This window comes from Miscanthus floridulus, chromosome 5 (genome assembly GCF_019320115.1).
Source record: "Miscanthus floridulus cultivar M001 chromosome 5, ASM1932011v1, whole genome shotgun sequence".
NCBI classification, from domain to species: domain Eukaryota; kingdom Viridiplantae; phylum Streptophyta; class Magnoliopsida; order Poales; family Poaceae; genus Miscanthus; species Miscanthus floridulus.
In genome coordinates this window covers 99167863-99239288 of record NC_089584.1, presented here as the reverse complement: position 1 = coordinate 99239288, position 71426 = coordinate 99167863, and the positions used below count along the sequence as shown (strand labels likewise).

At 45.5% G+C, this 71426-nt stretch overlaps 4 protein-coding genes across 10 annotated transcripts in view; 2 read left to right on the top strand and 2 right to left on the bottom strand.

Annotated features, from left to right (window-relative positions):
- LOC136452744 (LEAF RUST 10 DISEASE-RESISTANCE LOCUS RECEPTOR-LIKE PROTEIN KINASE-like 2.1) overlaps nt 1-6313 on the bottom strand; it is a 7223-nt gene extending 910 nt beyond the window's left edge. Inside the window, exons 1-3 of one of the 2 annotated variants that reach the window (XM_066453343.1) lie at nt 5530-6313; nt 625-654; nt 1-347 (exon numbers count right to left, since the gene is read on the bottom strand). The exon at nt 1-347 is cut by the window's left edge and continues 910 nt beyond it. In XM_066453343.1, coding sequence (XP_066309440.1) covers nt 1-347; nt 625-654; nt 5530-6313 — 1161 coding nt within the window. The remainder of the gene's footprint in view (nt 348-624; nt 655-5529) is intronic. The other variant, XM_066453344.1, reaches the window with a different exon arrangement.
- Nucleotides 6314-38181: 31868 nt separating this feature from the next.
- On the top strand, nt 38182-60087 carry LOC136450308 (LEAF RUST 10 DISEASE-RESISTANCE LOCUS RECEPTOR-LIKE PROTEIN KINASE-like 1.2). Of its 6 annotated transcripts, XM_066450705.1 has the most exons (6): nt 41712-46971; nt 48915-49721; nt 58040-58069; nt 58393-58671; nt 58793-59243; nt 59357-60087. In XM_066450705.1, exons 1-6 carry the CDS (start codon nt 46191-46193, stop codon nt 59808-59810), a joined length of 2802 nt encoding a protein of 933 aa, XP_066306802.1. In that variant the 5' UTR covers nt 41712-46190; the 3' UTR covers nt 59811-60087. The 6 variants fall into 6 exon arrangements, with proteins under 6 accessions (XP_066306807.1, XP_066306803.1, XP_066306802.1 ...); XM_066450710.1 differs by lacking the exons at nt 41712-46971; nt 48915-49721 and adding an exon at nt 38182-38990; XM_066450706.1 differs by lacking the exon at nt 58040-58069 and having other exon boundaries at nt 41711-46971.
- On the top strand, nt 51625-54031 carry LOC136450311 (LEAF RUST 10 DISEASE-RESISTANCE LOCUS RECEPTOR-LIKE PROTEIN KINASE-like 1.2). The gene is made up of 2 exons (XM_066450712.1): nt 51625-52952; nt 53880-54031. Exons 1-2 carry the CDS (start codon nt 52103-52105, stop codon nt 54014-54016), a joined length of 987 nt encoding a protein of 328 aa, XP_066306809.1. The 5' UTR covers nt 51625-52102; the 3' UTR covers nt 54017-54031.
- Nucleotides 60088-60438: 351 nt separating the features above from the next.
- Nucleotides 60439-64274, bottom strand: LOC136450310 (uncharacterized). Its single transcript, XM_066450711.1, has 5 exons — nt 63452-64274; nt 62081-62117; nt 61738-61974; nt 61613-61660; nt 60439-61325 (listed from the first exon to the last, which is right to left on the bottom strand). The coding sequence occupies exons 1-5, from the start codon at nt 63844-63846 to the stop codon at nt 60927-60929; spliced, it is 1116 nt and encodes a 371-aa protein (XP_066306808.1). The 5' UTR covers nt 63847-64274; the 3' UTR covers nt 60439-60926.
- Between the last annotated feature and the right edge of the window lie 7152 nt (nt 64275-71426).

The following is a 71426-nucleotide window of genomic DNA, read 5'->3' as shown; positions in this document are numbered from 1 at the left end:
GACATGAGAAGTTCTGCTAATACTAGCCACCTCGTTCATAAATTCCTCTCCATCACCCTTGGTGTCCTTTAGCATCTTAACTGCTACCTGGCGGCCATCGTAGAGCTTGCCTCCGTATACAGCACCAAATCCACCTTGGCCTAGCTTCACAGTAAAGGATTTTGTCATCCTTTTCACATCTGCATAAGTGTATCTTTTTGGATGTAGGTTCCCGTTCTTTTGTAGAAATGACTCAACCCTTGGTTCATCCTTCGATTTGAAGGGCAGCAAACCATCTTTAGAAGCGGAGAAGAATTTGAGAATAACTAGACACAGGAATAGAAGTGACAACGTGCCTGCAACAATACCTGCATCACAAATGAATTCAACTGCAAGGCATTCTAAAAATTCAATTTGCAAAGAAAAAATGCACCGTTAGTCAGTGTGGAAACTCATCAGATTATTGCCCAAATGGAGGATGCAATTTATCTATATTCCTGTCATTGGTTAGTGGATTCCAGATACTTTTTTTTTTAGAATTATGGATTCTAAAACATGTCATGCCAATAATTCATTATATGCTTTTCTTCTGCTCTTTTAGACTAAATGAAGATGGGTACTGACTATAGGCTGCGTAGTGCTTACCAGCAATAATTGGTGTTTTCCGTTTTGATCCTGTATGCCAACAAACAAAACCCAATGTCAGATTTGAGCAAGATTAAACTAATTCACGTCAAACAGAAACACAAAGCACAAATGTATTACAAAAGATAATTTCAGTTTGACTAGATTAATAGAAAAGAATATCAATGTTTGTATCTTCAAATAGTAGGCTTATATAAAAAATATATTCTATGATTAATCTAGTGATACTTATTAGGCTCCGTTTGGTAGGAGCTCCTCTTCGGCTCCGGCTCTGGCTCCTCCGGAGGAGCCCTACCAAACAGTTTAACAGGAGTAGTTTGGAGCTGTTTTTCAGTGAAAAAAATAGGAGCCGGAGCTGTTTTGAAGATTTATGATTCATCTAAAACGGCTCCGCCGGGAGGAGCCCTCTCAAATACACTCTTATCACGCATCATAAATAGTTTTTTTTATATATCAGCATGATCGGAACATCTTGATGTAACAGTGCTGCGACTGCTATTGCAGCAACCTTACCTACACCTACTGTTGTTTGTAGTAAAAAATAAATAGCAACAGCCACCACAACTGAGCAGACCATATATATTTTGTCAAATTTGAATTTGTCTGACGCATCGGCAAGCGACATTTTTCTTCTTTTTAGAAAGAGGGAGTACTTAATGAGACAGGTGGGCCCACAAGTTTTACTTAATTTTACCTTGGAATCGGCTATATGCTCATTGTGAACAATTTCCTTCGTAATTGAGGTTCCTTGCAGTGGTGGAAATCTATTCTATAGGGCTTGTTTGGAATGGAGGAATGAAAAATAGAGGAAAGGAAGAAAACACAGGAATAGAAAACGAGTGTAGGTAGAAAAAAGAGGATTGGAAAAACACATGAATTTTATAAGAATGGGTGTTTGGAACACAAGGAATACAAGAACATGTTTATTCCTCCATTCTAGTGAACAAGGGCTTGCTCATCTCTCCATTCACATGTAGGAAAAATTTACAAGGGCTTAGAGTTGAAGTTTTATTTCCTCCATTTCATTAAGGAAAGCAAGGAAAAGAAAAAACTTTATTCCTCCATTCCAAACACCATGTGATGTAAGCAAAACATAGGAATTAGATTCCTTTAAAATTCCTATGAAATTCCTCTAATCAAAACAATGGCATGCCGGTTCAACGGATGCTCTCAGTGCCAAGTCACTTGATTGGCGAAATGATGAAAGCTTGACCTAGTAGTGGATTCGTAATGGGCTGGTGATGAGAGCCTATAAATTTACTAGATTCATTCATGGTGGCCTATGCAAAACCCATATTGTCTTCTATTCTTCTGAAAATTTAAGAGCTTTGAGTCCTTCGTTTTTTTGTTTTGTCAATAGGAAACCTAATCCTAAAACTCATTTTTAGTGTGAAGTGAAGCGAAACCTCAATAGAAAGACACACAGGCGTGGTATCGGAAGTCCGATGGAATGGCTGGCTGTGCAGACGGAGCAGATTTTTTGTTTTTAAGACGGAAATAAATCTTTCGGTAGGTTTAATTAAAGCTTACTTGATGCGATGTGTTCGCAGTCCGGGCAAGATAGAACGGGTAGCGGATTTCGTCGCTGCCGCACCAGGTGGATTTCGAGCACATGGAGACGTTGTAAGTGCTCGGAAGAGGAGGGTCGCCATGGGTGGAGGGGACATGGACGTCGAGGAAGATGAAGCGGAGGACGGGGAGACGCGGTAGGTTGGCAGCCATGGTGGCGAGAAGACGAGGTGGGCTCACGCTCATCTGGCTGTTTTGTTAGCTCCTTTTTTTTTTTTTGAGATAGTTTTGTTAGCTCCAATTGGGCACGCGTTTGGTTTCTTGTGAGTTGTGACTTATAGGTCCCGTGGACTTGAAGTCTTGACCGGGTTTCGGCGAAGGCTGGTTGGAGGTGGGACACGCTGGGAGAAGGAGACTGAAGTAGCGTGGACTTGGCGGTCTTGCGCCTGTCCGTGCCAATCCGTTGAATCAGTGATCGTCCGCTGCCTGGGAAGAAAATTGGGTGAACCTGCGTCGATAGAATTTTCTTCCGCCGCGTGCTATATGATCCCTAAGCTTGTTGGTCCAGGCAAGATAGGATTTTAAGTCACTCTGTACTACATTGGGGTGATTTCAGTTAAATTCCACTCGGACCGTATATACCAATCAAAAGAATATAGTATAAGGCTATAAGCTAGTACTTGAAGCCAGGATGTTCATTTTCTAGAAGAAAATTTGTTAACGTGTGAAATTGTGCTCCAAAAATTGGGTTTCTTAAGATCTTCTTATGCTTTTAATTCTACGTGGGGAAGGTGGTTTGTATAAAGATATGTGTTTTTTTTAGCTGCAAGCACTTCTGTATAATTTTTTTGGCTGCAAGTACTTCTCTATAAGACTTTTGGCTGAAAGTACTTACTTCTCTACAATTAGGAGTATATAGTAAGTGAATCAAAGGTAGTTAGGTTTTTCAGTTTCAAGCCTCCTTGTTCATTTAGGATAACCATTTCACAAAATAAACGTACAATGTTTCTTTATAAAATATTATTTGGTAGAGCCCTTCAAAGATTCAGCTAGAAACTCCTCAAGAGAATCTACGAAACAAACCTTTCGGTTCAAAAAGATGTTTCCATCTAGCGGGCACTATGTAAAAAACTGTACAACGCTCCCTACAGACACCACACCAACGCGTGTCTGTGATATAAATTCACAAACGCGCATTCCCGACACACGTCTGTAATGAGTCGCAGGTCAGTGTAGCCGCAACTCGCAGGACTAGTAGGATGTGTGATAGGTGGTCACTCTGGTTGCATCGATCGAAAAGGCAGAAGGGATTAGCTGATATTGACACTGCCGCACATGAACGACTCCAAGCAAATCAAACCATCATTGGAGGACGGCATGGGAGGTGTTGTGTGGTGACTCAGATCTTACTTTTTAATAGGACTCAATAGTGGTGTGTACTTCTAATTTTATTAGTACTTGAGTGTAGAATCCTACAAGAAATAGGACTTCTACTTGCATGTGTTAGGGTCCAGGAGTGGACTATATAAATAAAGGGTATAGGCCAAGAAATCAACCAAGCCAACACAAGGGTAGGAATCATTGTTGCAAGGAACAATTAGGAACACTCAAGAAGATTGGGCTAAAAGTTCTATTGCACTAGATTTTTTATAGTGTAGGAATCAGTGGGTCCTAGAGGGATTGTGAAAGAGCGATAATCATTTATACTCTTTTGGAGTTGTTCTTATAGAATTTGCGGTCGGTTTCATCAAATCCTAGTCTCTTGTCATGATTGTTTCAATATCATCGTCTATGTTTTCCACATAATTCGACTATCATTTAATAGGGTGCAAGCTTATGTCATACTCACGATATCTTTTTAAAGATCCAAGAGCTGCTGCGTATAACTAGAGGTATCATAATCTAATGGGAGTTAGGGGCACGAACACACAGGATTAGGACACAAGGTAGGCAAGACATGGCCAGCAAAGAGGTAGCTTTGTATTCGCAGAGAAACAAGATACCTGGTTGAATTTGGACGACCGAGGCGTCAACTCCCAGTGCCCAAGACGCAAGGACTTTTGACGCGACTGACCACGCCTCGCCTTATCCGACCACGCCTCGCTCTGCTCGCCCGCGTCCTCCTCCCCGCTCCTCCACTCTGCTCGCCCGCTCCTCCTCGCTCCCGCTACTGGCACGCAGCGCTCACGTGCCGCCACCCCTCCCTCCCTCCACGACCTCTATGCCACCGGAGAGGAGGGCGACGACGGCGGCTTCCGGCGAGCCTCCCCTCCCTCCCTTCCTCCCTCCGCGACCTCCATGCCACCGGAGAGGAGGGCGATGGCGGCGGCTTCTGGCGAGCCACCCTCCCTCCCACCCTTCGCGACCTCCATGCCACCGGAGAGGAGGGCGACGGCGGCAGCTTCCGACGAGGTAGGTGGATCTGAGCCCTACTCCTCCTCCTCCTCTGAATCTGAGCTCTCCTCCTCCTCCTCCTCTTCCTCTGGATTTGGATCTGAGGGACGCCGCGGTGGCTAGGGTTCCGGCGAGCTCTGTTGCAGTAGCCTTGTTTTGCTGTTGCAACAAGTAATATTCCTTTGTTGCATTAGTCTCTTTTTTCTGATGTTGCATCTCGCATTGCGCTTTGTTTCTGTTGTTGCAGTATCGTTGTTTTGCTGTTGCAACAAATATTTTTTCTTTGTTGCATTAGTCTTTTTTTCTCATGTTGCATCTCACATTGTGCTTTGTTTCTTGTTATTGCAGTAGCTTTGTTTTGCTGTTGCAACAAGTAATTTTTCTTTGTTGCATTAATCTTTTTTTCTGATGTTGATTTCTCACATTTGCGCTTTTGTTCTATTTTTGTTGCAGTAGCCTTGTTACGGTGTTGCAACAAGTAATATTTTTTGTTGCATTAGTTTCTATTTTCTGATGTTGCATCTCGTATTGCAGTAGCTTTTGTTCTGTTGTTGCAATCGATTTATTCTAATGTTGTAGTAGACTTGTTCTGCTGTTGCATCTTGCATTTTTTTTGTTTAATGATGCAAACAAGCAATACTTTCTGATGGGAGCGCGATGAGGATGCGATGCACCTAGCGTGGGCGCGGCGGGGGATGGGCGGCGCGACGGGATGGCGGGGGGGAGGACGAGGTGGCGCAGTGGGATGGCGGGATGGCGGCACCTGCGGAACAGAACGAGTCTACTATTCCGTGGGGCGGCGGAGCGCTAGGTGCTCTGTTGTTTTGGTCAAGGATAGAAATGAGTACTATTTTTCGCGGGCGGCGGGGGCGTGGTTTCGTGCGTGGGGGAACACTCGGACGGGGCCGGAGGTGCGTCTGGACGCTAGGAGCGCCAACAAGCAGAAAAACGAGAAGAAAAGTAAAAAAAAAAGAAAAGTAATGCACGGAATAGGAGACATACCTGTTACGCAACGATCCGTGGTCCGGCCGCCCTCGCAGAAACAGGTGAACGTCAAGCCGCCGACGTGCGTCTCGTTGCGCTGGTAGCCGCACCATCCGCCGGAGCCCTCGCATCGGTCGCACTGGTGGTTGTGGGTGTCGTAGTTCAACTCGAACCCGCCCTGCAGCACCTCACGGAAGGATCCGTTCTCCGGAGGCGGACCGCCAGGCGCGCCCACGACTGCTTTCTTGTGTACATCCAGCACCGGCGCCACCACCACCTCCTCGCACTCGAACTCGTACGCCTCAGCACCCGTGATCCCACCATCCCGCAGCACGTACGACCTATTGCCATCTTGTTGTTGTGGTTGGCACCCACTCAACTCCACGGCAGATGACAGGGTAATGTTCCTCTTGCAGCTGTAGAGGAAGGTGATGTTGGAAGCGGAGGGCGCGAGCCGCAGCCAAACGGTGTCGATGGTGAGGTTCACGTGGAGCCGCGGGCAGCCGGCCGCGTACTCGTCGGCGATGTCGGCGTCGGAGACCAGGACGGTATGCGTCTTGTAGTCGATGCTGGATACTATGTATCTGTGGGACTTGAAGGGGAGGATCAGCGTCGAGTTGTCCTCGCAGAGAAGGCCGATCCCGGCGTAGCCGCAGTCGGGCGCGGAGGAGTTGAGCCAGAACGGGTAGTGGATGTCCTGGCAGGCGCATGTGGCTTTGGTGCAGGAATCGGGGACGGCATTGGCTACGGCGAGGAGGAGCTGGACGGGGAGGAGGAGGAGGAGCAGGAGCAGAGGAGCCATCACGCGTGTGAATGGGGAGCGGAGGGAGAGACCCGGAGGCTGTGCTGCTTTACTCGGGGAGGTTTTGTGTGACAGTGAACAGTCAAGTGATGGAGTTAGTAGACCGACAACGATCGGTTCTTTGACTTGGCTGTGGAAATTTTGCCATGACTGGACCGCAAGCGAGTGAGCGACTTTGCGCCTTCGCATGGCCTGTCGTCCTTTCCATTAGGCATGTACAACCCATAGACAGTTTGTTGTCTGTATGATGATGTCACATCCTATATAGATTGCTAAATAGACAACGCATACAATGGGTTGTCTGTTTATCTATCTATTAAATCTTTAATACTTGTATGTAGCCATGATCAAGCAGGAATATGATTCATGTAACCATTGTGTTGCTCGTTGACAATAAAAAGATCCAGCATAAATAAGATGATCATGGTTATAATATTTTTTGTAATCATAAATATAAATGATATATTAATATAAATCATAATAGAACAAAATTTTCATAAATCAAATAAAACATAATACGACTACGTATTAACAGTTAAATTGCATTGCAAACAGAATGCAAACTCTCCACTTTTTAGAAAAAAAATTGCAAACACACGCTAGCCTACTACTCCTAGTTGTTTGCTCTCTCCACTGTAGTCTATAGAAACTGAAAAGCTGTACGGCACTCTCTGCACTTCACATGCTCCTCCTAGTGCAGTAGTACGTACTGCGCTGCACATGTTTATCCTTTGAATACTCGACTAGTCAACTTCATCTGCAAAAAAACACCTCTTCTTCAACGCCTCCTCAACTACGTGGCTCTCGGCGGTGGGGCGGAGGTCGCCCACGCAGAGCTTGCGGCAGAGCTCGCCGGCGCGGTGCGCGGCTCGCAGCAGCCAGGCGGATCTCGCCCGCGTGCGGATCACGGCTAGTCAGAGGTCCTCAGCGTGCTTTCGGCAGCCAGGGAACGAGATGAGAAAGTAGCAGTTTGGCGCTGAAGATTGGAGCCATCCTTGCTCCCTCCCGCCGCACAGGATCAAGGCCGTCTACTCCAGGCGAAAATTTCTTCTCGGAGCACGAGCCGGGGTCGTCCTCTCGTGAGACGACGGCCTCCCTGTCTCTTGGCTCCACCGGGGGTCTTTTTGCAAAACTGGTGGCATACAGACGGCACGAACAGATGCGTTGTACGTGCCCTTACATCCCCCGTTATTCACTAGGTGCCGCGCCTACACTGGATTGGGCCAGTATGGAATTCGTGTTTGCCTTTAAAATAATTGTAATGAACAGGTACTGATCGTCATGGTAGAGCATTGGTTCACATTTGTTTCTTACAGATGTAAGCAGGGTTTTTTTTGCTAGTTTACTGTATGAAAGCAAGAAATGTGATGAGGTAGTAGCTGAACCTAGGAGTGTTATTGTGGACACAAGGGACCATGCTAAATGGAGACAAGGAATGTTTTGAGTGTTAAACTGGTTATGACTTAATACATGGGTGCAAGCAAGCAAAGCATTTCCTACTTTCATATATAACTCTCATAATTTTGACTCAAAACTCATACAGTAATCACCTGAATCAGTAGTGACAAGGAGATACATGAAGGATGAAGCTGTGACATAGGAGAGTAACAATCGAGTTACATAGAGTCTTTGAAGGAGGCTCAAATGCACATTAATCTTATATCGTAACATAAGGCAAGAACCTGAATAATACGATAGGTGTTTTAGAGAACCCTGTCTGTTTATCAAACATCAACATGTGAACAGGGTTTACAATTTCGGCGAAATATCGCCGAAATTTCCGAAATATCGCTTTTTTCGCTGAGGTCCGAAATTTTTTTGTATCGGTCAAAATTTTTCGGTTAAATTCATCTTTCACTCTAAAATTACACCAAACCACACTAAAATGACCCTCCATATCATCTAGTCTTATCAAAGCCCTAAATTTCTTCAAATTTATTTAATTTTCTCACTCACACATTGGACGGCACTAGTATATGCAGCTCGCCCACCGTCAGCACACTGTATTACCGCGGCTCTACTTCTGTGATATATTATGTTATTTCGTCGATGTTATATAAATTTATGATGGATGATGGATTATATAGTTTTCTAGTGAAATGATGCCAAATTTGTTTAAAACTCAATTTAAATTTATTTAAATTTGAACCGATATTTCCGAAATTTCGTATTTATCGCTGGGACCGAAATTTTTTTCTTACCGGTATTGTAAACCTTGCATGTGAACATTATATTATCGTCTCAGTTCAGAAAAAAGAGTAATTCTTCTACAGTTTTGGTGATGTTGCTGCAGCTCAAAGAGGGTATACATGCAAGCACATGTAAGAGCAGAAACTAATGCTGAAAATTTTGAAGATGACTATAGCATTTGTACAAGATAATGGCTTATGGTCAATATATTTGTATAGAAGATCTACAACGATAGGCAGCAGGAGGACTACAGATATCTGATATCTGCAACTAAAATGACTCTTGCTCAAGCATGTCATAGTTAAGTGTATGTAGATCTCAAATGTATGGAGAGCCGAGGTTGCTCCGGCACCAATTGCAAGAACCAGCCTCCTTTCGCATGCCACCACCAGCATACACTCAACCATTACAACGTCCTTCCGATCTTAGTTTTACCCTACAAAGAGTAAAAAGATAGGATCCCTTAAACTAACTGACAAAACAAAATTACTGTGATAGGATTGTAAGCTTGTCCTTCCATAATATAGCCTCAAACAATGTGTGGAATGACTGACAACATAGGTACCATTCTTGTAGCCGATTAAATCACTCCTTTGGATCTGACCAGTGTTACTGTGTTATTGTCATTGTCTGCGGAATTTTTAGCTGATGACTCATCACATAACTTGCTTCCATCATTGCTTGGAGGAAAGCGTGTAGGGAAATTGCTCATATTGATTGAATTTGAGCATTGCGATGATGGATGTCACTGACATCAAACTCATTGCTTGGCTCTTTCCTGATCGCCATGATTATGTAGATGGCCTAATCGTCAACTCTTGCCTGCAAAATCAAACATTCAGATAAATATACACAATTAGGAGCAAAATTATATGATAGAACATACATGTTCATGGGCTGAAATAGAAACTCCAATATTATCAGGGAGTCATTTAGATAAGCATAAATCAGAATAGAGTCATCGCTGATAATAATTTGACGAAAACTTTGGAAGTAATGACAGTATAGATACTAAAATTAACTACAAATCTAATTAGAGGAAGCACACGGTGTATATCTAATCAGTCCATACATGACAGTTACTTAATTTGGAGGGTTCTTTGTCATGTCAGGAACATGGAATCCTTTGATCATGCACAGTAGGGGAGCTGGAGAAGCTGTTAGTAAGTTCAGAGATGTTGGGATGGTGAGCTACCACGACGAAAGAAATGGGGAACAATTATGTTGCGAAAGAAGGTAGACATCCAAGACAATTACAAAAATGATGGCTGAGCTAGAAGCAATCAGCTCTGGGGGCTTGAACATCAGGTAGTGAGATTGGTTTCTTGTTTGGGTCCTAAATTCTTTTTTTTAAATTTATTTGTACCAAAATAACAAGGAATTTATGTTTATGGTACATATATTTGTCTTCAATTAATTCTAAGTATCAATTCCTTCTTAGTTGCAGATGCTTAAGACACAAATATTACGTGTTCACAAAAAAAAAGACACAAATATTACCAATTGTAATGCCACACATTTTAGATGTGGGCACCAAGAAGAGCACCAACCAAAAGCTAGCTCAGCCTATCTATTGATAACAGGAAACAAGGGATATGTACAATAAGATCAGGCCACATCACACCAAACAGTAAAACATTGCGATAAGCCAACTCGGGAATAGGTTACTATGATGATATTGGGGATCAGCTTCATGATGCAAAGTAATCAAGGGCAAAGTACATGAAACTAGGGCGAACCTTCAGACATCGTCGCCACCCGCTGCTCGAGAAGACCCCAGAGTGCGGCGAGCGCCGTGGCCACCCCGGTGCAGAATCCCGCAGCCTTGTCCCTGAGCTGAACGAGCGGTGCGTGGATGCACGCAGCGGCGGCGATGACATCTCTGTTACTCTGTAACGATAGAGATGTGGTATGTACAAATCATCTAGAAAAATTGAGAGGAAGAAATACATAAAAAAAGGATGAGACTTTTCCCTGTGCGTCATTATAAAAGATCGTAATTCTCTGTGTGCCCCTGAAAAAATTCAGCGGTCTTCAGCGCCACTACTCTAACTTTTTCGTGTCCTCTATGCAACTTCCGTCAATTTGGGCTGTAACGCTGTCAAACCGCAGGTGTGAAAAGACGAAAATGCCCTTAAATTCAAATATGTTATTAATTTTTTTTGAGCATCTTAACGACTTCAAATGAAAAAACTCAAAACTAGAAAGTTGTAGATCTCGTCGAGATCTATAATTTTTATATATTTTTTTCATTTAATTCCGCAAAAAAAATGATTTTTTAAGATATATTAATCATATCAAATCATATTTTTTTTGCGGAATTAAATGAAAATAATTTTTATATGAAAATTATAGATCTCGGCGAGATCTACAACTTTCTAGTTTTGAGTTTTTTCATTTAAAGTCGTTAAGATGCTCAAAAAAAATTAATAACATATTTGAATTTAAGGGCATTTTCGTCTTTTCACACTCGCAGTTTGACGTCGTTAGAGTCCAAACTGACGGAAGTGGCATGGAGGACACGAAAAAGTTGGAGTAGTGGCGCTGAAGACCGCTGAATTTTTTCAGGGGCACACAGAGGATTATGATCTTTTATAATGGCACACAGGGAAAAGTCTCAAAAAAGGATACCATTTCATCGAACACATTGGCTTCATTATCCATGGAAGCGGCGATGCCGCATTGAGTTCTTTGGTCGTTGGCAACGACGAGCACACGGGAACACGAGTGGCGCTGTCCAGCTGTTGTCTTCACCATCGCTGGGTCGGGATCGCTGCAGACTGGTGTCACCTCTTCTGGCCAGTCCCGCGAGAGCGCCGCCGTGACGACGTGGCCCCGGCGCGGGCGGGGCCGGCTTCACGACGCGCGCGCGGCAGGCTACCGGGCGCACGCTACTCCGGCAGCGCGAGCTTCGTGGGCTCTCGGCGCATAGCGGCTCCACCGGTGCGAGCAGTTGCTCCCCGGCGCGGAGGCCATCAGGCATCAGCTCGTAAGGGCTGCGCAGCTGCGGCGAGGAGGGGTCACAGGCGGAAGGAGTTGCTCGGGCGGAGGAGCGCGAAGTACGACTAAGCAGTCCTGCGACCCCGGCACAGGCGGGGGCGCGTGAGCGGCGGTCCCGGCGACCCCCGCGCAAGCGGGGGTGCAAGCGTGGCGGCTGCGGCCACCCTAGAGCGGGCGGGGGGGGCGCGGGCACGGTGGCTGCGGCCACGCCGGCGCGGGTGTGGGGCTCGCAGAGGTCGCGGGGTCAGTAAAGGCCAGAGGGAGGCGGTGGCCCGGCGACGACAGCGAGGAGTCGCTTGCGAATCATGAGCTCGAGAGGATGGTTCCGGAGACGCCTGCTTCTGTGGCCGTTCCGTTTCTGCACGCTCGATCAAAATCCGACGGCTGAGAAAAAAGCAGGCTACGTGGCCGAAACAGATGCGCGAGAGTCTGGTGTAACTTTCGTCATGTAAAAGATGGCGGATATATCTGGTCCCTGGTTTTGTTGTTGTTTAGACAATATAAAATTTTGTCATTATTTTGGCAAAGGAAAAAATTATAAATTCTCTCTTGTGGGTTGTTCTTTTAGTTGTACTAGTTGACTGTGTAAAATTGTTGTCTAAAGTTTTCTAAAATACCAGACACCTAAAATATAGCAACTCTAAGTTTTAATTTATCAGTGCCATTATAATCTATGCTATGATACACGCCACGGACGACGCGGTGTGTGCAATAATCGAGTATAGACTATATCTATATTTTCTTCCATCATCTCCTTCTCTCTCACGTCCCAATCGCCTTCCTTCCTTCTGCTCTCTCATGTTCATCTTTTGCATATGCCCATCCATCCACACCACTATGGTGCGTCAGTTAGCAAATCAGCATGTGCGGAGGCCCAACCCGCTAGTAGTGCATGCGGGTGCCACACATGTGTCATGTGGTCATTCAACCCATTATACACTGTCGTGGGTGTGCTAGTGGCATAGTCTAACCACGGGCGCTACATGTCTCCTCATAGTGGTCGGCATCGTATGCAGACATTTAGCATATCGATAATATGCCCAGTCCACAATCATGGATCTTGTGACAAAAAATCCCGATATAATAGAATGGTGTGCTTTGATATCAAAATTTACGATGGGAGTGTTGCAACCTCAGCGGATATATTCAAAGTCATCTACCAATGCCAATGTCTATGCTAAATAATTTCTTCCAAATTAATATTATTGAGTATCGAACATAGGGGTAGATTAAGTCCCTGGATTATCGCCATGATAGTTCGATTAACACCCCCTAACTTATTCGCCTAATCAGTTAGAGGCTCATGGGCTACACCTATCTGGCCAATTGATAGATGGCTTGGTAGGCCTCGGAAGGCCCATTTCGGGAGAAGACCTCAGCACCTGGGAAACGAGCCAAGAAACTAAGTCTTCGTTCGGGTCACCCAAGCTCGTGGGCTCAGTGGGCCTGAGAGGCTCTTGGCCTCGAGGGACAACAGCTGAGCAAGCGCCACCACGCACGTCTTGGCCTTACCTCTGGCAAGGCTCCAACCCCAACCGACGCTGAGAATATACTGCAGAATCTGTCAGGCATCTGAAGCCTGACACACGGGCAAAGCAATAGGGCATCACGCTTTGCTGAAGCCCTGTTTCTCCACACCCATGAGGTTGTGTCGGCCATTCCCGACGTAGGGCCACGCTCGGGGCATGATGCATCATGACAAGGACTCATACACGCCCACTATGCTGAGGGATCAAAGTACGCATGATAGTCTTCCTCTGCGTGTGGATGAGATCATGGAGTGCGATGGAAGCCATGAGAAGGCAAACCTAGGGATGGAACAAGTACATAACAATAGCAGACAACATTGATGGTCAGCTCCAGGCGGTAGCAGGAGATGTAAGGAGCAATTGGGAAATTGTTGGCCTCCCGTTACAAGACGAAGGACGGTGCCCGGAGCCACCAGAAGACCGAAGCTTAGGACATGAAACCCTAGGAAAACCCTCGATTTTGTACTCCAATTGGCCCTTAGTATATAGGGTGGCGCATGGGCTTCCATAGAAAGGTTAACTCAAGGAAAATATTCTGTGCACTACCGAACTGTCTAGTAGAACCATTGATCCAAGAATAAATTCTCAAAAGCAGGGAGTTTTTAGACGTGTCATCTGACGGTACGATGTGATATGTCGGACGATCTGTTGGTTCTTTGGATGGTCCCATGTGAAAAGGAAACGATCTAAGGGGTATGGCCGAGTTGCAATGTCTCTGTGTGAATTTACAGATAGTTTGATGTGAACTGTTGAATAGTCGGATGGATTATGGTGGGGAGGATTGTGCCTAAGTGTAACACTCCATCGCCGTTGGAATGGTAAGGTGCTGTCGGATGGTCTTGTGGTTAGCGTCGGACAGTCCGTCAAGACATCGATAGAACCTATGTTAAGAGGTGTTCTCGGTGTTCTTGGGGGTTCTTCTCTAGGGTTCACTTGAGAAGTCTCTAGGGGTGTTAAGCAACTTTAGGGTAGCCTAAGTGGGGTGTTGTTGGTAATTTTAACGCACACACATAAATCCACAAGTGCACGGATACCGCTGTAGCTTTCACCCGGAGGTATTCCAAGTATCATATCCACAGGGAAACGTGTGAGACTAACTATGGTCTAACTTAACTAAGGGTAGCAACAAGGTTAGGATAAATAGGAGCATAGAGAGGATAACTAAAGTTCTCTAGTTTTGACTTGGATAAGCTTATGTCTTCTACTGTTCAACTGGAGATATTACTAGGGAAAGACACCGGCAGAGGATGCTTTCCTTCACAACCGCGTCCTACGTGCGCCTACAGACGGGAGGTGGACTACAAAGGATCAACGAAGCTATATAGTACAGGCTATATAGAACTTATGTCACTCACGCGATCTACCACCTTCTGGAATACAGGGTGCATCCACGATTAATCTAAGTCTAAGCACCACGCTTACACTTACGATTAATACTCTACTCCTCCTAGGAAGAGAATAAAGCACTCAAAAGGGAGTCATGAACCTGAAGAACAATATAAACAAGATGCTTATTTGAATCAGAAGTTGATTACTAGAGAAATCTCAAACGCAAGCTCAGATAGAACTTGAATCCGCCAAGGTACAAGCCGTAGAGAGAGCACCGATAGGCCGGCACCTCCTCCAAACTATTCTCTCACTCTCTATCTCACTATTATTTATAAGACTAGATCCTATGGAGGACTAATCTTCTCTTGATAGCTGGCTCTGATCCTCATGATATGAATTAGGGTTTTAGGATAGCTCCAGGGAGGGTGGCAAGGGCTGGTATATATAGGCCGGAGCATCCAACGTGAGCTCTTGGATCAAACCAACTTAAAGGACGGTGTAGATGCAACCTAGTAGGCAGTGGTGAACCGACATTGCGACGTAGAGGCTGACAGGTGGGCCTAGGAGTTGGGTGGCCTGCAGGTGAGGCCGGCTGGCCCCACATGGCAGCCCCTCGGGGTCTGGTTCGGTGGAGAGCCTTCTGAAGTCTTTTAGAGTCTTCCAAGATCGATTACGTGGTGGAATTCCGTAATTTCCTTTGACGGATAGGTCCCCCTTGACGGTTTTCTGGATAAACCCTGCTGAAAACACATATTTACCAAAACTCATAGAATTTATTAGTTTAAATCCCTATACCTATGTTTGATGATGAAATTAAGTATAAATACATGTTATGTTGATGGTTTATAATTGATGTTAGTGACTGTTAACATGTGTGTTAGTGATGTGAATCCTAGGGTTTACCAAGACCATTGGATGGTCTAGTATAACCTTATGGAATCCATCGTGTTGATCAATCAACTAGGGTTTATGAGGGATGGTCCTGCGATGCATTGAAGATTCTAACTTTGGTGCCATATTTGCAAGGGTTGACCTTGGTGGTTATCCTTCATCGGTGTGAGCAACTAAGTCCTTGGTGGGAATTCGAGTCACATTATATTCTTACATATTCCTGAGCTTTCAATCGGAGTGAGTTGATTTGGTTGACTTCAAACTTACTCGTGCTTCGCTTGGGGGTTGTCCATCAATTTGGGGGAGACTTCCCCATGAGAGCTTGGGTTAGGAGTCAAGAGATGGTAAGGTATTTCTAGGGATGTGATCTCCTTAACTGAATCTTGCTTGAGATGATTCAAGCGATAATCATCACGCTAGCGGGCTTCACCACTACACAGAAGATGTAGGAAGGCAGCTTGTCTTTGGGTACAAACGAGTCAAGGTCTAGTATTGAGAGAGGTTCCATGGGATTAGCTAGGTTTCTTGGCTCGATACATGGGTGATAGTTGGGTATTGGAGTTCCAAGGAGGTTTGTTTTGTCAAAATTTTATTTGGAATGATCGTCGGGTCACGACAAGATAACCGTGTGGATTTAGAGTAGGGTGGAGCGCGGGTAGCTAGAAGGGCTAGTACCTCGGATCACTGACAAATCATTCATGGGCGATCGGGCTACGCTTGTGAAAGGTTGAGAACCTAAGGCAACCCTTACTCAGGCACGTTCATTTGCATCTATTTTTGTGTCTATGTCCCATAAACAGAGGTTGAAAGGTCCTTATTTGGTTTGGGTAATTGAGTGACAACATTAGATGGACTAATATGTTTAAGTGAGATACACAGGTAACTAGTCCACAGGTACATGTGTGAGCAACATATGCCATGATGGTGAAAATGGCCCAGAGATGTTGCAAAGCTCACACATGTGATGAAGGAGCTCATTGCATATGAAACATGACATTGAGTCAGGTGACCAAGGTGGAGAAGGTCAAGACAAGGCTTGGCTTAATGAATCAGTTGCAAGTGTGAAGGGCAAGTTGAGTGATGACTTGGCGCCGATGGACCAAAGCAACGGTGAAGAGCAAGTGAAGTCAAGATTGATGAACCAATGTGGTCACGTGATGATATGAAGTGGATCATATCATTTAGTGATTGGTTGGTGCATGTGTTGCATCAACGATGGAGGAGATGGAATGGAATGCGCAAGGCAAAGGTATAACCTAGGGCATTTCATTTCACCTATCATAGGTGTGTAGAGAATTTGATGATCGGGTTTAGGATAGATGGTCATATTATCAAGAGGGGCAAACTTGTTTACATATCAGTCATCTAGTGCCACTCGAGTGATCTAACTTTCCATCATCACTAGAATCGAGTGGCGTGGCTAGTTGAGTGGCTAACTCCTTAAAAATGATTATAAAAATGCTAACACACATACACATGGTGGTGTACACTTGGTGGTGTTGGCACATTTGCAAAGGAGAAAGAAGTTGGAGTTAAAACGGATCAACTCGGTGAAGAAAGGAGGCGAAAGAAGGTCACTATGAGTGACCAGACGCTGGCCTCGGCATGACCTACGCGTTCGGTCAAGTGGCAGCAGAGAGCACGTGGTCTCGACTTTGGTTGGTCATGTGACCGGACACAGGCTCACTTTGTGACCTGATGCACAGGGGGAGAGTCCGGTCATGTATGACGTATGGTGGCGTAGCGCAGGCGGCTAAGGCACCGAGGACCTAACGCTCGACTGCGTCTGGTTAGGGCGGACCTAACGTGTCCGATCGCATTTCAGTAGCTCTGGATCCTCTTTGGATCGCACTGAACTCTGGCAGTGGCGCTTTCAGTGCCGTGTCCTGTCTTGTGCTGGCCGAGCGTGGGCATGTGCGACCTGACGCTGGGAGACCACGTCCGATCATGGCTTTGGCCCGTCCGATCATCTCTAGCGTGCACGCAGAGGAAGCTGACTGTTGGGAATCAACTCGTGAGGTTGAATCCGGGCGACACGTGGCTACATCGCAGGGACCGGACTCTGTTGAGCCGTGTTCGGTCATTATGTAGCAGCGCGTTCGGTCACATCGCAGACAACCCAGTGAAGGGGTAACAGCTCTATTTTGCCTTGGGACTATAAATAGAGGGGTGTCTCGGCCATGGCTGATGCTGAGCACCTAAGGGGACTTTGTGTCCATGCTTGAGAGTGTTTGGGAGCCCTCCAACTCACTTGTGCTTGCTAGATTGCGAATCAAGAGCTAGTGAGTGATTCTAGTGCGTTGCATTGAGAGATTGCATCGAGTGGCACTAGGTATTCGAGTTGCAAGCCGGTGGTGCTTGTTACTCTTGAAGGTTGCCACCTCCTAGAAAGCTTGTTGGCTTGTGACTCCATTGAAGCACGCGAGAAGATTGTGCGGTGCTCCGGAGGAGGATTTGTGAGGGGGATTGTGCTCACCCCACGGGGATCGCGAAGAGCAACTCTAGTTGAGCATATCATTGAGCTACCCTCACTTTTAGGGTAGGTTCTTGTGGTGCCTGACGTGCGGGCTTGGCGGGTGATGCCAATGAGCCGCCGAACCACCAAGTGAGCGGTCGACACAATGGGACGTAGCTTGGTGGCAACCAAGTGAACCTCGGGAGAAAATCACCATGTCAACATTATCTTCACCATCTTCTTGGTGGTTTGCATTCCGCGAAACACAAGCTTGTATTACTTTCATTTACATTGTGCTTTGTGTAGTTGCTCTTGTGACTAGATTAGCTTTAGTAGCTTGCTAGTTGCCTTCTTGCTTGTGTAGTATAGAAGTAGCTCCCTTGTGTGGCTAATTTGGTTTCAGTAACCTTGTTAGTCACATTGCTTAGTTTGTGTAGCTAAGTAATTTGCGCTCTCTAATTTAATTTGTGTAGCTTTGTTATTGAGCATTGCTAGTGAGCTTAGGTGGCTTTGTGCTTTTGCTTATTAGATTGTGTAGGTGCTCGCCGGTTTGCTTGAAGTACTAGATGTATATGTCTATGTGACCTTCCAAGCTAGAATTGGATAGGTAAGTACTAACTAACTCGGCACATTTGCTGCCTCTTTAGGATCTTTATAAGGTGTTTATGAACTTAGATAGAGGGGTATAGTCTTGGCTAGACCGATGGTTTTAATTCTGCATTTGTTTTGGTTAGCCGGTGCAATTAATTTTAGAATAGACTATTCACATCTCTTCTAGTCCGCCATCTCGACCCTATAGAGGTTCTTTTGTATCTCGTATTTGACTTGTATATAAGTATATAACCTTGATGTAATTAAACTGCTTCCGCTATGTATATTATTTCAATCTTTCGCTGAACCTTTTTGTCAACTTTGGGCATGTTTGGCACAACTCACAACAGCTTCATGAGCTGTTGTGAGTTGTTTTTTTTTTATCAAACCCTCATTTTCAAAACAAGCTTCATGGGTGAAGCTGTTTTTCTCCTCCTCTCACAGTGACATGAGTTGGGATGAAGCTGAAAATAGTAGCTTATCCCAACTCTCTCCCTCATAAGTTGTTGATGAAGCTATTTTGCTAAGCATTTTTTTCAAAACAGCTCAAGTTCACTAAAAAAACTACTTGTAAAGCTGTTTTCCAAAAAAATAGCTTCACGTAAAGCTGGGTTGTGCCAAACAAGCCCTTTATAATAAAAGTACTCGTTTGAAATGGTTTGACTTGAGAAGCTCAATAAAGACTTAAGATGTGGTCCTACCTAAAAGTGTAAACATGGATGTTTAATGTCTTCCCACGGGATGGCATGGCAGACAACTAGGTTTGACTCGGGTTAAGTGTGTCATAGTATCGAGTGGTTGACGATCAGGCCTAATTAGGGTTAAACGAGCGGTTATATCACATTTGTAGCAACATGTACACCAAAACCATCGGCTAGACAAAGAAGACTTCATCACTGTGCTTATTCAGGGATGGTCTGCACCTTTTATACCACAAGACCCATCAAAAGCAATTTCTGCTAGATGCAAAAACCTCAGGAAATTTTTGAAGACTTGGAAGGCAACATCACCACCTCTGGTCAAACTCATTGAAAACTCTAAAATGGTTCTGTAACTAATTGATTCCATTGAATGCTTCAGAGATCTCACAATTAGTGAATGGAATTTTAGGGAAATTCTGAGCTCTAAACTGGTCTCACTTCTGAAGCAACAAAGAAGCTACTAGAAACAAAAGGGGAAAATTAACTGGGTAAGAGAAGGTGATGCCAGCACCAAGTATTTTCATGCCCATGCTACCATTAAGCATAGGAAAAACAACATAGCATGTTTGCAAGATGGTTTAGAAAATGCTATCACAGACCATGAGGAAAAGGCTATGATTCTTTGGAAAATTTTCAAGGACAGACTTGGCAGATCAGAATTCAAAGAAATGCTTTTTAATCTGGACCATCTCTTGACTAATCATGTCCCGCTCAATGAACTAGAAGCCCCGTTCAGTAAACAGGAGATTGACAGCACTGTTACTGGACTCCCCAACAACAAATTCCCTGGCCCAGAGGGTTTTAATAATGAGTTCCTCAAGGGATGTTGGCCTCTAATAGCTCTAGATTATTACAAGCTATTTGAAACCCTATATGCTGAGGAAATTTGTTTAAAAAGCATTAACACTTCACACATAGCACTCATTCCAAAGAAGGAGGGTCCAATTGTAGTTGCAGACTACAGGCCAATCTCTTTACTCAATACATCTTTCAAGCTCATTACTAAGGTGCTGGCTAACAGATTATAGAAATTAATCAAGAAAATCATTCATCAGAATCAGTATGGTTTCATTAAAACTAGAACAATACAAGATTGCCTAGCATGTACATTGGAGTACCTTCACCTTTGTTACAAATAAAAAAAGCAGCTAATCATCCTAAAGCTTGATTTTGAAAAAGCATTTGACAAGGTAGAACATGAGGCCATTCTTCAAGTTTTAAAGGCAAAAGGTTTTGGGGACAAATGGAACAGATGGATCAAGCAAATTCTAGACACTGGGACTTCTTCTGTACTGTTAAATGAAAAACCTGGGAAGGTCCTGCACAGCAGAAGAGGGGTTAGACAGGGTGACCCACTTTCACCATTGCTTTTTGTGTTGGTGGCAGACCTCTTGCAATCAATTCTTAATAAGGCCAAGGACATGAACTCATTATAGCTGCCTTTACCAATCAGATGCACAAATGACTTCCCCATAGTCTAATATGTTGATGACACACTCACAATCATGGAAGCATGAAGTAGTCAATTGATGACCCTAAAGGCTCTCCTTCATTCTTTCAGTGAATCAATAGGCTTAAAGGTTAACTATAGCAAATCAGTCATGGTCCCAATCAACCTCTAGGAGCAAAGGCTGGACCACCTGGCAAGAACTTTTAACTATGAAAAGGGGTCATTACCTTTCACTTACTTAGGTTTACCTTTGGCCCTAACAAAGCCAAGAATAGTTGATTTCTCCCCATTGGTAAGCAGGTGTGAAAGGAGGCTAGCTGCAACCTCAACCTTTCTAAACTAGGCTGGTAGACTGAAATTGACCAACTCAGTGTTTTCTGCCTTCCCTACTTTCTGCATGAGCACCTTTGCAGTCCACAAAACAGTAATAGCACAGATTGATAAATACAGGAAAATTTGTCTCTGGAGAGGAGCTGACATAAATGCAAAGCAAAGGCCTAAAGCTGCTTAGATTGATGTTTGCAAATCAAAAGATGAAGGAGTATTGGGAGTTATTGATCTCCAAACACAAAATGAGGCATTGCTACCGAAACACTTGATCAAATTCTTTAACAGGGAAGACATCCCATGGGTTGCCCTCATTTGGGAAAGCTATTATGAATCTGGAAATCTGCCACTGAAGACTAATAAAGGGTCTTTTTGGTGGAGGGACATCTTGAAGCTCTTAGATAAATTCAAAGGTATGGCAATGGTAAACATCAACAATGCAAAAACCTGTTACTTATGGTCAGATCTATGGAATGGAAAAGTGCCATTAATATCATATCCAGAGCTTCATTCTTACACCAAGTCTGATACTATAATCCTGGCTGAAGCAAAAAATACAAACAATATTCTAGAACTTTTCAACCTCCCACTATCTTAAGAAGCTTTCAGTCAACTGGAGCAACCTTAGCAAGATATAAATGCCTTACAAGTGAATGAGAGTAATGATTACTGGACCTGCATTTGAAACTCTGGAAGATTCACAGTTGCCAGAGCTTATAAACATCTAAAAGGCCACAGATCAATACACCCAAGCTTCAAATGGATTTGGAAATGCTCTTGTCAAAACAAACACAAAGTCTTTGCATGGTTAATTCTAAAAGATCGCCTAAGCACCAGGGAGCTACAGAGGAGAAAGAACATGGAACTTCAAGACTACAATTGTATCCTTTGCAACAACATGATTGAAGAATCACGGTTTCACCTTCTTATAAGCTGCCCTTTCGCAGAGGCATGCTGGAATCAAATTGGAATCCATGTTAATCATCAGGATGATTTGCTGCAATGCTTTGATAGCTTCAGAAGGCAGCTACAGGTTCCTTTTACATGGAGGTCATCATCATAATGAGCTGGACAATTTGGCAAATGAGGAACGGCCTTATTTTCAACAATAAGCCTCCTTCTCTCCAGGAGGCGTCAAGAGCCTTCAAATCAGAATTTGCACTGCTTCTGCATCGTGCAAAAAAGAGCTACTTCCCCGGCATTAACCTATGGTTAAACAATCTTGTTTAATCTTTTTAGTTCTGCTCATTTTTTCCTTTCCTTCTTTGTATCTTGAACTTCCCTCCCCCCTCTTCTCCTCTTTCCTGTATTGTAATGTTTCCCTGCTTTGTACTATTGTATCTTTATTTTTGCTAATAAATTACCAGTAGGGGGGCACCCCTCCTGTTTCCCGTCAAAAAAAGAACATTTAGATAAATTCTTTTCCTTATGCTTTATGTTAAAGGTGAATATTTAACCACTTTAATTTAGCTAGATCTAGGATCTAGAGTTGTGCTAAACAGGCTTTAAGAGTCTAGCCTACCTCCATTTTTTAATAAAATAAAAAAATAAAAAATCTTGAAGAAAACATACAAAAAGCAATATTCTATTAACACCTGAATTAGAAGATTACAATTACAACAACTATATATATATAATTTAGATTCACAATGTTGCAGAAAGGAATGCAACGGGAAATATCTAGCCAATAACTGGTTGTTTTAACCCCTCCTAACAACTAGATTTTTTCCATACACTTATACTGTCTTATAGCTATATTTACACCGTCTTATTACTAAATATACAATGATTTCTTTGTAATTTGCTGGACATAGTGATGTAATTTGAGGATAATACAAATATATGTCAATTTTTTTAGAAAAAATACAAATTTTTTCTATGGATTGCAGATATCAGAGAATATATGTCAAATTATTCATAAATTGTTCAAAAATTTTGGAACAAATTACAAAATATATTTTCCAAACAAATGCAGATGAAAAAGATGTCTCAGCAAGCCCCTACGGTGTGACGCCAAGCATAAGCTACGTCCGGGCTGAGGGCTTGCCCTCATTTCAGCTCACAGACATCACACTCCAATCCATGCGAGGAGCCACATCAATAACCGCACCGCAGCGAGCAGCCAGCAGCATCCCAACTCTCTCTCTCCAGTCTCATGCAGCAACAGCTTGTCGCAGAGACAGCCTTGCCCAGAAAAAGGAGAGAGACAGCGAGAGACAGCCGCGTGTCAGATCTTGTAGCTAAAAATTCGGTTGTTAGAGTGAAACAAAACAACCAGTTGTCACATAGCAGTTCTGTATATTAATTGGTAAGTTTATCATAACTGAATAAAGATTACGGCATGCGTATCCAAATGGGTATTGTTTTGGGGAATGAAGATAGTTAGAGTAAAGATAAACTAATTTTAACTAGTTGTATTGTACTCCGTACGTGCTAAATTTATTCGTTGAATTTTTAACGCATAAATAGTTTCTCTACTAATTTTTATCATGATTAAAGAAACTATCACGTGTCGTTCCTAGACTTTCATTTGTCGAGGCGGACCGACCCATGAGGCGAGCTTATGCGGCCGCCCTACCTCCCCTCCGGTCGGCCCTTAGTCCTCGATGCTCGCTCTACTCCCTCCCGATGGCCTGAGGTTGAAGAAGAGCTGCAGTGCAGCGCTCCGTTCTGGCGTCAGAGAGAAGACGACATCCAAGACCGCAGTGTACAGCAGCCTGACATGCGGTGATGGTACTACCGGTGCTCCAGCACCCTGCAGGCGGCCCGGCGCGTGCCCCTGCACGCACGGCGGCAGCCGCAGCTAGCGTGTCTATGCCTGCCCCTGCATGCGGCACGGCGGCGGACACGGCCGGCGCCCTTGCCCTGTGCGGCTGTGCGTGCCTGCGCCCCCGTGCTCAGCCCTTCTGCCCCCTTTGTTGTTGCGGTGCCAAGATCGCAACGATCTGACTGTGAAATATGGTGTTTGGGAAACTGGCTCTATTCGTTTCTTTTATAATTCGTCTTTTTCAGCTTGTTTTTTTCAGTCAAAACTGTGTTTTTCTCTCATAATAAATCAGCTGGAACAATATTTTGGTTTGTTTTTTCAACGAAGCCAACGAGACCATTTGTGGGGAAAATTTGGGGGAAGAAGATGAAGCCTCGAGTAAAGGGAAGGGTAGGAGAGAGGGAGAGAGAAAAGTAGGATATTGGGTTTAATTTATTTTCGATAACTAGATAAATGCACATGCAACGCACGGAAGAAATATAATATCATGACTTCAAACTTTCCAAGTAGCTGTCGCACTAAACTATGATGAGGAATTGTACCAAGTAGCAAATATGAGTTTAGAACTATTGTTTTTTTTAATTTATATCTATACCTCTATAACCTAATATTAAAGAGGCAAAATTTCTCTACACCTATTTTTTGTCCGGTTATCTCTTAACTAACTTTGTAAATGTGAAAACCGCCTGGCCCTTCTCTTTATATAATTAGAAATCATAATCCAATTAGATCTCTTCGATTTCGGGGCCAAACAAAAATAGAAATTAGACAAATTTTACCCTCCTTTGGTTTCATGGCCAGTTGGACTCCGTCAAGTTTGTCATGGTCGTCGTGAGATTTTAAGGTAATGCTCCTTTTTTTTCTTTTGCTAATTCTTTTTCTGTTTGATTTTTCGCATCATTTTTCCCCTTTATTATAGATTCCCTGATTACCGGGACGTATAGGCAACAATTACCTTATGCTATATTTTCTAGATTGTACAATTCCTTTCATATTCCAATACGTTGTCTTCGATCGAATACTTATATATACTTCAACGATTGCATATTTGTCTCCCGTATGGAGATCAGTGTTTTTGTTTAGTTTTGTAAATAACTTTTTTATGAAATAGTTAAACCGGAAGCAATGAGATAAATTTACCGAGTTCTAATTTTATTTTTCTCGGATCAGGAAAACAAAACACCGTCACATCTTTTCCACGTTCGTTTTCTGGTCAATCCGACCCGAGTAGTGACCATCCTGTTTCTTTTTTCTTTCCTCTGCATTTTTCACGTACGATTTCCGTTTGTTTTCACGTTCGGTTTCCCTTTTTTTGGCATTCGGTTTCTGTCTTTCTTTCCTTTTTGTGTCTTATTTCTTTTCCTTTTCCCATGTTATGTTTCCTCTTTTTACTCTTGTTTCGTTTGATCTCCTATTCTTTTTTTCTGATTTTGTGTAAATATTAAAAATAAATAATAAATATAATAGTATTAATATATAAAATCTTGACTTCTTTAAGACTAGCAAATATGAACTGCGACACACACACCTTTAGAAAGACTATATTAAAAAAGATGGAGGTCTTTGTTGTATATAAATTATAATTATCATGTGAGGGATACATCCTACATCATTTGGTGTTGTCATAGAAGTCATGGATCTTTTTCTGATAGAAGTAGTCATAGATTTTACATCTGACATCGTTTGGTGTTGTCGTAGAAGTCAGAGGTCTTAAGTCAAACGGGTATGATAGAAGGAGAGCCCAGTGTGAGATGATGAAAAAAAAATCCACCGCCAAGATGTCAATGCAATTTTCATTAGGAACAAAATTTATCTTATTATAATTGGTTCAGCTTTTGGTCTAACGAATCAAACTGTGAACTGAAATCTTGACCAAATTGTTATCGGTCTGGTCTAAATAAATTTGTCGGTCCGGTCTAAAAATGTCTCTAAACTGTATGTATGCCTGATAAGGGTTACCCTATGAAAAATTGAGAGATGTTTTATATCCTAATCACCAGTGGACGGAACAATTTTTTTATTAGGGTCAGAGTCATGGAACTCGATATTTGACTATATCATGCACAAAATAGTATAAAAGTATCGTTGTGCAAATGAAAGAAAAATTTATCAAAATTATAATTTAAATTTGATAGAAACTTAATAGGGTATTGCCAATAATAGTTTATACTTTCTCTGTTTCAAATTATAAATCACTTTGTGACAGAACCGTCCAGTTTAACCTAATCCTAAGTGTACCTATCATCCATTTGACACTAAGCACACCAAGAACCAAGTTCAACTCGGTAGTCTGTCAAGCCCACCCAAAGGGAGAACTTGAATAACCACGTTTTCATCAGGATCATAAACAAGTGAATAAAGCTTACAATATTTTTAACCATTTCATACATCACAATATTTCATAAAATCGAAGTTATTACAAGCAGATTTCATTAAAGCAGCGGAAGAAAGTAATTTTATACAAAAGCGGCGGAATTAAACAGTTTTGAATATTGAAGTAGAAGTAGATATGTAAGAATAAAACTTCTACAACCGCGGCAGAAGGTATCCACACACAGCAATAGTTAGCTCTAGCATCCATCTGTTACCGGCAACAGGGGGAAATAAACCCTGAGTACACAATGTACTCCATAAGACAACCCGACTAGGTGGGAGTAGTCTCCCGACTCTCAAGGATATGCATGGGCTATTTGGCTAGTTGTTTAGTTGTTTTTGTTGAGCTTACTAACCGTGCGTCCTTATATTCAAAGCTTTAGCAGTAACATCAAATTCATTACTTAACCATTCTAGGTAAGCACATGAACTACTTTCAAGCATGTGGTAAGAAATTAGAATATTTTTCATCATCCGGCAAAAAACCTAATCATCTCCATATTCCAGTTACATTAACTACGATGGCAGTGATACGACAAGTGGTATCCATATCCGAGGAGGGCGACGATTGCAATCGATGTACATCCAGCTGGGTAATCCCAAACACACGCCTGTACTTCTCGAAGGAGCAAGTACAAGGCTACCTTTCCTCTCGTACGACCTAGGTCTGAAAGCGACCCGACCATCCCGAGGAACCCACCCTATGAGGCCCATCTCACGGACCGACGACGGGTTTCCCCTCATAAGTTTTACCATAGACATTCCTCGCCTCATAACAACTCCTCGAATGGCTAGTGTAACACTCCAATAAACTTTTTAGGGACCCTAAGTCGTAGGAAAGTACTTGGCTTCATGGTCAACTGTAACTCAGGCCCATATTATGTGTTCGGTACATTCAAACTTGCCACAACGCTACCAACGGTACGGTCCTTAATCGACACAAGCAGGACTAATGCAACTAGAGCCCTGCTCTGTTGCCCAATCAAGTCCACGTCCAAAGTCCCCAGTTTCGCCTAGTCTCCAATTATTATCCATCTACAATCCATGTGATAGAAGTAACAGTATAACCATCACCTATTTCTCGCGAGTGACCATCCATCACTCGACTTCTACCATAAGCCCTATAGCATGGCATACTACACGATTCCTGTCATACTAGTAGGACTCATAGGAAAGAATATTATGCAAGTGGGTTTCAAGCGGCTCCTGCAACTTAATGCACAAACAACATAATGATAAGTGCATGTAAAAATAGGAGTTATACACCGGGGCTTGTCTGGGTAACTTGTATTATACAAAGTTAGTATTCCTCCATCTTTGGGACACGATCCACCATCATCTTCAGGACTGAGTCACCATTACACCATCTTCCTGCTTGACGCTAACATCCTTCAATCGATCCATTGATTCACCATCGTTTCCTAAATGATATGCAAAAATGCAACACATGATTAAGTCAAACAAGCATGACAAAGATATTACAAACATTAACAGACAAACAACACATCGTAGGGTGAAGTAATGGTATTAATCGCTCTAGGTTCAACTCTCATCTTCTCTCAAAATGACTTTTTTGCGAGTTTATTAATAACTTAAACACACAAGTGCAGGACCAAGCAACATGCTAAGCATATAACCACTACTAAACAGAGTTAAGTAACATTTTACTTAGCTAACAAGTGGCATAAACAATAGATAAAGCACGTGGTAAACATAAAATTAAGCAACTATTAAAATTACTAATTTAGTTAAACATAAACACGGAATAAAAAGGTGGTGCACCAAACATCTATTTTGGAGATGAAAATTTATGGGAGGCACATATTAACTAAACAAAACCACTATATGAATTTCATAATTTCTAGATAAGTAAATTATTTACTAACAATTAATTAAAATTTAATGGTAATAAAAGCATGTGATAAATGATAAATCAATAACTCAGAAAATATGCATGCACTGGATGTGAAATTTTTACCGGAGCACACACACATCCATACTAGGTAACCATAAAAATTTCATTGAAATTGGAGCAATACAACAGCAGATATGAATTTCTTTCTAGGAAACCCTAAAAAGCATAGATATAAATCTACAGCAAAAATTTTCTACTAAAACATGTCATATTATAGTTCTACTGCATAGATCTACTCACAAAAATTCCAAAACATCTTCATTTTCCTTTTTATGATTTTTTTCTATGATTTACTATGAATTATTGAAGTTTGAGCCAAATTATACAAAAAAGAAAAAGAAAAACCATATAAGACAAACACTTTGCGCTAAGGCCCCTGGACTCTTGCTTAATCAACCCTTAGTACATCAAGCACTATGAGTCACGGATTTGCATTGGGAACCCTAGAAAAGCTTCTATTCTCACCCCCAAGGCCCTTCTTCTTCTATGTACGTAGAGAGCAGAGCTGAGGAGGCCGGAGCTGCGTCGATTTCGACCCAGTTGGGTTCACCGGTGGTGGGGTGGTGGCGTGGGGGAGGCTAGGCTGCCCGACGCGCCAGCGGGGGGGGAGTCACCCATGCCCAAGGCGGGCCTAGGCATACTGGTCGCGTGCACCCGCTGGCATGGGCGACTACAGCGGCAGGGGCGGGCCACGGCGGTGGCGCTGGCGAACCGGGGGCGGTGGTGCTATGAGGGTGGCTGCGCGGTACCGGGCAGCCATGGCGCACCCACGACTAGCACCACCCATGCTGGGGTAGGGCGTAGCGGCTTGGCCGCGTGCGTACTATGCCACGGCGGCCTGAGCAGGGGCCGTGGTGGCTCCCGACAACGCGGGCTCCTGCGAGCATGAGTGGGGCATAGAGGGGAGTGAGGAGGAGGTGGTGGTGCACGTAGTGGGGCACGAGGGAGCTCGGAGGTAGGGGAACAGCGACAGTCACGAGAGCTCCTCCGGTGGCCATGTGTAAGGTCGAGATGGCGGACTAGAGGGGGGGTGAATAGTCCTTTCTAAAATTAATCACGTCGGCTAACCGAAACAAGTGCGGAATTAGAACTATCGGTCTAGCCAAGACTACACCCCTCTATCTATGTTCTCTAGCACCTTCCAAAGATACTAATCAAGCAATAAAGGTGCCGGGCTAGCTAAAGCTCACCTAACCAATTCTAGGAGCAATGTCACACAAACCTATGTGAAAGGTCCTTGTGTGGTTTTGGTAATTGAGTGACAACTTAGGTGGACTAATTGTGTTTATGTGAGATATACAGGTGATTAGTCCACAGGTACATGTGTGTGAGCAACATATGCCATGAAGGTGAAAATGGCTTGGAGATGTTGCAAAGCTCACACATGTGATGATGAAGGAGCTCATTGCACATGAGATATGACATTGAGTCATGTGATCAAGGTGGAGAAGATCAAGACAAGACTTGGCTTGATGGACCGGTTGCAAGCGTGAAGGGCAAGTCGAAGGCTTTGGAGTGATGGACCACGTGGCGGTGAAGCTTGAGCAAGACTTGGCGCCGATGGACGATGGCAACGGTGAAGAGCAAGTAAAGTCAAGATCGATGAACCAATATGATCACGTGATGATATGAAGTGGATCATATCATTGCTAATCATGTTGGTGCATATGTTGCATCAACATTGGAGGAGATGGAATGGAATGCGCAAGGCAAAGGTATAACCTAGGGCATTTCATTTCACCGGTCATAGGTGTGTAGAGAAGTTTATGACCGGGTTTAGGATAGATGGCCGTACTATCAAGAGGGGCAAACTTGTTTGCATATCGGTCATCTAGTGCCACTCGAGTGATCTAACTTTGCATCGTCGTTAGGATCGAGTGGTGTGGCAAGTTGAGTGGCTAACATCCTTTGGGAAATGTTTGTGAAAAGCTAACACACATACACATGGTGGTGTACACTTGGTGGTGTTGGCACATCTACAAAGGAGGCGCTTTCGGGAAAATGGAATGCCTATTTTCTATTGTGCCGGATGCAAATTCTTGTGGTTGGCACTTTGGAGCAAGGGTGAAGAAGGTAGAAGTGAAAACGAGTTGATCGCGAAGACACTGGCGTCAGTCAACTGACCGGACGCTGGGTCTGAAAGCACCAGACCCTGGCAGCGTGCGTCCGGTCAAACTGATAGGTCTACACAGTACCGAGGGTATTGCACCAGACACTGGTCTGTGTCCGGTCAAGGTGGACCGGACGCGTCTGGTCGAAGAAATACGCCTCGGGGAGCTTACTAGGAACGACCGGACGCTGAGGATTCTGTGTCTGGTCAGTTGAAGCTGCTGCGTCCGGTCAGGTCAAGTGACCGTTGGAATCGGGACACGTGGCTGTCTGCGAGCGACCGGACGCTGTGGTCCAGCGTCCGGTCAACACGACCGGAGCGTCCGGTCGGCCCGATTTTTGCCCAGTGAAGGGGTAACGGCTAGTTTAGCCCTTGGGGCTATAAATAGAAGTGGCCTTCGGCCATGGCTGGTGCTAAGCACCTTGGGGGACTTTGTGTCCATGCTTGAGAGTGCTTAGGAGCCCTCCATCTCACACATACTTGATAGTGATCATCTGATTGTGTGAGTGAGCGATTCTAGTGCGATTGCATCATAAGGTTGCATCGAGTGGCACTAGGTGATTGAGTTGTAAGCCGGTGGTGCTTGTTACTCTTGGAGGTTGCCACCTCCTAGATGGCTTGGTGGTGGTCTCCGTGGAAGCCCGCAAGAAGCTTGTGCGGCGCTCTAGAGAAGTGCTTGTGAGGGGCATTGTGCTCGCCCCACGGGAGCCACGAAGAGCAACTCTAGTAAAGTGTGTCATTGAGCTACCCTCACTCAAGGGGTAGGTTCTTGCGGCGCCCGACGTGCGGGCTTAGCGGGTGATGCTAATTAGCCGCCGAACCACCAAGTGAGCGGTCGACACAACGGGGACTAGCGTGTTGGCAAACACGTGAACCTCGGGAGAAAAATCATCGTGTCAACCTTGTTCTTCCCATTGGTTTGCATCCCCATTACACAAGCTTGCAATTACTTTTATACATATTAAGCTTGTGTAGTTGCTCTTGTAATTAGATAGCTTGTGTAGCTTGCTAATTACCTTCTTGCTTGTGTAGCATAGAAGTAGCTCCCTTGCATAGCTAATTTGGTTTTAGTAACCTTGTTAGTCACATTGCTTAGTTTGTGTAGCTAAGTATTTGCGCTCTCTAATTAGTCATTGGTTGCCTTGTTATTGAGCATTGCTAGTGAGCTTAGTTAGCTTTGTGCTTTTGCTTACTAGCATGTGTAGGAGCTCCCTTGTTGCTTAAAGTATTAGTGGCATAGGTTTGTGTAACCTTGCTCCTAGAATTGTTTAGGAGAGCTCTAGCTAGCCCGGCACCTTAGTTGCATGATTAGTATCTTTGCAAGGTGCTAGTGAACATATATAGAGGGGTGTAGTCTTGGCTAGACCGATAGTTTTAATTCCGCACTTGTTTCGGTTAGCCAACGTGATTAAGTTTCAAAAAGGACTATTCACCCCCCCTCTAGTCGCCATCTCGACCCTTTCACTATGCCACTAGTACTTTAAACAATAAGGGAGCTCCTACACATGCTAGTAAGAAAAAGCACAAAGCCACATAATGCTCACTAGCAATGCTCAATAACAAGGCAACCAATGCCAAATTAGAGAGCACAAATACTTAGCTACACAAACTAAGCAAAGTGATTAACAAGGTTGCACAAACCTAATTAGCCACGCAAGGGAGCTACTTCTATGCTATACAAGCAAGAAGGTAACTAGTAAGCTACTCAAGCTAACTAGTTACAAGAGCAACTACACAAGCATAATGTATATGAAAGTAATTACAAGCTTGTGTAATGAGGATACAAACCAACGGGAAGAACAAGGTTGACACGATGATTTTTCTCCTAAGGTTCACGTGCTTGCCAACATGCTACGTCCCCGTTGTGTCGACCGCTCACTTGGTGGTTCGGTGGCTAATTAGCATCACCCGCCAAGCCCTCACGTCGGGCACCGCAAGAACCTATCCTGAAAGTGAGGGTAGCTCAATGACACGCTCAACTAGAGTTGCTCTTCGTGGCTTCCGCGGGGCGAGCACAATACCCCTCACAAAGCTCTTCTCCGAAGCACCGCACAAGCTTCTTGCGGGCTTCAACAGAGACCACCACCAATCCATCTAGGAGGTAGCAACCTCCAAGAGTAACAAGCACCACCGACTTACAACTCGATCACCTAGTGCCACTCGATGCAACCTCATGATGCAATCGCACTAGAATCGCTCTCTCACACAATCGAATAATCACTATCAAGTATATGTGAGATGGAGGGCTCCCAAGCACTACTACGCAAGCCACCAAGGCTCTAGTGTGCTCAGCTTCTAGCCAAGGCTGACCATGGCTTCTATTTATAACCCCACGAACAAATAGAGCCGTTACCCCTTCACTGGGCAAAAGTCAGGACAACTGGACGCTCCGGTCTGATCGACCGGACGCTGGCCCTCAGCGTCCGGTCGTGCGATGCATGCCACGTGTCCCCTTCTTCGAACGTTGTTCATCCGATCTCAACGATCATCTATCGACCGGATGCTCCAGCTTGAACTGACCGGACGCAGCAACCCCAGCGTCCGGTCATTTCCAGTAAGGTACTAGACATGACCGGACACGTCCGGTCGGTCATGGTCGGACGTAGCACCAGCATCCAGTCACCTCTAGCAACACTACTCTGCCTACGTCATCACACGTCACCTTGACCGGACGTACCCTATCAGCGTCCGGTCACTTCCAGCGCTAGCGTCCGGTCGAAGACCGACGCTTGCCCGCTGACTACCACTTCTGACTGGACGCTGGAACCCAGCGTCCGGTCACTACGTGACCAGTGTCCAGTCCACTCTGTGAGACCCTATCTTTTCGGAACAGGGCGCTGGTGGCACCGTCGGACTGTCCGCACTCTACGGGCGGACACTCTGTCGGTGGAGTTTCAAACCCTTCTCACCTCCGTTCCATCGCCGAGTTGATCCACATCAACTCCAATATCATCTCCTTTGTAAATGTGCCAACACCACCAAGTGTACACCACCATGTGTATGTGTGTTAGCATTTTCACAATCATTTTTCAAAGGATTAGCCATACAACTTGCCACGCCACTCAATCCTAGCGATGATGCAAAGTTAGATCACTCGAGTGGCACTTAGATGACCGATATACAAATAAGTTTGCCCCTCTTGATAGTACGGCCATCTATCCTAAACCCGGTCATCAACTTCTCTACACACCTATGACCGGTGAAATGAAATGCCCTAGGTTATACCTTTGCCTTGCGCATTCCATTCCAACTCCTCCAATGTTGATGCAACACATGCACCAACATGATCAACAATGATATGATCCACTTCATATCATCACGTGATCATATTGGTTCATCGATCTTGACATCACTTGCTTTTCACCGTTGCCTTCGTCCATCGGTGCCAAGTCTTGCTCAAGCTTCACCGCCACGCGGTCCATCGCTCCAAAGCCTCCGCTTGCCCTTCACGCTTGCAACCGGTCCATCAAGCCAAGTCTTGTCTTGATCTTCTCCACCTTGATCACATGACTCAATGTCATGTCTCATGTGCAATGAGCTCCTTCATCATCACATGTGTGAGCTTTGCAACATCTCCAAGCCATTTTCACCTTCATGGCATATGTTGCTCACACATAGTACCTGTGGACTAATCACCTGTGTATCTCACATAAACACAATTAGTCCACCTAGGTTGTCACTCAATTACCAAACCACACAAGGACCTTTCACCATGGTGAGCGACGTGAGCGGCAGAGAAGGGAGAGGGCGCGAGTGGGAGTAGCAGAGGGAGAGGCTGAGAGTGAGCGGGGCGAGCTCGGCGTCCTCTAGAAGCCAGAGGCGGGAGCAGCACGGCATGGGCGGGCACAGAGGCACAGCGCGACAAGGACGCCGCCGCTATGCGTGCACATGGCCAGAGCAGGGCATGGGCGTGGGCAGTGGCCAAGTGCCCCTCTTGGAAGCAACTTGCAGCGCATTTGGTCAAGCCATGGGGCCCACATCCTGTACAAAAATCTTCTACACGGTTCACTCTCCAACTTTGGTTAAGGGATCATGATCATTAGCCACACTGATTAGGAGAACATGGAGCGTCAACATTGCAACGTCGATGAACTTCCAACACTTGGAAACTTCCCAATCTCCTCAGGAAAACTGAATCTGATTCAAACTTTGGAGCCTTAACTAATGTATCAAACATGCAAACTAAGCACCAACAAAGCACTCCACCACAAAGTTCATAACTTGTATAAGTTTTTTCACATGGACATATTTCAGAGTTTATTAATAAATTATTTATTTATTCGGCCTTCAACAAGCTATCAAGCAATTGACACCAATTAGGGTTTTTGACATTTTTAAGCATTTTCTCCATATTTTTCCAACATGAATCCTAAACAACTTTGTTCACAAACTCATTTAGAGATGTTTAAGAACAAAAGCAAAGTTGGTTGACATCACATATGTTGACTCTATATTAACAAAAGGTGATTCTGACAAAGAAGGCCTTGTCATTTTGTGCTCTTTTGATTTCAATCATTATGCAAACACCACATACGATCCAAATACACTTAGGTTCATGCAAAGCACTTAAGCAACACTATTCATGCACATTTTTATTACTAACAAAAGATTTATCTTTCTCTAAAAAGATTTAAATTGGCTATAATTTAAAAGAACTTTTACTCCACATTTTTAGTATTACAAACAAGAGATCATTACAGAGCACATGAAACTTACTAACCAAGTTTTATTATCTTTAACCTATCGCAATTATGGATGTTATGACCATCATAAAATAAAATTATAGATTTTAAAGTTTATTGAAACGATAAAACATAAATAGATATGTACCGTTTTTGTCGTTGTTTTTTTATGAACATTCGATAATCTTTTTCTCCCGTTGCAAGGCACAAGTATATTTGCTACTAATAATAAAGAAGCAAAATTTCTTTAGCAAAATCTTTCATCTAACTAAGACATCGACTCGGTTACTGTTTATATTTACTAAGACATCGACTCAGTTACTGTTTACATTTTTTCTGTTTTCAGGTGCTGAGTCCTCCTGCACATATGTGTTTCCTATCTTCCGTCGGGGTGTCTCATGATGGGCTAGCCCCCTCGTCCAGGGTGGTGTCCGTGACTGCCCATTCCATGTTTTATTTTATTTTGTTTTTCTTTTCTAATAATGAGGGAACTATCTTTTTCTTATATTATAAAGATAAAGTTAAATAATTAATATAGTATTACGTTTGAAACTCTAACCTTAATAAATAAAAAAAAATTCTATTACTAAGTTGTTAGTTTTCATTAGACATTAATTATTATTACTACTATAATATGAATCAGTTGATGGTCTAACTAATTAAATCGTAAATTGAAATCTTAAGCAAATTGTCATCAAATCTAATCAAAATAAATGTTTCTTCGAGCTATTTGCATACCAGTGCAAATCTTTAAGTTATTCGCAAATACCAATGCAGCTTTCGACAAGTGCTGACATGTGGAAATCGAGCCACGATGATGACCAACTCATGCCGACTTTAGTAAGATATTAAAATTACATATTTTTATGAATTCTTAAAAGAAGTCATCGAACTTTGATATATAACTCTACCAACACATGGATAGTATGAAAACTAAAGTTACAATACATTTGTGAATAAATATTTTAGTGCCCTACGACGAAAGAAAAAAATCATATCAACGTTGTAATTTAATTCAATACATAATTAATACAACATTATCATATTATTGCCAATATTAACTTATATAATGATCATCATATAATAAAATATATCTTTTAAATTTTATATAAAAAGGATAATAAATAAATATTTAACAATGTCATCCTTGTTCCATTAACAGGCTCGGTCGCTTGTAATTGTTGTAGTAACCACTCACGGAATTAAGTCACCTATACAAATTAAGCTGTCGTGACCGCTGCAAAGCTAAAGCGAACAAGGTGAACGTTTGACAACTTTTTTTTCTCCCGTTGCAACGTATAGACATATTTATTTATTTTTAAAAAAGAGAAGTACTATAGCAAAGCACGTAGCGCACTGTCGGCGTGCCTCGCAGCTGGTTGCCGTCGCGTCAGCCCAATTATCTCCTGCTGGCGGTCGCATCTGCTTTGTTTTTTTTTTACGGAGGCCCTGTTTAGTTGCACCCCAAAATGCTAATTTTTTTAAGATTTTTCGTCACATCGAATCTTTGGACGCATGCATGAAACATTAAATATAAATAAAAAATAAAACTAATTACACAGTTTAGACGAAATCCACGAGACGAATATTTTAAGCCTAATTAGACTATGATTGGACACTAATTACTAAATAACAACGAAAACACTACAGTAGCGTTTTGCCAAAAATTTTAGCATCCAAACTGTCCCTGAGTATAGCTATATACTGCGCGTACGCGTCGGAGTTTTGGGAGTATCAGTCTCGGTTTGATTTTTTGGACGCGCGCACTTATGAGACTCGGTTGCGTACGCGTCTCCGAGGCCGAGCAGGCATGGACGCGAACGTCAGCCAAGACGGGCCCGCCGTTCTTAGCGGCCCAGCACTAAGTCCGGCAATGGCCGGAGCAGCGAGCGTGTTTGTCCCAGCATCGGTGAACTGGCCCGGCGACGGCCCACCTTGAGAGGGCGGCAGCAGCAGCCCAAAAATACGTATACATGTACTTGTACAATCTATGTCAAGAAAGCAAATAAAAAGACTACAGTACCATGCAAGCCTGTACGTTGCAACTGTATGTTTACAAGAAAGCAAGGGCTAGCTGGATAAGTGATGAACCGGCCCAATATTGCGTACGCGTCTCCGAGGCCGAGCAGGCATGGACGCGCGCGCGTATGAGACTCGGTTCATCGGTTGCGTACGCGTCTCCGAGGCCGAGCAGGCAGCAGCGCACGTAGTTCGGAGGGACCTTTCAATGAAAATTTTCTCATTGGACGTTCGGGTGATGGAGCGCGGTGGGGTGGGGCGCGGAGGGCAACAGAGGGAATGGCGACGCGGCGGGCGATGGCGGCAGCGCGGTGGGGGACAGGCCACCGCAAGTAGACATGGGGGCGCGCTCCTTTCAGACGCGGCGTGGCCGTTCATCCGCCATTTCTGTTATATCGGATAGGGCCTCATTCACTTGCAAAAAAAAGTGAACCCGATGAATAATATCACTTTCGTCTTATTTGACAAATATTGTCCAATCGTAGATCAACTAGGCTCAAAAGATTCATCTCGTGATTTCCAACTAAACTGTGTAATTAGTTTTTTTTTTACCTACATTTAATACTCCATGCAAGCGGCTAAAAATTGATGTGATGGAGAGAGAGTGAAAAAACTTGGAATTTGGATGGCATCTAAACAAGACCTAGGTGCGCTTATTTCTCTTGCTTATTCAATAAGATTGGACGGCTCCTCATACTGGCCCCGAGGTGCGTCTGGACGCGTGCTCGCGCCGGACGTCCAGACGCTAGATCTACCGGCCGGCTGGTCCACTGAACTTTAAGTTCCTGCTACTTCTAGCCTGAATTACAATAGTACAAAGTTAACGTTAGCCGTTACAACAGTATGTCAAGAAACGTCATCACATGAGCATGATGTCGAATGTATTAATATTTTTACTCTAGATGTTCATCTTGTTTCTAATATGGGCCTTCGCGTAGCAATTGATATCGAAGGTAGGTATGTCCAGATGTCCTTTACATTGCTCACGTATCTTGATCAATACCATTTCCTAATTGATTTGTCTATTAAATTAACAGATTTGTTTACTATAATTCTCATTTAAAACATGTAATTGTTGTTGATTTCGTTGCTTAAAAGATAACCTCTTAAATCTTGTTTGTCGTTCTAGAACATTTGCTCATAATATACATGTCGTCATTTTTTGAGCCAAAATTTTGTGCTGTGTCTAAGCTCGTCCTACCACCATTTTCGAGCTGGGTCCGCCACTGCTTTCAGATCCATCAAAAACCGAAAAACATGTAGTAGTGATAAGAAAAACAAAACCTGTCCAGTGATTATTCATCACCGGCAAGCCACTCGCTGAAGCTGGATGGCCATCCGCCATGAATAACGGGAGACGCAAGGACGGGCAGGCCGTGCCAAGGCTCAATCAGCTGCCGGTTGTCGCTTGCGGTCCAGTACTCCAGTGTCGTCGAAATTTCCACATCCAGGTCGAAGAACAGGTCGTTGTCACCCTAACTTCCGTCACTTGACTCTCACGCACAACCTCGCCGAATAAACCAGAACAACCCTCCGGGTCTCTCCCTCGGCTCCCCCATTCACACGCACGATGGCTCCCCTGCTCCTGCTCCTCCTCCTCCTCCCCGTCCAGCTCCTCCTCGCCGTAGCCGATGCCGTCCCCGATTCCTGCACCAAAGCCACATGCGGCGGCCAAGACATCCACTACCCGTTCTGGCTCAAGTCCTCTACGCCGGACTGCGGCTACCACCTGATCGGCCTTGTCTGCGAGGGCAACTCGACGCTGATCCTCCACTTCAAGTCCCACAGATACATAGTATCCAGCATCGACTACAAGACGCATACCGTCCTGGTCTCCGACGCCGACATCGCCGACGAGTACGCGGCCGGCTGCCCGCGGCTCCACGTGAACCTCACCATCGACACCGTCTGGCTGCGGCTCGCGCCCTCCGATTCCAACATCACCTTCCTCTACAGCTGCAAGAGGAACATTACCCTGTCATCTTTCGTGGAGTTGAGTGGGTGCCAACCACAACAACAAGATGGCAATAGGTCGTACGTGCTGTGGGATGGTGGGATCACTGGTGCTGAGGCGTACGAGTTCGAGTGCGAGGAGGTGGTGGTGGCGCCGGTGCTGGATGTACACAAGAAGACAATCGTGGGCGCGCCTGGCGGTCGGCCTCCGGGGAACGGATCCTTCCGTGAGGTGCTGCATGGCGGGTTCGAGTTGAACTACGACACCCACAACCACCAGTGCGACCGATGCGAGGGCTCCGGCGGATGGTGCGGCTACCAGCGCGACGAGACGCACGCCGGCGGCTTGACGTTCACCTGTTTCTGCGTGAGCGGCCCGACCTCGGATCGATGCGGTACGTATGTCTCCTCTTCCCCAGCGTTGGAATTTACTTCTCTTCGATTTTCCTGCTTAATTGCTTTGATTTTTTGGGTTATGGAACGTGGAGTGCCCATTGTTCATTTGAGTTTGCGCATGTTTTTGTTTGTTTGTTTCGTGCTGCAACAATCTGTGGACTACTCTAGTAATAGAGGAAGTTCAGATGGAGAAAACTAGCTTTCTCCATGTTTTAGTCAGCCACCAGAATTAGCAGCTGCTTTGTTCGGCAGTTAGGTGCACCGCGCTCGGTTGTTGCCTGGACTGGACCTCTGTGGAAAATTAATTCAGTGCGACGTCACCCGACTGCCGGTTCCGTCAAAACCAGAAGCGGCGGCGGCGGCGGCGGCCCAGTGCTCTCCAGTCTGTAGTATGCCTGTATCACAAATCACAATGACAGCAAGTGAACAAGTCGACGGCATAGCTGCCAGGTGCTGCTCGAGTTAGTAGTCAAGTTACAGGGCACGGGGCAACCTGAAGCCAGGTGCCGCTCGCCTGCTCTGCCTTCGGCTATCACCATTCAGGAAAACGACTAGTGAGGGGACTGGAGCACTAAACGCGCGTCATTCGGAACAACTTTCAGAACGAAAAAATCTCGCCTGGAAACGTAGAATGCTCGCGAGGTTGGTTTCTTACACGGTAGCAGAAGAAACTGGCGGGAGAAGCTTACGGCCCTACGTACGGGTCCTCAGTCAATTGGTCCTTCAACCCCGTGTTGAACGCATCTCCGACCGGTTGTTGCTTGTTACGTTTGGGTTGGTAGTACTGAGACTTCAGCTAGTTTAGTGGACTAACTCAGGTTACGGCACCTGGTACGTCTCACGTGATCTTTTCTCGGGCTGGACTCCACATAAGTCAGTTCGGCTGCTCATAAAGTTGCTTGTGCTAATTTGTACGGCTGATTTATTGGGAGAGAAAAGTAATATACCATGGCTTATAAGCTGACTTATAAGTCGGCTTATAATGGCAGCCGAACACTCCGCCAGTGACATGTTTAGAAATCAGAACTTCAAATAGAAGTGGTATGTTCAGAGAAATCGGAGATCAAAGCCAGGACTTTGTTTTCTGCGATTTTCCTTTTTTTTTTTTAGAACAAGCTCTTGTGCTTAGAGCATGACCAGATCATCAAATAAACTGTTCACAGATAAGCGCGTAGGAGGCCGCTGACCTCGCCCTATCCGCCGTGGAAGACAACCACTTTGTACGTTGAAGACAAGGACAAAAAAGTCATTTCCCCCATGTTCTATCTCCACAAGTACAAGAAATTAATAAAATAATTGGCGAGATGCGTTTTGGAAAAAATACACGCTTTCATAACGGTAATAGATAATTTTTTAGTTGACGGTGTCCCGTCAGCAAATACCATGTTTCTCCGATGTCCCTCAACAAAACATTCTTTTTTTACTAAAGATGGATATAAAACCTAGCTTGTCCCAGCTCCCTTCTCGCTCTCGTGAGTCCCATCACGGCCATGGTCAGATTTGCTCTCGCGGACACAGACGTGGGTTGCCGATGTGCACGGGCATGGCCGTCGGGGCACGCGAGCGTTGTGAGCTTTCATGGTGGGGGCACAGGGCTTAGGGCCGGAGCGCAGGAGCATCGGGAGAGGCGTGGGGAAGAAAGAGAGGCTGTGTGGAAGAAAGAGATGAGGAAAAAAATAAATGAGGAGAAGAAAAGATAAGGGCATTATGATCATTTCATTTGTTAGGAGGAGTTATTTTGCTAAACATTTTATAAAAAACGGCTTCAACTTTATTAGTGGAGCTATCTTGCAATAGAAGGAAAAAAAAACTACTCCACCTATGAAGTAGAGCTGTGTTAAATGGACCTTGACACTCCCTCTGAGGTCATCAATTGGGTCAGGGGAAAATGGCTCAATTCGGGACTGACCGTAGTTTGGTCCGTCAAGGCTAACCCGTTGGGCCTTAAAAAAGGCCAACCTGTCGCATAGTATGGGCGGACTGACTAGACATCTTGTGGTAGATTTTTTTTGTTTGATGTCTTCCACTTTTTCAGCAAATCAAAAGTTGCCACATGTCACACAACAAAGATAAAAGAAAATACAACATATATACGTCACATGACAACTTCTGGCAGATTTTGATGTATGTTATCTTCCACTTTCAAAAAATTAAAATCTGACATGACAAAAAATACAAAAAAAAATACAGCACATGTACAGCACGTATCCAGCCAAAAGGAACATCTTACAGAATACAACACATATACACAGAGAACAAATAGAAAATCACAAAACATATGAAGGAGAGTAGCACTCGCAGAGAGCAGTATAGCACATTCTGTGGAGCAAAGTACCAGAGAGTGCAGAAAACAATAACATACAGAATGATTTCAAGCAACAACTGCAGATAACGAGCGGACGCGGACGCGGACGCCACTGATGCCGCCGTTGCCGACGACGCCTCAACCACTGCGTTCAGCAACGCCGCTGCCGCCACCGCTGCCGATAACGCCACAGCCTCTCCAGTCGACAAAACTGCTGTCGTCGCCGTTGCTAACAATTCTGCAGCCGCCGCAGCCAACGACGCCACTGCCGCAGCCGCTGCCGATAGCTCCGCCGCCGCCAGACGCCGCAGCCGTACGCAATTCAAGTCGAACTAGCGAGGAACTTCGCGTGTCATACGTACGAAATGAAACAGCAAAACCTACATGGGCCTGAAGATACAGGCCCAACGCAAGCCTGTATATAGAGAAAAAAAAAGACAGAACGTTAACAGACATTTGAACTACACAAAAGTGGAAGATAACAACACAAGAAATCTGCTGGTAGATATTTAGAAATTCTGAATCTAAAGCCTAAACCAGGCATGAACTAAATTTGGCTCAAATTGTTACATGTATGTAAATTTAGTTAGGTTATGTTGCCTACTCATGGCTTATTTGGTTTAGTGCCCAAGCTAGTCAAGTCAGCCCAGTTCGCTTGAACTTATCAGTCATGATATAATGTTTTACTCTCACAATAAAACAGCATCAGTCGACTTATCAGCCGTAAAAATCATCGGCCAAACAGCTAATTGTTTCTAGGTACAGCTAAAATTAGTTTAAATTTATTGTGGTTGGCTAGCTAGTTGGCTAATAGTTGAAGACTTGCTAAAAAATTTGCTCACCTATTAACGTTTGTGTTGAGACATATTGGAGCTAATTTTATTTTCTAGCTAGCTAGCAATTAGCCTTAACATGCTCTTAATCCGAAGCCCATGCTTCCGGACGAGGTTGTTCTTCTGCACTTGGAGCCAGCCAAAAGACTTGACTCGAGGAGGAGCATAGCTGTGCCAACAAAGTCACGGTGATTGCCAACGAAGTCACGGTGATTGCAGACTGATCCATCCCGGGAGGACGATCGGTAGACCTGACTGGCAGAGAGTCGACTCTCTAGTCTCTTCATCCCGGGTGAGTGCAGTTTCGTGGAAAGAGCGATGATAATGCTACTAGTGGAGCAGACAAACGACTAAAAAGTGTGCAAACACGGAAACACCTACCGCACAAGCGCTGTCATTTAAAAGTTTTTTTTTAAAGTACTATCATTTAAAAGTCACTGGTGGCATTACCAATCAAGAATACCACTACATCTTCTCCTGTTCGCTTGGCCTGTAAGCCGTACTTTTTCAGTCAACGAACAGTATTTTTTTCTCATAATAAATTAGCCAACAATATTTTTAGCCATAACTTATCAGCTAAATAAACGGGGCAAAGTAGGCTGAAGTGACAGGACTCACGAAGACTTGACTGTTGAATCCAGGAATCAATCAAACTTGGGTGTTTAGTTCCCTTTCAAAATACTAAATTTTTCAAGATTCTCCGTCACATCGAATATTTGACGCATGCATGAAGTATTAAATATAAATAAAAAATAAAACTAATTACACAGTTTAGACGAAATTCACGAGACGAATCTTTTAAGCCTAATTAGACTATGATTGAACACTAATTATCAAATAACAACGAAAAACGCTACAGTATCATTTTGCAAAAAAAATCACCATCTAAACAGACCCTTGGCTGAAGCCCGAAGGAAAGCTACTGGACTGAGACAGCTCCAAGCGTACTCGCCGGGGTGAAAGTGATGGGACTGAAACCGGGAGCGTCAGTCAAGCCCGAGGGGCCACTCCAAACCACACGCACGCATGACGCAAGTCATGGTGTACTTGACATGAAAATGGACCGATACACACAAGATAGAATTAGAACCATTTGACGGGTCCGAACATTGGAAATTAAATGCAGACCCACGGGACCCGATGAAACAATCGCCCCGTTTGATAGAATTAGAACCATTTGACGGGTCCGAACATTGGAAATTAAATGCAGACCCACGGGACCCGATGAAACAATCGTCCCGTTTGTCTGTTTTATAAGCAGTACTTTTTCAGTCAACGAACAATATTTTTCTCTCACGATAAATCAGTTAATAGTACTTTCAGCCATGACTTATCAGCTAAACGAATAGAGCAAAGTGTGTGCCAGTAAGGCAGAATGCACCTTTACCGTCAGGACTCACGCTTTTTACTTTGCCATGGATTTTAATGTGAAAATAGAGTCTTGACTCGTGAGTCGTGACCTCTCAGGCGGAACAGTTTTTCTTACAAATTGATATCATGAAATTAGGTTCGGGATAATAACAATCACTAACAACAGAGATTAGAGCCAGTGTTAACCAGCATATTATGATTTGTTCATATGGAAGCAACTATATGACGTTAAGGGCATGCTTGATTGGGCTTTCTGAGAGTTTTTAGACTTTAGCTTTGCGACCTTCCAAAAGCCAAAAAGCTTCCGGAAGCCAAAAGCCAGAAGCTTCTCAAATTGAGCTTTTGGGCTTTTGACTCATGGTAGCTTTTTAGCTTTTGAAGGTCCAAAAGCTCCCAGAAAGCTGAAATAAATAGGGCCTAAGAGTCTATTTGACAGAACCCTTAGAGCAATTTATATCTATATGACGTTACGAGTTTATTTGGCAGAACCCTTAGAGTAATTTACAACTATAGATGTTATTAAGAGTCTATTTGGCAGAACCTTTAGAGCAATTTGCAGCTCAATTTATATTAGATTTGATCAAATACCTGGTCGGGTTGGCTAAGAAAAATGATTAGGTCAAAATCGTTGGACCGAATTCGACCCAATGCACTGACGGGTTCAGTTGGCTATTTCTAAGAGTTTTCTTATTTTGGGTTGAGCCATGGATAAAAAATCATGGTTTTGAACTTGACCCGACACTTTGGCGGGTTAGTTTTTTTTGAACAGGTGAACATGTCTAATTTAGAGGGAGCTTCGATAGATAGTATTTTACATATATATTGATTTTCTGAAGTGGTTTTTCGAAATCAATAAAAAAATTTGTAAGCTAGAAAATTAACTGCTCCTAATTCATTTTTTTCTCCATGGAATTTATCAACAAAAAAAATTAGTGACACTTTCAGATACATAATTATTTCTATCTGAAAGCCACTTTCCCACGTATGATCAAAAGCAAAATGAGTTCCTAGGAAACCCACGAGCTGTTCAGCTGATGATTTTTGTGGCTGATAAGCTGGCTGATGCTATTTTGTTGTGAGAAAAAAACACAGTACCATAGCCGACTGATGCTGTTTAGGAGCACCGGTTCATCAATTAACAAAACTAGAAGTATGCCCCGCGCGTTGCCGCGGGATTTTCTTAAAAATAAATATGTTATATACATAGCATTCATGTATGGTATTTTGTATATTGTGTATACATATATATGAATTTGACTTGCATGTTATTTTATTGTATCTGGTAAAAAATCGCTAAGCTAATAGAAGAAAAACCAATAGAATATTTGATTACATTAAAAGGGGATAGGTGATGAAACAAATAGCGTATGTAGATGACTTGTATGTTAATAGATTAAAGATTTAAAGTATTTCACATGATAGAGATGACATGGATATTTTTTTGTAATTAATAAGGGATGACATGGACTTAGTGGGGAATGATGTGGACACTTTGCATGAAAAGATAGAACATTTAGTGGGGTCACTTGGTGTGGAATGATGTGGACACCTTACATGAGAAATCATTTAGTGGGGTTTAACTTTATAAGAGTATATGATATGATTCTAGAAAAGGAATAGGAAAACATTGTGAGTGAAGATTTTCATGTACTAGCTTATATATACTGCTATATTCCTTTGATTGGGCATACTGTCCCAATGGAAGTCAACTAAAATCATACAGGACCAAGCAGTAGTAGGTTAAGATCGTATCTTGCCTGCCTGGACCAACAAGCCTAGGGATGACGTAGCAGGCAGCCGATGATCACTGATCAAACAGCCTAGGGTATACATGTGCTTGCATGTATACCCTCTTTGAACTGCAGCAACATCACCAAAACTGTAGAAGAATTACTCTTTTTCTGAACTGAGACGATAATATAATGTTCACATGTTGATGTTTGATAAACAGACAGGGTTCTCTAAAACACCTCTCGTATTATTCAGGTTCTTGCCTTATGTTACGGTATAAGATTAATGTGCATTTGAGCCTCCTTCAAAGACTCGATTGTTACTCTCCTATGTCACAGTTTTATCCTTCATGTGTCTCCTTGTCACTACTGATTCAGGTGATTACTGTATGAGTTTTGAGTCAAAATTATGAGAGTTATATATGAAAGTAGGAAATGCTTTGCTTGCTTGCACCCATGTATTAAGTCATAACCAGTTTAACACAAAACATTCCTTGTCTCCATTTAGCATGGTCCCTTGTGTCCACAATAACACTCCTAGGTTCAGCTACTACCTCATCACATTTCTTGCTTTCATACAGTAAACTAGCACACACAAAAAAACCCTGCTTACATCTGTAAGAAACAAATGTGAACCAATGCTCTACCATGACGATCAGTACCTGTTCATTACAATTATTTGAAAGGCAAACACGAATTCCATACTGGCCCAATCCAGTGTAGGCGCGGCAATGCCGCGCCCTGTTTTCTAGTGAATAACGGGGGATGTAATGGAAAGGACGACAGGCCATGCGAAGGCGCGAAGGCGCAAAGTCGCTCACTCGCTTGCGGTCCAGTCATGGCAAAATTTCCACAGCCAAGTCGTCCATCACTTGACTGTTGACTCTCACGCACAACCTCGCCGAATAAACCAGAACAACCCTCCGGGTCTCTCCCTCGGCTCCCCCATTCACACGCGCGATGGCTCCCCTGCTCCTGCTCCTCCTCCTCCCCGTCCAGCTCCTCCTCGCCGTAGCCGATGCCGTCCCCGATTCCTGCGCCAAAGCCATATGCGCCGGCAAGGACATCCACTACCCGTTCTGGCTCAACTCCTCCGCGCCTGACTGCGGCTACGCCGGGATCGGCCTTCTCTGCGAGGACAACTCGACGCTGATCCTCCCCGTTAACTCCCACAGATACATAGTATGGAGCATCGACTACAAGACGCATACCGTCCTGGTCTCCGACGACGACATCGCCGATGAGTACGCGGCCGGCTGCCCGCGGTTCCACGTGAACCTCACCATCGACACCGTCTGGCTGCGGCTCGCGCCCTCCGATTCCAACATCACCTTCCTCTACAGCTGCAAGACGAACATTACCCTGTCATCTGCCGTGGAGTTGAGTGGGTGCCAACCACAACAACAAGATGGCAATAGGTCGTACGTGCTGTGGGATGGTGGGATCACGGGTGCTGAGGCGTACGAGTTCGAGTGCGAGGAGGTGGTGGTGGCGCCGGTGCTGGATGTACACAAGAAGGTAGTCGTGGGCGCGCCTGGCGGTCCGCCTCCGGGGATCATATCCTTCCGTGAGGTGCTGCAGGGCGGGTTCGAGTTGAACTACGACACCCACAACCACCAGTGCGACCGATGCGAGGGCTCCGGCGGATGGTGCAGCTACCAGCGCGACGAGACGCACGGCGGCGGCTTGACGTTCACCTGTTTCTGCGAGGGCGGCCGGACCACGGATCGTTGCGTAACAGGTATGTCTCCTATTCCGTGCATTACTTTTCTTTTTTTTACTTTTCTGCTTGTCGCTCCTAGCGTGATTCAGGGGCGCGTCCGGACACACCTCCGGCCCCGTCCGAGTGTTCCCCCACGCACGAAACCACGCTCCCGCCGCCCGTGAAAAATAGTAGACTCATTTCAATCCCTGACCAAAAACAACAGAGCACCTATCGTCCCGCCGCCCCCACGGAATAGTAGACTCGTTCCGTCGCGCAGGGGCTGCCATCCCGCCATCCCACCGCGCCGCCTCGTCCCCCCCCCCAGCCATCCCGCCGCACCGCCCATCCCCCGCCGCACCCACGCCAGGTGCGTCGCATCCTCGTCGCGCTCCCATCAGAAAGTATTACTTGTTTGCATCATCAAACAAAAAGAAATGCGAGATGCAACGTCAGAACAAGTCTACTACAACATTAGAATAAATCGACTGCAACAACAGAACAAAAGCTACTGCAATACGAGATGCAACATCAGAAAACAGAAACCAATGCACCAAAAAATATTACTTGTTGCAACACCGTAACAAGGCTACTGCAACAAAAACAGAACAAAAACGCAAATGCGAGAAATCAACATAAAAAAAAGATTAATGCAACAAAGAAAAATTACTTGTTGCGGCAGTGTCAATATCAGCTAATCCATTCTGCCTTTTCGATCAATGCAACCAAAGTGACCACCTATCACACATCCTACTAGTCCTGTGAGTTGCGGGTACACTAACCTGTGACTTATTACAGACGTGTGTCGGGAATGCGCGTTTGTGAATTCATATCACAGACGCGCATTGGTGTGGCGTCTGTAGGGAGCGTTGTACAGTTTTTTATGTAGTGCCCGCTAGATGGAAACATCTTTTTGAACCGAAAGGTTTGTTTCGTAGAGTCTCTTGAGGAGTTTCTAGCTGAATCTTTGAAGGGCTCTACCAAATAATATTTTATAAAGAAACATTGTACGTTTATTTTGTGAAATGGTTATCCTAAATGAACAAGGAGGCTTGAAACTGAAAAACCTAACTACCTTTGATTCACTTACTATATACTCCTAATTGTAGAGAAGTAAGTACTTTCAGCCAAAAGTCTTATAGAGAAGTACTTGCAGCCAAAAAAATTATAGAGAAGTACTTGCAGCTAAAAAAACACATATCTTTATACAAACCACCTTCCCCACGTAGAATTAAAAGCATAAGAAGATCTTAAGAAACCCAATTTTTGGAGCACAATTTCACACGTTAACAAATTTTCTTCTAGAAAATGAACATCCTGGCTTCAAGTACTAGCTTATAGCCTTATACTATATTCTTTTGATTGGTATATACGGTCCGAGTGGAATTTAACTAAAATCACCCCAATGTAGTACAGAGTGAGTTAAAATCCTATCTTGCCTGGACCAACAAGCTTAGGGATCATATAGCACGCAGCGGAAGAAAAATTCTATCGACGCAGGTTCACCCAATTTTCTTCCCAGGCAGCGGACGATCACTGATTCAACGGTTTGGCACGGACCGGCGCAAGACCGCCAAGTCCACGCTACTTCAGTCTCCATCTCCCAGCCTGTCCCACCTCCATGCCAATCGGCTTGTTTGGAGTATCTCCTGCACCACCTCCGGCCCACCACCAACCAGCCTTCGCCGAAACCCGGTCAAGACGTCGAGTCCACGGGACCTATAAGTCACAACTCACAAGAAACCAAACGCGTGCCCAATTGGAGCTAACAAAACTATCTCAAAAAAAAAAAAGAGCTAACAAAACAGCCAGATGAGCGTGAACCCACCTCGCCTTCTCGCCGCCATGGTTGTTCACCTACCATGTCTCCCCGTCCTCCTCTTCGTCTTCCTCGCCGTCCATGTCCCCTCCTCCACCTGTGGCAACCCTCTTCCGAGCACTTACAACGTCTCCATGTGCTCGGAATCGTTCTGGTGCGGCAGCGTCGAAATCCACTACCCGTTCTACCTTGTCAACGCAACCGAAGCAATCGCCGATTACAGCGGGAACTACTCTTGCGGGAACAATCGCCGAAGCAACCGAAGCAACCGACTTGAGCATTTCCTGCAAACTCGAGGGGCAGACCTGGATCCCTACCATCCGTCTCCACGGCGACGACTACACCGTCGAGAACATATCCTACCACTACGACCATCAGACCATCCTACTGGTGGACAGCGATGTGCTCGGAGGCGCAGGCGGCGACTGCCCTCCTGTCCGCCATGAAGTCAGCTTCGACGAGACATGGCTGCATAGCAGCAGCTACAACGACAACCTCACCATCCTCTTCGGCTGCGACCTACGCGGTCCCGTGCCGCCTGAATTCGACGCATACAAAATCAACTGCACGCAGTTCAAGAGTCCGCCAGGTGCTGGCCCAGGAGACTCCTTCGTGGTCATTATGACTGATGAGCATGACAGGTATCTGGAGCAAGAATTGGCTACGGAGTGCGGCAACACCATGGTTGTCACCGTGCCAGTGAGAGGCGATGTTCGGATGGCCGCAAGTTATAACAAGAGCAACTTCACAAGCGGCGGATACGGAGACGTGCTTAAGCGTGGGTTCGAGTTGGAATGGAGCCGTATCACAGGCACAGAGGATGGGTGTCACCTGTGCGAGGCGTCGAACGGGCAATGCGCCTATAGCCAACACAGGGACTTCCTGGGCTGCTTGTGCCACGGAGGGAAGGTGGGCAACCCGGACTGCGAACACATCGTCCCTGCGACTGCGAGCACCGCAACTGCATCACGTAAGTCCTTCTGAACCGACCCTTTTGTTTTTGCAATCACCAGAGCACGCACCGGTTGCGTCAGTAGCTTGGAACCTCGTAGCTATCCTCGCAACGTCCCGTGTTTTTGCCTGGGAAATTAATGCTTGGGTAGGTACAGAGCTGGAAATTCTGGCTCCTGCTTGCATCATTCGACAAGGATGTTTACAGCCTCGCGACCCTGGTTCTGCTTTTTGCACCAAATCCGTCCTTTTTCTCGTGAGCGAGATTCATCAGGCGGCCCGGCGGCCTGCCGTGCTCCACGAGCAGAGGCGGTATTGCCCCTGTTTCCGAGTGGAACAAGGACCAGGATGCTAAACGGCAAACGCAGCCCACAGGCGGACAGCCGGACAGGCCTGGTTTGCGTTGCCAAACGGAGAGGTTTGGTAGCGCTGGCTGGCTCTAGCTGTCTAGCTGGCGGGCAAACATTGTTTGGTTTTCGTTGCTGTTGGATCTTTGTTCCGGACGTATAAGCCATGTTTTAGTCCATCCGAAGATGTGTTTCCAGGGTTGGAGTTGTTAGTGAGACTGTGAGAGTATGCTTTCTATTCGTTCAGTGGTTCACAAAAGAGGACTGACAACACGAGGCAAACGCCCTGTTCGTTTTGGTTTGTTTGACTTATAAGCCATAACTGAAAGTACTGTTGGCTGGTTTGGTGTGAAAGAAAAATACTGTTCGTTGGCTGATAAGCCATGACTTATAAGCCAAATACGACCAAGCGAACAGGCTGAAAGTAGAGTGGGTTCAGACTCCACCACCTAGTTACGCAAAGTAGAGTCGAGGTTTGAAGTCACGTTGTCCTAAGTTGTAAAAAGTTTTTGTTTTTGCTTTGTTTATATAGTTACATTTTCGTTTCTATCGTCTAATAAAATTTACGACAAAGCTTTTGTCGTCCTTTCAAAAAAAACAAGAGTGGTTCCATGCTCTTTGGTACTCCTATGGTTATGAGTGCTGACCACTTATAGAATATTATAAAGCTAAATTTTCTTCTACTGTAGTACCAGGATTAGTGGAAACAATCATTAATTCCTCTAAGAAAAGGGTAGATTATCAAGCAGAGAGCCAAGACCACACCCACGCGCCTTTGCTTCAAGTGACGGATATAGAATGAAAATTCAGAGAGGTTTGATGTCGTCATTTTTAACCTTCAGCCTCTTCTCCCCAAAGCAGGCGTAACAAAATTCTTAGGGGTTCTAGGGGGGAATTATCGACAGTAGGGGGGCTTGAGCCCCGACCCACCCACCGCTGGATCCATTCCTGCTGGCTTCCATGACATTGTTGCTGTGCAAGCTCTGTATTGGAGCGACACCAAACCGATAGTGAGAGCAGTGACTGTCGTATGGAATCCTCTAATTGATAGAGTGTTTTTTCCATCCAAAGACGTGGTTGTTGGTCTTAGGCCTTGTTTAGTTACTCCCCTAAAGTTTACTTCCTATCACATTAGATGTTTAGACATATGTATGGAGTATTAAATATAGACTAAAAATAATTAATTGTACAGATTGCGGCTAATTTACGAGACGAATTTTTTAAGCCTAATTAGTCCATGATTTGACAATGTGGTGCTAAACATGTGCTAATGACGGATTAATTAGGCTTAATAAATTCGTCTCGCGGATTCACGAGAACTTCTGTAATTTGTTTTATTATTACTCTCCGAACACTCATATGTGGCATCCTCATGTGACACCCTAAACTTTAACCTCTAGATTCAAACAACATTTTAGTCGTGATTCGTGATGTCGTACTTTCTGTTTACTCCCATTTCACGGTCCCAACCTTAGCAGCCTGTTGTTAAAAAAAAAAACTTAGCAGCCGTGTTATTGGAGTGACAGTTGTCGAGACGAGGGACGTGGAATAAGAAATGTGGTACTGCATCATGTTTTTCACATAATAGGAAAATAAAATAAATAGTTCTTCCGGAACGAACAACTTTACCCGATCGCCAAGTTTCCATCACTGCATCACAGAGGGGATCAGAGGACTGGGTCCTGACTCCTGAGTACCACTGCATTTATGTAGTTGCTGACCACCATGTAGGAGTGTTCAACGCTAAACGCAAATCTTTCTTCTAGATAGAACACGAGCCCCGACGGGACAACGACGGGGAGGCAAGAGTCATAGGCCGTAGCTAACCTTGCGTGGCAGCGATTGGCATTTCGCGACACCCAGGTGGCCAAGATGGTCATGGTCAACCACGGCTGTTCCGATCTGGTGGCGCCCTCGTCTGCCACCCAACCTTCCGAGAAGACTCCGCAGCCCCTTGTTGCCTTATAAACAGAGAGAGGTAAGGCCGGCGGCCACCAAACTACGGGGAGGGAGAGAAAAAAAAACACTCGTCTGACTTATTGAGCCATCAGCCATGGCCCTTTGCTCGCTACGCCACCGGCTGCCGCTGCCGCTGCCGCTCCTCCTTGCCGTCTTGTTTGCCGCTTCCCGTGGCGATCCTTCCGGCGACGACTACAATCCCTCCATATGCCAGCGGCAACCATACACATGCGGCAAAGTGAATATCAGCTACCCGTTCTATCTTTCCGGCCAGACGGCAGATGTCCTGGGCCACAACAACTCCTCCTGCGGATACCCTGGGCTGGCCATCGACTGTGTGGACGACAAGTATCCCACCATGCAACTCGGCAGCAGCAGCAACACAGGCTACTCCTACAACGTGACGGGCATCGACTACTCCAACTCCACCATCTCCCTCGCCGACCCGGATGTCCTTGATGATGAGAGCTGCCCATGGGTCGACCACAACGTCACCGTTTCGCCAACGCCAACCTTGTGGCTGAACCTGTCGGAGTGCACCGTTGGTTACCTCTTCTTCTTCGCCAACTGCTCCATCAACACTCTCTCTGTCCCTGGACAACCTACCATCCAGCCGATCGCATGTGCAAGTTATGGTGTAGATGGTTATTCTTTTGTGATCCCTTCGGAGGTGCCCCAACAAACTTTATCACGGGAGTGCAAGCAAGTTACCCAAGTGCCGGTGATTCAGAACGCCTCACTGACGATCTATCAGCAATGGAGCACCAACGGGTACCGCAACGCTCTTAACCAGGGTTTCCAGTTGGAATGGAATTCAAGCCGGAGGTCCGACCGGTGTGCCAAGTGCGAGGTATCCAATGGAAGTTGTGCATACAACAGAGATGGGGAATTCGTAGCTTGCTTGTGCACCAACGGGCGAGTGAGCGACCATGAATGCACCAAAGGTAAGCCCTTTCTGTCTTGTACTGCCTTTTCTCCTCCCTTTTTTTGTTTGAAACCAAGCCTTTTCTCCTTCCTTGGTGTCAAATTGCTAAGGGGATCCATTAGCTTGCAGCTTCATCAACTGTAAGTAGGGAGGTAGCTGCTAGTTGTAGCTTCAGTAAAAACAAAAAAAAAAAGTTTTTGTTTCAAATTTTACCTTGAAATCAAATCTTTGCTTGGCCTGAACAAACAACTTCGATTGATTTTTGAAAATAAAAGGTGTTGAAATGGATCTAAATTAAAGGATGAAAAGTCTGTAAAAATCAATCAACCATGTAGCAATTTTAGCCCTATCCTTAACAGGACCACCAGCAGAATCCTGCAACCAGCTTGCCAATCCTGCAACCAGCTTGCCATATTTTGGGCCTTCTTCATCTTCTTCCCCTTGAGCCTTCCAGATACGGTCTCGAACGGAAAAGTATGTTACATATTGCTCTGCTTCGGTTCCCTTGTTTCACATCTTCACGGCAAATCGATCCAATACCGTGGCTGATGGAGTTTTGAACCATGTCAGTTTCCTTCCAACCCTAAAACCTGCAGCCGCTGCTCCCTCACGCTTACCACTCTGTAATGTTCCACATGAGTTAGGTTCAATTTCGACTGATGGTTTCTGCGACTAATAAACCGACTGAAGCTGATTTGTTGTAAGAAAAAAATATTATACCATAGTTGATAAACATGGCTGATAAGTTCAAGCGAACAGGCTGGGCATGGAAATGGAATAAAAGCAATACCCGAACACGACCTTGGACCAGCCACTCTGACCGATTCTTCCCCCAATCTGGACGCGATATGTTGTTGTGGACCGCGCATGCTGTTATATTTCTCCGCGGCTGCCGTCGGCGGGAATGAAACAGAACTTAACCAGGGTCTTCGGGTTACTTTTACAGCCCATCGCCGGCACATGCCTACTGCTGCTGCTGGAAGCCACAGTGATAGGAGGAAGCGGCTCAATTTTTCTCAAGCTGTCCTTCACAGCCACAGGCCCTGTTCACTTGTCTTACGTACTGTTTCAGCAAATAAATGATATTTTTCTCTCATAATAAATTAGCAAACAGTACTTTCAATCATAGATTTTCATCGAAGCGAACAGGCCCGTAGACTCGATCTATAGGAACCACTGACCGAAGCATTTCTGCCGTAGAATACATACGGCATCGTTGAACACAAGCAGGAGAATAGGACAACCATTCCAAAACGAAAATTGGAGGGGGAAAAAAACAGCTTCCTTCTAGAAACCACCTGCACAATACCAGTAGTAATAAAAAAAAAGCATAGACGACCAATAGATCTTCCCTTTTTGACGCCAATTTGGAAAAGTGACTAGCCAAGCTCTGGAGTCGCCACGGGATAGGGACATGGGTGGGTCAGGTAGCGCAGCGACTCTGGCAGTGTGGCGCGGTAGGTTGGCAACGTCGCGACTCGCGAGTCGGCTACTACAAGCAGGCAGGCGCAGGCCCCTCATCAAGCCACCGTGTGCCCTTGTGTCCTTGCCCGTCGTCAGTGTCAGCCACCCAACCTTCGCCGGTACTGCACGGCTGGCTGCACTTGCCACTGCCAAAGCGAGGCTTAAAACATCGCTTGACAAAAAAAAAACGGAGCCTGCCGCCGCCTGCCCGCCGTCCGCCAACCAAAACCGCGCGCCAGAAACCCCGGAGAGCTGAACAGAGCTGCCACCTGCCATGCCGTCCCCGACCCCGAGCCACCACCACGACCGAGGCCGCCTCCTCCTCGTACTCCTCCTACTCGCCGCGGCCGTCGCGTCGCGCGGCGATGACGACACGTACGCCGTCTCCGCGTGCCGGTCGCGGCCGTACCTCTGCGGCGGCGTGAACATCAGCTACCCGTTCTACCTTGCCAGCGACGACGCCAAGGCCGTCCCAGACCACGACGCCGAGTCCTACTGCGGCTACCCGGGCCTCGCCGTCAGCTGCGACGACGCCAACAACAAGCCCGTCCTGAAGCTCGGGGACGACAACTACACGGTCTCGGGCATCGACTACGCCAACCTGATCGTCTCGCTCGCCGACGCGGACGCCACGGGCGCGGGCAACGGCGCATGCCCCGTCGTGGACCACAACGTGACCATCCCACTGGCCGTCCAGCTGTCCGTTATTCTCCACAGCGTCGACTACCTCTTCTTCTTCGTCGGCTGCTCCTTCGGCACGGAGGCCGAGCCCGCTCCCAAACCGCCGAAGCCGCCGACCATCAAGCCCATCACCTGTGGAGACATGGACAAACCGGCTTCCATGACGTTCGTGCTCCCGCGCGGCGAGGTGCCTCCCGGCGACTGGTCGAGCGCGTGCCGGCAGGTTTTCGAAGTGCCAGTGCTCAAGAGCTCCGTCCCGTCCAAGGCTGTCGCTGAGGACCCGGTGTGGAGGAACGACGGGTACGGCAAGGCCCTCCGCGCGGGGTTCCAGCTGGGCTGGGACCGGAGCTCCGGTCCGTGCGGCCAATGCGAGCAGTCCAGCGGCAAGTGTGGGTACAACCGCGCCGGCGAGTTCCTGGGCTGCCTCTGCGCCGACGGCCGCGTGGGCGACGGCGGTTGCAGTAAGATATCAGCTGACTCCTCCGCTCTGTCTTGGCCCGGTACGTAATAAACTAATAACCATGCCTCTGTCGTCCAAATCGCCATAGAAAGGATCGAGCCATTATTAGCCTTCGATACCGTGCATTCATTTAATCAGGCGTCGTTAACTATCTGTTGCTTGCAGCGATTAACCTTATTAGCTTCATAATTACGCACCATATCGCTGCTAATAATCCATGGTTTCCTGCACGCTAACGCTTTCTTTTCTGTCCGGAGAAAACACTGTCCCGTTAGAAATACAGACAGACACTATCAAATATCTGGGTGTGAAACGAACCAGAGCTTAAAGCGCGTCAGTCCAATTAGTTCCGGCTCTGCTGCTCAGTAACCCGTCCTCTCTCGATAGAGATGTGTCATAGACTCATAGATAGCAACGGCACCTCGCGCTTTGTTTTCAAGTGTCTCCATGTTTGTTTGGCTGATAAGCTATGACTGAAAGTATCGTTGGCTGATTTATTATGAGAGAAAAATATTATTCCTTAATTAAAAAAGTACGATTTATAAGTCAAGCGAGCAGGGCGACGGCGGCGGGGCTGTTGGGACGAGTCGGCCTCCGAGATCACGAGTTCGGTCACGTCGCTCTCAGCACGACCACGCGTTGAGGAAAATCGATGGAGCCACAGCGACGGGGCTCCGTCTCGCCCAAGACTTCTTCCTCTTGGTTGTGTGTCATCGTACGGACAGGGACCAGTTGAGAATTTGGAAGTATCTTAGCATCCATCTCTCCTACCTTCCGTACCCTTGTTAGCCATGCAGGCTGCAGCACCAAATCATGCGGCCAACACTGCTCTTCAGTACTCTCCAGGCACTTATACATAATTAATTGCTTAGAAGGACTGTGTCCTTTGCTACGATCGATTGCCACATCACGGTTTGCATGACAGTAGCTTACCTTCATGTACAAGACTCGTAGCTTGTAGCCTAGCCTGTAGGCTGTTGCTGATTGAAGCCTTACGACGTTTATGGCCGAAAACCCCACCTGATCGACAGAGGCGCCCAAACAACGCTCCCCGGCAAGAGCTACTTGCGGAATTAATGGTTGCGCGTCTAATGAGAGATCCATGCCCCACCTGTTGATGTAGGAGCACAGCAGAAACTGCTGCGCACTAGCGTAGTCTTGTTAATTTCAGAGACATACATCTCGTCGCTTTATCTAATAACTGAAAACCGTGGCGATTCAGTTTTTTTTGTGGTTGCCTGAATCGCTGGTGTTCACATTAATTGGGACCGTTGATGCCTGAGATAGCAACTTCATATAGGCATTTTCACTCACATTATTGGTAACTGGATAGATTGTGGAATCAGTGTACTACTTTGCAACAGTATGAGCCATGAGCCTCGAGCCTCTAGCTTAAAATTTCTATGTTCAAGGACTTCAAAGATTATTGTGTTCTTCAACTAGCAGGTTTAGAGTGGTAGCTTTACATTTCAAACCTTCTTCATTCAAGACTTTGATTCCCTGGTTAGCCTTTTCAAACTGCTCTGATTTGTTTGAGATGTTGATGAGGATATAATCTCAAAAACTAGTACTGGTAAAAATTGCTTCTTCTTTGATTTGATGGCTTTCAACTGCTCTGATTTCATATTGAGATGTTCACTTTTGGCTATTCAGAAAGCTTAGGAATATTTCAGATGTCTGTCTTGCAAGATATTTGTTGCCCACCTTTATTTTGATGCCGACCTCCTACCTATAGCCCTGTGTCCTGAGTCCTGAGGGACATTATGATTACGACTTTATAATAATATATATACAAAGACCAAGTTATTCACCAAAGGCGAATTGATTACTTGCCTCCGCAACTTTTCCCTGTATCGTAGCATTTTTCCATGTTATTACATGATGCATCGTATCTTCCTAAAGAGGAGCAAGTTTCAGCAAAATAAAAGAGAGGGCAGAAAGGAAGATCTTGCATCATGCTCCACTATTACTACAAGATATAGATTATTCAAAATGCAGGATCTGCCTATCTGGTCAAAAAGGACACTGAACTTGGTTTGCATTTTGGCCAAAGTTACCAGCATGGATCCCTTGCTTTATTGATAAGGAGAATTATGTCTGCGATTTCAACAGAGGAAGGAAACAACAATAGAAAGTTACTTTTGCTGCTTCTAGCTCTTGCTACGCATCATATAATTCAATTGAGTTTATACAAATGAAACTCCATATCCTACTACTGAACAACTGAATTTTAACAAGTGTACCTGATCAATTGAATGAAAATAACCACCAAAATTTCTCGGTTTGCAGTTAATTTTCTTACATTGTCTTCCTTGCATGAGTTTTCTTTTGGGGCAATTTCTAGTGGAGTCTGCCTTGTTATTTCGAGTAGCATGTACTACTTTTGTTTGATGTAAATTTCTAGGTTTGCAGTAATACTTTTGTGCTTTGTGTTTCTGTTTGATGTAAATCATCTTAATCTTGCTCAAATCTGACATTGTCTTTTGTTCGTTGGCATACAGGGTCAAAAAAGAAAACAGCAATTATTGCTGGTAAGCACTACGCAGCCTTTATCTACAAATTTCGCTGAAATTTGGCTTACGCTGATTTGTTGTGAGAGGAAAACATTATTCGTTCGCTCAAAAGTACTGCTGAAGTAGTGCTACAGAATAGAGCGAATGTTTCTTAAATGGCCCACTGTTGGCTTTCTGCATAAATATATCCCCTTTGTTCCCACAAATTTTGCTGCACTCCCTAGTATTACGTATCATTTTATAGTTAACTGCACACACCTGCTCCTGGAAGTACGCAGCTTTCAGCAATATTACTAGTAAGATTAGTATGACTGTAATATTAACTCACGCAACCTTTTCAGGTGTCGTGGCTGGTGGTGCCGGTGTTGCAGGGCTTGCCGCTGCCATATTTTTGTTCATGCGCAAGAGGAAGCAGAAGAAAGTGATCAACTCATCTTCGAAGCTCCTCAAGTACAGCGGCTCTGGTGGGACCCCGCGTTCTCAGGTCGGCGACGTGGAGTCCGGCAGCATCGAGGACCCGCCAACGCACCTCTTCACCTACGAGGAGCTCGAGGAGGCCACCAACTGCTTCAATGAAAACAGAGAACTCGGTGATGGTGGCTTCGGCACCGTCTACAAAGGTACTCCTAGAAATGATCTCTCTCTGGATTTGCACTTTTGCAGTGCTACCAACAGAGAACTCGGTGATGGTGGCTTAGAAATGATCTCTCAAGCCTGGTGTTCCTTGTGCTCGATCTGCAGGGTACCTCAAGGACGGGCGCGTGGTGGCGGTGAAGCGGCTGTACAACAACAGCTACCGGCGCGTGGAGCAGTTCCAGAACGAGGCGGCCATCCTGTCCGGGCTGCGCCACCCGAACCTGGTCATGTTCTACGGCTGCACGTCCAGCCAGAGCCGCGAGCTGCTGCTGGTGTACGAGTTCGTGGCCAACGGCACGGTCGCCGACCACCTGCACGGGCAGCGAGCCCCCGAGCGCGCCCTCTCGTGGCCGCTCCGCCTCAGCATCGCCGTGGAGTCCGCCGCGGCGCTCACCTACCTGCACGCCATCGAGCCACCCGTCGTGCACCGCGACGTCAAGACCACCAACATCCTCCTGGACGCCGACTACCACGTCAAGGTCGCCGACTTCGGCCTCTCCCGCCTCTTCCCCCTCGACGTCACGCACGTCTCCACCGCTCCCCAGGGCACACCAGGGTATGTCCATGCCGTCGTAGTTCGTTTCATACATCGACCAGTTTACTGTTTTCCCAAAATGTAGTTCCGTTGATCAACAGAGAACATTTTGTGTTTTTGCACATGGCTGGCAGGTATGTAGATCCAGAGTACCACCAGTGCTACCAGCTGACGGACAAGAGCGACGTCTACAGTTTCGGAGTGGTGCTGGTGGAGCTCATCTCGTCGAAGCCCGCCGTCGACATCACCCGACACCGCAACGAGATCAACCTGGCCGGCATGGCCATCAGCAAGATCCAGAAGTGCCAGCTGGAGGAGATCGTCGACCTCGGCCTGGGCTACGAGACCGACCCGGCCACCAAGAAGATGATGACCATGGTCGCGGAGCTGGCCTTCCGTTGCCTGCAGCAGAACGGCGAGATGCGCCCGCCCATCAAGGAGGTGCTCGAGGTGCTCAGGAGCATTCAGGGTGAATGCCTGATGGAGAAGGACGGAGACAAGAAGAACAAGGACGGCCCCGTGTCTCCCACCACGGTTCATGCTCCGTGGGACAGCAAGGCCACCACGCCCAACACCAGCAAGGACTAGATTAGTTAGTACTGAGGACCGAGACCGCCCGAGATTTATTTGTGCTTCATGTTTGTATTTAGGCTTCCGCATAGAGAACTGCTTTGCTGTTGTGTGACTGTGAGGCATGCCAGATTGCCTGTCATTTGTTTCCAGGCTTCGTAGTTCCTGCTGATGTAAATATTTGTTCTGTTGGTGCTGTCAAGACAGAGGGAATGTACATATATGTGTAAAGAGTGGTGAATGGTACATACATATACATATACATATACATATACATATACATATACATATACATGAGTACTACTACTACCTCCGTCCCAAAATAAGTCTCAAAATAAATGACGTTTTTTACTTTCAGACATCTTATTACTGTTTGTCTTATTCAAAAAATTTACGTAAATTATAAAATAAATAAATCATTATTAAAGTATCTCTAATGATAAAATAGGTCATAACAAAATAAATAATATTTATAAAATTTTTTAAATAAGACAAATGGTCAAATAAGATGCCTGAAAGTCAAAAACGTCACTTATTACTAAATAGATGTCGCTTGTGACTAGCCTGACCTTTGACAAATGTGATGTGCACAAGCTTGCTGCCGTTTCACCCGTCAGTTTCCAATTGATATGTGGAGCATGATCCGTATAATAAGGTTGGAGTAAATCAGTATACAGGGTAAAGCTCACACATGGTTCCAGTGTTCCACAACGCATGTGAACCAGACACCAGTGCACCAAGAATAGACTATGGTGCTCGTGATTCCGTTAAGGCTTCCAGACTTTGCACAGAGGGGCGGCAAATGTTTGTATTGGTCCCCCGTGATTACAGACAACAATGGTACACTTTTACATGATGGAAACCCTAACCGATGCTGCAAAACATGTTGACGGTGTAAGTGTTAAATTGACTGAGAAACTACCAGTTTTCAGTCAAGTAGCTGTGTCTTTGATGGATGACGATGGTAGCTTCCTGGTTCTTTTTCTTATTTAATTAACAGTTCTTTCCTCTCCACTGCAGGAACTGCTGATGCCATACCTCGCAACATGATGTAATACAGTTGCTTGATTTCCATGCTATTGTATCCTCACTCAGGTACTGTTCCACAATTTGTGCAGAACATAGGAATCATCATCACCAAACCAAGCATCTTCTCCTCCGGAACTTGTCAATGTCATCTGAGCTCATCCGTGGTTTATCAGGAACATCCACTGTTTTGGATTTCCCGACTCGGCTATCTAGGCTCTTACGTGAGATCTGTGAGCACTTTGTAGCCTCTTGAGGTTTCTCCGAGTATGCTTCCTTTGTTTCTTTACTGGTAGTGCCATCCTTTGCCGCTATCTCTTTTGGTTCAGGTTTTGATGTTTTTTTGCTAACGCTTAACACAAACTTCTTCAAATGCTTAATGTAATCTGGATATAGCTCGAGATTGCAGTGGCCACCACCACTTAGCCACAGTGGAGAATATTTTACTTTGCATTGCTCCCATAGCTGTTTTCCGTGGGAGCAGTCAACAACATCATCTGATGTACCCTGGTACAAGAAAGTATCAGGTCATGTTAGTCAGAGCAGCAATAATCTACCAAAGCAACTATGATACTGAATTAACAAACATTAGTTTCTTAAGATGCCCACTTGATAACTGTCTACAACTTCGACAAATCTGAATGTTCATTATTAACATACTTGGATTGGGGTGAGTAGTGATTAGTGAGTATTACTCATTCTACTGTGTATGTCCTTATCACAGATGAGGAATCACCCATTTTCATGCTCAATCTACTGTATTGTATCACAAGTTAATTCCACCAAGAACTCACATGAATGACAAGCACCGGACAATTTACCAAGCCAATTTTGTCGATGTTCTACAGCAAGGAGAGAAAAGATATCAGTTATTTACCAACCAACCAATAACTCCAGGAAACAAAAGAACCAAATATACCTTGTAAATGTCGAACCAAAACGTCCGTTTGACTGGATATAGTACTCTTAACCCAGATAAAATAGGACTATGCAAAACCACGGCTCGCAAGTCTGGCAATCGCGAAGCAAGATCAATGGTTGGACCACTTCCAACAGACTGACCATATAAAATTATATCCTCATCTGCGACACCATATTTTTCCTTGAGGCAGTTATATGCTGCTTCAATGTCTGCATATGTATTACACTCAGTGGGCTGTTCAATGGAAGAATAAACTGTCTATTAAGATATGGTTAGGGAGAAGATTATAGTTGCTACATAAGTTATTAGCTAAGCGGTCAAAATAAACGAACAAAGATACCTTCCCTGTAGATCTCCCGTAACCAGAATAATCATACCTGCAGCAATATATAAGTATATTAAAATCACTTTCAGGGAAAAAGACTAGGGAACCAACTGTGGCCACAAATTAAGCATCAGCCTAGAGGAAAACTAACTGTGGCCACAAATTACGCATCAGTCTGGAGGAACTAACTGTGGCCACAAATTAAGCATCAGTCTAGAGGAGAAGCCTATTTAGCAAAGAGGTTAGACATTGTTCCAAATGAAACTCAAGACAGAAACCAGGCACTTTAAAATGCGGTTAATCATATTTCCTTGGGATGGAAGAGCAAGCAATGCTGGATATGCTTTGCAGAAAGAATATGTAAATGATGCAGATAGTGATTATGCTGTTCAGCAATAAAGTTAAAAAAAAACATGTTCTAGTCTCAGTCTAACATAAATCTTTGGAGTTACCAAAGCTTTTCATGATTACAAATTAGAACCATGAAAGAAAATTTTCTTCAGCAGTCACAAAGTAAATCTCCATGTCCTACAGCAAAATTATATATGAGAAAGGAAAAAAAAAGGATCCCTTGGAATCCAAATCTGATGCACGTCTGACATGTCCCTGCATAATGCAATCCACCTAGAAAGACCTGCTAATCATGCCTCAAAATGCAAGGCACCACCTCATCAGCATCGAAAAAGTTCAAGGTGTAAAATCCAAGATACATCCACAAAATACATTATCTTGCCTCTCTGGCACACCTACAATGTCGGCACAGTCGCTAGCTAGTGCATAACTAATAATCTATATAGCCTGTTGTTTTTTTTCTTTTCATGCGAAAGAAATTACTACTCTTACATGAAACATAAGAAACCCCACCAATTACTCTTGCATTCAGCACTCCAAAGCCCTACCTATTTCTTTCGTTGAACAGGATCCGTAAGCAATGCACTAGATGCAAGTATCTCGTTAAGATAATCAATTGAATTTGGGGGAGAAATCTGCAAATCAAGGATTTGCTGGTATGGCTGTTAGGGCAAGCAAGTAGTTGTTTGCGACTATAAATATACAGGTTAATTTCCACATCATCTAACCTAAATGGGGCCTGTGTGATCCAATATTATCTCCCATCAATTATTAATTCCATCTGCTAACAGGTTGTTGCCGCTACAGGGTCCCAAAATTAGAGCAAACTGCAAACCCCATCACTTTGCATAATCGAAGCACCTAGTTAGGAGATATGAAGCCCAACAAATCAAGCAATAAATGCAAGGGAACACCAGAAATCGAACGCTTCCTGCACCAAAACCCTCCCGTAAGTTTCCCCCAACGGAAAAGCCCTCCAGCTCGCAGCAAAATTGGCAATCGTGCGACCTGAAGTGGCGGGGGCGGAGCATTTACCCGAAGAGGTTGACTCGGAGGCGGCGGCTGAGCTCGACGAAGAGCCCGTACATCTGGCCGAGGTCGGCGGCGTTGCCGTGGGAGTAGAGCATCGTGGCGGAGGCCCGCGCGTGGCGCACGTACGCCCCCACGATCTCGTTCCCGCGGCGGGTCCGGAGGCGCACCACCTCCGCGCCGTCCTCCTCCTCGGCGGCCGCCGCGACGGAGGAGGCCGAGGAGGAGCCCCCGGCGCCGGCGCCGGCGCCGTCCCGCCTCCGGCGGCGCGAGGGGGCCCGGGAGATCTCCGGGATGGCGAGGCGGCCGGTGGCGGCGTCGGCGACCACGACGGTGTAGGACGGCGGCGTGGGCGGGAAGAAGGCGAAGCGCGCGGCGATGGTGGACGTGACGCCGCCCATGCCTGCCGTCCGTCTGTCTCTCTCCCGGCGGGTCAAGTGGGGTGGTCAGCTGCAGCGCCGCCGCCTCGTCGCGCGTGGAGGCATGCGGCGTGACGCGAGGAGGGTTTGGATCGGAGGGTTCGGCGGTGGTGCGAGCGCCGAGCGGAGAGACAGAGACAGAGAGGGAGGGAGGGAGGGAGGTGGGAGCTCACTTCTGCGAGCTTTTTTCTCTGTCCTGTGTCCTGTTTTTAATTCGGGCGCTTTGCTTTGCTTTTGGTTTGCGGAGGCTCGGCTGGACTGGATCGCCGGTTTACCGAGAGGAGTGAAGCGGTTGGCCTCACCCGGACAGGAATGTCTCGGATCGGCTGAGGCCGGTGGCCGCCATGGCCGATGCTGCGGTGCGGTTGCTGCCTTGCTGGACCTGTGGAGTCCTGGACTGGTGGCGATAGTACGTGCCGTGCTGCGGTTGGTGCGTGACCTTTTATCAGGCTTTAAATGTCCTTCACATAGGTGTACCAGGAAGTTCGTTAGAAATCTTGACTTTGTGCTCACGTGCTCGCTTTGAAATTTCGTCTCCAAAATAAAGGGCACAAGACCACCAGACCATCGGCCCGTTCATTTACTCGTATACGATTGTGGATTATAAGTTGGAGCTTGCTCGTATACGATCATGAATTATGAGTTGGAATAATATTTTTCTCTCACACTAAACCAGTCAGCAGTAAATAATCCACGATCATTTACGACGAAACGAACAGGCTGCACACAAGTAGTACTCCTACTAGTTAATTAGTTTCACTGATTTACCTACGATTTATGGTAAGTTCCATCGTCACTTAATTTTCATAGGACTATAGAGATGATGAATGTAAGATTACAAGCGAAGCAACCGGTTCGCACCAATGATTCAGGGTCATTGTTGTGTTGACGTAACAAGAGAGTGTAAAACGACAATAGAAGAAAATGAATGCTAACTTGTGCTAATTTGAAGCGTCATGAGATGAAAATTAAATGGTTTAATACACGTGTCTCCTTTTCCATTCAAAGAAAATAGTAAATAGATATGATGGGAACTTGGGAAGTGATCTCACAATAATTAACTTTAAGAAAAAGCATGAGGTATGCTTGCTTTCCTCCTGTGATAGGAGGAGCGAAAAGAGGTGCCAGAAAGTAATGGCTTGATGCGATTCTTGAAAAGGGTTTCCTGGCCCTTTTTTTTCATACCCTGTTAACAACCACTTAGACTATCTCCAACAACAACACTCAAAATATAAAACGCATTCAATGTTTGGGTAGCGCTACAGTCAAAGGGTTCAATACTCATTTGACATCCTCTCCAACAATGAGACCCAAAAGAGAATCATTTCTGCAAATAGGTTTCCAGGAAAGAGGATACTTATATTTGGGTCGTGCCTCTCAGACAACCCCAAATGGGTCTCCCGTATAGGTACTCTGTTGAAGGCTGATTTTAGGTCTCCTACTACCTATTTTGGATTTAGGTGCTCATATGGTCACCTATTGGAGACAGTCTTAGATTCGCATTTCTTTTTTCGAAAGATCACTTATATTCGCATTTGGTTGTTGATGTTGATTTAGCTCATTCACAAAAACCGAGCCTCCTTCATAATGTGGATAGTGGATCATGCATTATGATGCATACGTACTCATCTGTTTGTCATGCACTCGATGAGGACAAGTCATACAAAAGCAAAAGTTATACACCTAACTATTGAAGTTACAGGAACAGGAACAACCAAATTGTGCAAAAGCAAATAATTAATCGTGGTTTCTTCCTGCCAAGAGAAAAAAAATATATTGCAACCAGAAAAATGATGAACTACATTCGGACTAAAACCTATATGTACGATATATTCATAGTTATATACTTATATGAATGCCATAAGCTTCTTTTTTTGTTAAATGTTATATACTATGTTTACAAAACTTTTGAACCTCACATGGATGCGCAAGTTACATGAGTACCTACTTATAATAAACACCACAACACAATTCTTTTTCTTTTTTGCGAGACCCTGTTACTACGCAAACGCTCACATACATGAGCCCACACTCACCTCTATGAATACACATGCACACCCTACCCCTATGAGCACCTCTGAAGAACTGAGTTGGACCGATAAATCTCGAGATTGATGAAGTCACGTTTAAAACCAAACCAGCTTGTACTTCTGTTGGAACATCAAGTTCAATCAAGTTGAAAGGTGTTTTTTTCCTCTACCATGGAGGCATTCATTCTTTGTTTTTTCTTAAAAAAAACTTGTATCGGGCATATGAGGCTCGTTACCAAGAAGAACAGTGATGTCTGAATTTAATAAGAATAGCATATGGTTACTTCAACAGTTTATTGACCCTGTTATTAAAGGATATAATGTCATATAGAAAATGAATCAAGGAGCAATTTTAAGCCATGTCTGGTTCGATGTCACAATAAAAATTTAGGCAATATTAAACAATAACATTGCTCAATCCATGCTATCTATGTAAGGACTGAATGGCCTAAGATGAGTGGTGAATTGTGAAAGGTCCTAATGGCTAGAGGGGGGTGAATAGCCTATTAAAAATTTCTACAATAACACTTAGCAAATTTGTTAGACAATTAAACGGCGAAGCGAGTGTTACGCTAGCCTACTAAAAAGCAAGCCACCTACCACAATTTTAATGTCTATGAACTCTAAGCACACAATGGATATGTCACTACACTAGGTTAGTGTACTCTCAAAGACTAACTAAAGGGCTACACTAACCACTAGACCCGAGATAAGCTTGCTCTCAAAACTAATTACACTAAAGAGTGAAACAACACTAGAAATATAAATGCAAGGTAGAGGATGTGATGATTATACCGCCGTGTAGAGGAATTGAGCTAATCACAATGATGGAGCCAATCAATCACAATCAATCACAATGAATACCAAGAAATCCTTGGACAAGATGACACAACATTTTTTTTACCAAGGTTCACTTGCTTGCCGGCAAGCTAGTCCTCGTTGTGGCGATTCACTCACTTGGAGGTTCACGCGCTAATTGGCATCACACGCTAAACCCTCAATAGGGTTCCTGAAACGATCCCGATTTCCTCGAAGGGAAATCCATAGATTCGAAATATAACGTGATAGTCCCAGGTGATCATTCCATCACATTATCAAATAACAGTCGATATCACAGTCATACATCGAATACTTGTCTTAAACAGAGTACAAATAGCAAGGTTTACTCATTATTACATCGCCACTTGGTGGAATCACTCAGAGCATGCAGCATCCGGAACAACATCAAGTATAAAGGCAGTGGACGTCAACTCCATCTTCTCAACAAAACTTGAGCGCAGGAACATGACCTCTAATCCTCCCAACCGTCTCTCTAGTAGTCGTACTCGAGCTCAGAACCTGTCAAACAATTATCAGTACGATTTGTACTGGACACTGGCTCCCACCCTATGCTTTGCGTTTGCTTTATGGTAGGGGAATGCAAGGGTAGAGCAAAAGACATATTTGTGGTTGTAGTTTCCTATGCGAGTATATCAAGTTTTAATAACAATTCATCAAGTTTTAACTCATCTCATCCACACGTTCTCCCATCCCATCACACACATCTCACCACTCTCACACTCTCTAGGCGACAAGGACGACTCATGCTCGTACCTTGCCTCATCGTTCAAGGCCAGAAACCAACACAAGAACCCAGGGGGAAGAAGAAGAAAGGACTCCTCTCACTAATCAAGGGAAGCGTAGGTCATATGAATGTCCATATATGAGGATGCGGCTATATGTATAGATCGATCAACTCTGCAGAGCGTGTACACCTGGAACCACCATCGGCGGTGCCCCGCCTAGGCTGATACCGGGCTACCTCCCAACCGATGCGATGCCACCTACCACTCAGCCCTAGGCCACCCTGGAGTCCACCAAAACACTAAGACTGTGAGATGTAGTACCGGACCCCCCAGAGGTCACTATGCTATCTTAGGAGGGTGTGGGCCAAACGCCCGTACCTCCCTACACTATCCACTTCCATCCTAGTAGTAGTGGCACTATCCTAGCTGGTTAGCATCCATCCCCTGCCCATTCAGGGACGAGTGGCATGCACGTAGGGTCCTATGACTCGATTCTCTTGACATACCTGTCCTTAGGGGGATCGGACATGATATCTTCTCATAGGAGATAACCAACACCCCGTGTCTCGATGACACCTCCATCACAGGGCTTCATCCTACAAAGACACTCCACCCTAGGATCTCCTCATCTCACATGCACCCGCCATAGGTACCACTCATAGGGTATGCCTAGGTCGCACCCCCCTGGCAAGACTCATCCAACGACTCGTCGTAAGATCCTGCCCGATCGACTCTACCCTCACCACACACACAAAACACAAGCCAAGATCTCCCCGGTTGTTACCACATTACCGGCACCCAGTGCCTTAACCACTCACATACAATCCTCCACCAAGCATCACATCACAGATATAATGCGTAGTAGAAGTAGTAGCAAGTAAGTAAGTGAGCATCTAACTTAACAATGGGTGTGTAGGGGTATAGGTTGCGACAAGGTAATGGCTCACAAGCAATTCTACCATGCAACCTATCACAGATCATTTGCATAAAAGTAAAGCACTAGCATCTACATTGTAGCATGTCTAACAGGATTCTACGAGGTTGGGTGGGACGTGGCACCTAGCAGGTCGTCTCCAAGCTCCTCAGTGTAGTTGGGGTCATGCTCCTCAGCCTGTGGCTCCTCTGGGTCTGTCAAACGAGACATATAGCCACGATAAGCGACCCCTATAGATGATCACAAAGAAGCAACAGAAACTCAAAAGATCCAAATGCACTCAAACACAAGCCTATGACGTAGAGCTCATTTTTCTGAGGCCATATGAATTTTCTAAGTTTAAATCATTTTCTAAAAAGAAAAATAAGAATTTTGAATAGTGAAGGACACGTGTCTGCACGTGATTGGACATGGGAAATACAGTCACTAATAGGTGGGACCCACGGTCAACAACGACTAACAAGTGGGGTCAGGTCAACGGCAGCGTTGATCGGTCAATGGTCAACATTGACTGGGTTTGACTAGGCCCAACGGGCTAGGTCATGGGCCCGATATGGGCTGGTCTAGGCTGGGCCGACCCAGACACATGTCACTTGGCTAGGCCATCCACGTGGCGTTGGCGGGCTGCTATCGGGCCTGCGCCTACGGGCGCGGTTCATAGTGGTCCACCGGGTAGGGGTCCATGGACCACACACTAGGGCCATGGTGGACCGCATCCACCTCCTCTCTACTTTTCTTGGCTCACGGTGCACCTGATGCAGGGAGAGGCACCGCGGGGCGCTTGGCCTCCTTTGCTCGTGTACGCCAGTGATGAGGTCGCCCGGAGGTGGTCGGTGGCTGGTCAGCGGTGATGCTACGGCCTCCCTAGGGCTCCTAGGCGCTAGCGTGGGTATGGTGGGGTACTAAAAGGTGGCACCTTGGTGGCCGGCAAGGGCGGCCAATGGTGCTCGGTGGCGGGGTGAACTCGGTGGAGCGACGGCGGTGTAGTGAGCTCGCTAGGTGCGCTCAGCGAGACTATCATGGCTCTCCCCGAGTGACCTTGGCTCTCTAGCAAGGGTGGCCAGGGCATGGGCTGCGTCTTCATAGCCTGCCAATGATGGTTGGGATGGCCGCAGGCATGGATGCCATGGCAGTTCAGCTGCGCGAGCACCCAGGGCTCAAGATGGGTCATTTTTGCTCGATCGAGGTCACTAGAGTGCTCATGAAGGCGGCGTCAGTGACCGGTTTCCATGGCGGAGTCCGCTCGGCGGTAGCGCACGTGGCGGGGCTCTGGTGAGGCGTCGGCACCGGTGACATGGGGGCTAGGGTTGTCCTCCGAGCCATCCAACTATTCAGAGGAGGGGAGGAAGAGTGAAGGGAATCACAAGCGAGGCCCCGCGATCAGCGGCAGGGGAAGGCAACAGCGGCAGCACGCTGCGACATGGGGCGTGGTCGTAGGCCATTGCTGGGCCACGTGGGTACAGGAGTGTAGGCACGGGCATAGGAGTACGGACGCAGTGCGGGGCCACAGCGCAGGCGAAGCAGGCCGGTGCGCGCGCGTAGGGCTGAGCACGAAGCTAGGCCGTCTCGCTGGACCAGCGACGGTGCGGGCGTAGGCACAGGAGTAGGCACGGGTAAGGCCGCTTGGGCCGCGGTGCTAGGCCGGCATGGGCTGCTCGGGCTGCTTTCCCTTTTCTTTTTCTCCCTCTTTCCAATTTCTTTCCTATTTCTATTTCCACACTACACCTAGGGCTCCTATGCATGTTTACATGTGTTGCCAACATTTATACACCCTAGTGGGGTGCATTAGAGGTCATCTAGGGCTTTAGGGTCTAGGCCAAAGGTTTGGCAACAAACACACAATAGTTTATTAAAAGGTTTAATTGATTTTAATGCATCACATAAAATCATGAAGAAGCAACTCACAAGTTGAATTAAATGCAAAATGCTCAACCATGCTAACTTGAGTTCTACTTGTGCAACCACATGGGTGGTTTCCTAGTATGCACACTCATCATACATGTGGTTTATTGGAAAAAATTTTAAGCTTAGATTTTTGGGTTATTGGAAAACCTGGGTTGTTACAGTGCCGCACAACCAACACAAGATGAGGATCACACAAGCCACGAGCAATCCACTAGAGTACCTTTTAGTTCTCTACTAGGGAAAGGTCAAGAACCCCTCACAATCACCACGATTGGAGCCAGAGACAAGCACCTTCCTCCCCTCGATGATCCTCGCTGCACCAAGCCATCTAGGCGGCGGCAACCACCAAAAGTAACAAGCGAATCCCGCAGCGAAACACGAACACCAAGTGCCCCTAGATGCAATCACTCAAGCGATGCACTTGGATTTACTCTCAATCTCACAAAGATGATGAATCTATGATGGAGATGAGTGGAAGGGCTTTGGCTAAACTCATAAGGTTGCTATGTCAATGCAAACAGCCAAGATGGTGAGCTTGAGTCAACCAAACACCTTTTATAGTGCCCCAAACGAATAGAGCCGTTGGGCTCCTCGGGGCAGCTTACTGTGCATCGACCGGACGCGCTAGTCAGGGGGATTGGATGTACCCAGGCCTGCATCTGGTCCACGGATGCTTGCACGTGTCCTGCATTTAAACTACGGTCATCGATTATGAACAGCTAGTTCGCTCCTATGCTCGCGTTTAAAGAAGAACCGGACATGCCGATCCATTGACCGACGCGCTAGCCCCACGTCAGATGCTCACTACGCAGCGTGCCTCCAACTAATGACTAGACGCGCCGATCAGCCATAGCTTCCACATGTTAGGTCATTTCTAGAGAGCTCCTCGAGCATCAAAACCATGGTCGGACGCGTCAGGTACTCGCAACCGGACACGCCACCACGTCAGGTCCAAGCTGCGCTCACCAAACTACTCATGTCATCTATCGTCAGCACTGACCGGACACACAAGCGGCGAGTCAGGTCACTTTTTGTCTCGGTGTTCGATCAAGCACTAAAGAGAAGCCGAGCACGCCACCAAATTTTACAATTGACCGAACGCTGACACCCCAAGTTCGGTCACAACGT

Excerpts from the sequence above, each read along its gene's own strand:
- LOC136450308 (XM_066450705.1), top strand. The coding sequence starts at position 46,191 with ATGGCTCCCCTGCTCCTGCTCCTCCTCCTCCCCGTCCAGCTCCTCCTC. Across the intron at positions 49,722-58,039 it reads GAGCACCGCAACTGCATCAC|GGTCAAAAAAGAAAACAGCA; the intron begins GTAAGTCCTTCT and ends GTTGGCATACAG. Across the intron at positions 58,070-58,392 it reads GAAAACAGCAATTATTGCTG|GTGTCGTGGCTGGTGGTGCC; the intron begins GTAAGCACTACG and ends CAACCTTTTCAG.
- LOC136450311 (XM_066450712.1), top strand. The coding sequence starts at position 52,103 with ATGGCCCTTTGCTCGCTACGCCACCGGCTGCCGCTGCCGCTGCCGCTC. Across the intron at positions 52,953-53,879 it reads CGACCATGAATGCACCAAAG|CCCATCGCCGGCACATGCCT; the intron begins GTAAGCCCTTTC and ends TTACTTTTACAG.
- LOC136450310 (XM_066450711.1), bottom strand. The coding sequence starts at position 63,846 with ATGGGCGGCGTCACGTCCACCATCGCCGCGCGCTTCGCCTTCTTCCCG. Across the intron at positions 62,118-63,451 it reads CTCCGAGTCAACCTCTTCGG|GTATGATTATTCTGGTTACG; the intron begins GTAAATGCTCCG and ends ATATTGCTGCAG. Across the intron at positions 61,326-61,612 it reads GTCCGGTGCTTGTCATTCAT|GGTACATCAGATGATGTTGT; the intron begins GTGAGTTCTTGG and ends TTCTTGTACCAG.